Here is a 72,089-nt window from a genome sequence, read left to right on the forward strand (position 1 = left end):
ATGACCAAGTAGGCTTCATCCCTGGGATGCAGGGATGGTTTAATATAAGGAAATCCATCAATGTAATCCACCATATAAACAAAATCAAAGAACAAAATCACATGGCCATCACACTAGATGCTGAGAAAGTATTTGACAAAATTCAACACCCCTTCATGTTAAAAGTCATGGAAAGAACAGGAATCCAATGTCCATACCTAAACATAATAAAAGCAATATACAGCAAACCAACAGCCAACATCAAACTTAATGGTGGGAAACTTGATGCAAACCCACTAAACTCAGGGACTCGACAAGGTTGCCCACTCTCCCCCTACCTAATCAACATAGTACTGGAAGTCCTGGCTGGATCAATTAGACAGCAAAAGGAAATCAAAGAGATACAAATTGGAAAGGAAGAAGTAAAAACATCACTTTTTGCAGATGACATGATAGTGTACTTAAGTGACCTGAAAAATTCCACCAGAGAACTCCTACAGCTGATAAAAACAAGTTCAGTAAAGTGGCTGGATACAAAACTCAAACAAATCAGTAGCCTTCCTATAGTCAAAGGACAAACATGTGGAGAAAGAAATTAGGGAAAAGATACCCTTCACAATAGTCACAAAAAACTATGAAATACCTTGGTGTGACTCTAACTAAGCAAGTGAAGGACCTGTATGACAAGAACTTCAAACCTCTAAAGAAGGAAATTGAGGAAGAACTCAGAAAATGGAAAGATCTCCCATGCTCATGGATTGGAAAGATCAACATTTTAAAAATGGCCATCGTACCAAAAGCAATCTACAGATTCAATGCAATCCCCATTAAAATTCCAACCCAGTTCTTCATTGAGTTGGAAAGATCAATATGTAATTTTATCTGGAATAACAAAAGACCTAGAATAGCGAAATCCATCCTCAACCACAAGAATACACCTGCAGGAATCACTATCCCTGACCTCAAGCTATATTACAAGTCAATTGTGCTGAAAACTGCATGGTACTGGTACAGAAATAGGCACGTGGATCAATGGAATAGAATAGAAGATCCAGAAATGAGCCCTCAAGTATATGGTCACCTGATTTTTGACAAAGGAGCTGTAAACATTCAATGGAAAAACGACAGCCTATTCAACAGATGGTGTTGGTCCAACTGGCACTCAGCATGCAGAATAATGAAAATAGACCCTTTCTTATCTCATTTTACAAAGCTCAAGTGTAAGTGGATCAAAGATCTCCACATTAAACCAGATACACTGAAACTTATTAGAAGAGAAAGTAGGGAAAACCTTAGAACACATAGGCACAGGAGAAAATTTTCTGAACAAAACACCAATGGCTCAAGCTCTAAGGTCAAAAATTAACAAATGGGACTTAATGAGATTGCAAAGTTTCTGTAAGGCTAAGGACATTGTCAAGAAACAAAACGGCAGACAACAGAATGGGAAAAGATCTTTACCAACTCCACATCAGATAGAGGCCTATTATCCAAGGTATACAAAGAACTCAAAAAGCTAGACACCAGAGAATCAAACAACCCTATTAAAAAATGGGGTACAGAGCTAAACAAAACGTTCTCAATTGAGGAATATGGAATAGCTGAGAAACATCTAAGGGAGTGCTGGACATCCTTAGCCATCAGGGAAATGCAAATCAAAACAACCCTGAGATTCCACCTCACACCAGTCAGATTGGCCAAGGTCCAAAACTCAGATGACAGCAGATGCTGGCGAGGTTGTGGAGAAAGAGGAACACTTCTCCACTGTTGGTGGGGTTGTAAACTGATACAAGCACTCTGGAAATCAGTCTGTTGGTTCCTCAGATAATTGGACATAGTACTACCTGATGATCCAGCTATTCTACTTCTGGACATATACCCCAGAGACACTCCAATATACAACAAAGATACATGCACCACTATGTTCATAGCAGCTGTATTTATAATAGACAGAAGCTGGAAAGAACCCAGATGTCCTTCAGTAGATGAATGGATACAAAAATTGTGGTACATTTACACAGTGGAGTACTACTCAGCTATCAAAAACAATGACTTAACCAAATTCTTCAGAAAATGGTTTCATCTAGAGAATATCATCCTGAGAGAGATAACCCAGTCATGAAAGAACAGACATAGTATGCAGTCACTGATAGTGGGATGCTAACCCCAGAGGCTCGGACTGCCCCAGAAACAACTCACAGACTGTGTGAAGCTCAAGAAAAAAAGAAAAGAAAACAAAACAACAACAACAAAAAAAAACATTATGCTCAATCCTTACACACCAAGAAAACGTTGACTAATTCCGAGTTACAACCTGTATTACATGTACTTTTTGTTCAGTGTAACTAGAAAGTCCTTAATGCAGAGTATCAAACCTTAAAAAAAAAAAAGCCAAGCACTGACAAAAATGTATTTACATACATTTATGCAAAAATGTTTAAAATTTTTTTCTTTTATCTTTGTTTTTTGTAAAATAAAGTTAAAAAACGGACAAATATATTTAATTTAAAATAATCAGAACTGATGTTAAATAAATATATATTATTTTCAAAAACTAAAATAAACGTTAAGTCATCAAAATAAAATCCACAACACCCTTTCAAATTACCATGCACTAGAAGTACATCTGCGAGTTTTATGCCCCCATCACTGTTCTTTCATGCACTCTACTTCAGCAACACTGGACTTGTGTGCATTTCTCACATACATTATCAGTGCTCACCACAGTGCTTAGCTCATCTCTCAAATGTGACCTGCTTAGTGTGTCTATTTAAAACAGTGATCATCAGGTCTCTTCCTCTACTTTACTATCCACCATCAAGTATACTCTGCCTTTCATATATTGTTTCCTCTGACAAGCCTAGAGTTTGTGAGGAGATATTTTATCTTTGTTTTCATCACTGCATCCACAGTCTAGAATAACATCTGGCACACCAGAGACACTAAATACTTGTTGGACCAAAGAACACTACCTTTGCCTTCAGATTTCAAAATAATGTAAATGGAGGGGGAAAGAGAGTAGGTAACAGAAGAATTTATGTGGCCCTCAGGAACTAAGCTAAGTCAGTTCTAGCTCTGCAAGAAGAAAAATCCAGTTAACCCGTGCCACTGGAGGTGAAGGCATAGGACGGACACAACAAGTCAGCAAGTCCTCTAAAGACTTCTTATTCCTTTGTTTGATTTTCAAATTTGCTTTTGTCTTTTGAAGCAGGATCTTTCTATACAGTCCACACTGGCCTATAAATAATGATCCTCTTTCCTCTGCCTCTGAAGAGGTAGGTTACAGGCTGGGATCATCCAGCAAACTTACTGACTACTAGGCTTTTTGTTAGTTTTATTGCTTTGATGTGAGGAGTCATGTAGATGAACCTAGAGCTTCATATGTGCTCTACTATTGATCTAAATCACCAGTCATTTGGTTGACCTCTTGCAATACAATTTTGCAGTAAAGAAAGCTGAAAGCAACAAAATCATTTTTCTCTTAGGTTGAAAAACCCTAATGGAAAAAAAGGGAGAAAAGAAAGAGACCTTGGGGAGGGGGTAGGAGGGAGAGAGATTTGTACTGATCTGTGTTTGCGTTTTGTGTGTGTGTGCTCGAGTATGACAGGGGGAGAGAGAGAGGGAGGGAGAAGGAGGGAGGGAAGGAGGTTTATTTGTACTGATTTTGTGTTTGAATTGTAGAAAATCTTAGCAGACAGAAGCAGAACTTAAATCTCTAAAGCCTTCTTCCCTATTGTAGGCATGGAAAACTAAGGTTATCAGATTTGAAATTAGGAGCCTTAATTTCTGGGCACTACAAACTTCCTTGGTTTCTAGTTCTTAAATGGGCAGAAATCTCATTCACAAACAAAATGGAATTTTCAGTTTCCGTATTTGAACAGGTAGCTTGGGGAGTTATAATTAAGCTACTTTAAGGTATATAAAGATGACTATTTCTTGCCTACCAGTGTGTGAGTTTATATACAGAGATAGACATTTATTTCTCATTTCTGGACTTCTTTTAATGTGAATTTATTTTCTATAGACCATGCACTTCCTGTTGATGGTACTATAGGGAGACCTTGGGAAGGCACAGTGAACTATTTTATGGGTCAGAAGGATGAAAAGGAAACTATACTAGCATCAGGTGGAAGGAAATGGCAATAGAAGAAACTGAAGGAACAAGAGGGAGTTCTCAAAAGCACAAAATACAGGCATGGTGCTACACATCTTTAATCCCAGGAGTTGGGAGGCAAACGCAGGCTGATCTCTATAGAGTTTAAGGCAAGGTTGGTCTGCATAGAGCTCAAGGACAGCTCAGCCTGTATAACCTCCTTATGAAAAACACAACAGAAGGATTAAAACCCTAAAGCACATTAGGAACAATTATTTCAGAGAAAGAGACATTTTCCCTGCTGAGGCTATTATAGTGACTTACAATTAAGTAATTCTTCATGAAGATATTGTCTAAATGATGGTGAAGGTCTGAGTGGGAGAAGGGTTTGCCAAGGATCTCGGCACTCATATCAACTGACTTCTATTTATCACATTTCCTCAGCCCACTTGTTAGCAAGTTCAAGTCGGAGAATGGGAGTGAGCAAAGGTAGCCCACCTCAATCCTCTGATCCCATTATTCTGAACCACGCCTGGGACTGTAGGACTAGTTTGGGTCTCAGGAGGATGGGAAATAGCAAATATGTTTCAGCAGCACTCTCTGATCTGGGACAAGCTGCAGGAGTCACAGCTACGAACTACCCACACTGGAAAGCACACCAATAGCTTTACAGTGCAATGGGGAAAAATAGTGAGCTTTGAAGTCCAGTGATCTGGCTGAGTGAATCTAGCCAAGGGTTTTAAATGATCTGAGCTTCCCTTCCATTTATCACAACGTGGAGATTTATAACAATATTTATTACTTTAATAGATGTGAGACTTACATGAGAAAATGTAGTTAAACTGACTAGTGTTTGGAATGTATCAATGAGATTATTTATGCAGTGTTTAGAGAATTATTAGCAAAGACCTTTGTCTTCTATTCCAGCCTGCCTGGCACTGACCTGCAGTCACTATTCTCCCTAATAAAATATGTAAATCTCTTTTCAATATCCTGATTTCTTGTGTATAAAATAGTGATGAACTCACTTGCTCTGCCTATATGCCTTTTAGAGTCTTAAAGAAGATGTGATGGACGAGACTTTAAACTAGAAATTGATGCCCTTGAATTGCTTGATTTTTCTGTCTCAATTTAACTTATAGAAATTTTGTAATCTAGGTAAAACTTAGGGCTCATCCAGAGGAACGGACGGACAGTCAGTAGGACTAAGACCCCTCCTTGTGTGTGGAACAGTAGGAAGTTAGCAGCTTTCCTTTAGCAGTCCCAATGTGTTATGGATCTTTATCGGTCATTCATTTACTTTTGTTCTAAAGGGAAACAGAAGAAAGGCAGCTTGTTATGCAGGCATACCCTGGGTCTCAAACCACAGAACAGCATGGAATGGACTAAAGTGAGAGTTATGTGGTCTGGGAGGGGTTGGGGTAGATGAGCTAGAAGTGAGTACAACCAAAATACATGCCACATGTATGAGATTCTCAAACTCAGGTGTGTGTGTGTGTGTGTGTGTGAGAGAGAGAGAGAGAGAGAGAGAGAGAGAGAGAGAGAGAGAGAGAGAGAGAGAGAGATGGTTTTCAGAAGATTTCTTCCACAATTATGACTTCATTTGAAAAGACTTCCCAAGTGAGCACAGCCAGGGCAACCATATGCCTGTCTAAAAATGGAAGCATGTTTTCCACCTATTTTGTCTGGTAGGTCTAATATGCCAGTGGGCAACACAAATAGTAACAGAATCCTGTTTCAGGCCAACTGAGTTTGTGGTGTGGGGAATAAAGATCAACTTAGTTGAAGAAAATCCTATAGGATGCTGGGTGTGCTACTGCATGCCTTTAATCATAGCACTACAGGGGGGCCACAGGAACATCTTGGATAGAGGTCAGTCTGATCTATACAGTGAGTTCTAGGAGAGCCAAGGCTAGTGATACTTTGTCACACACACACACACACACACACACACACACACAAAGTTACTCAGACATAGCCTAATATTTTAATTTACATTGAAGGAAATTACTGATGATAAATTGATTGAGGCACACATAAATAATAGTGTGAAGGCCTGGGCTTTGGTATCTTAATTCCAGTGAATTTCCAATGAATGCAATCATACTAGGTAGACTGCAGAAATGCTTATGCTACACCCACACCCCCCACACACCCTCCCCACATACCTTGGCAATAAAAACCTACCGTTCCTTAATTGAGCAGCACAGGACACAGAACTCATTTCCTGACAAATACTAACTCCCCTCTGATGAGATTCTCTATTTATCTTCTAATTTCTTCTGACTTTCCTTGATTCATGAGATACTGGGGTCACTTAGCCTCTTTGCTGGTTTGAGAATGGAACCCAAGGAATCTTTTCCATTGTGTTCCTTTTTGGTGGAGAGAGAGAAAAATCTGAGACTAACTGCAGAAGTGAAAACTAGTCCCTGACAGTGTACAGAAACTTCAGGGATAGGTCTTAGAGTGTATATGGTGTGATGAGACTGACTAGGATACATGCCACCAGTTGCAAGAACTATGGGAGTTTCCTTTGATCTCAGTTTCAGCTTTGGCTTCTTTCCCCGGTTGAGTGACTCCCTTAATATTTTGTCTTTTTCAGTTTCCCTTTAAGAGAAAACCCATCAACCATAGGCCACATGAATGCTGTTGTGAAACAAACAACAAGAAAACACTTTAGTGACTGGAGGTCCCTCATGAACACAGAAGTTTATTAGCATTCAGCAAATGAAATATATGTTGTAACATACAGGCAGTGTATCAAGATATCCAGATGCCAGTGAGTGCTAGGGACAGAGAGGTCACAATGCACATGATTCTGATGTCTCAGGAATGGGGAAGGGAAACTCAGGCACTGCAAAGAGCTACAGTCCCCTTTCTATACTGGAAGAGAGAACTCTTACACCTTGACTGGGGATGTATTCCCCTTTCTCTTATCTTTCTTCTTCCCCCAGCCATTTTATTTAACATGACCTAAATATACATTTCTGGTTTAGCCCAGCCCTTCCCCACCCCCATATACAGCAGGGAAAATAAGCACCAATAGTAACGGGAATAATTAAAGCCCCCTCTTAATAGATCCAACCTTCAGAAATGTACATGCCATGTGGATTTTTCTTTGGAATGACTACAGGATTGAGAAACCGTGGATCAGGCCACCCAGCCATGACTGTAATAGTCACCATTCCCAAAAGTGCCATGCTGGTTAAAGAGGCAACTCAGCCATTAAAGGCTAAGACTTACAATCAAAAAGACAAGAGTTCAGTTTCCAAAAGTACCATCTACTTGTGAGCTGGACAGGGAAGGGAAGGAGGAGGCAGGATGGGGAGAGATTCTCCCAAAGTAGCAAGAGGGACCACGGAATCACCTAATGCCTTTTCTGGACAATGCTGCAATCTACTAAATTCCTGGCAAGTCCCATTCAAGGGTTTCCCCAAGGAGATGACCAGTTCCTGGAGGTTGGAATAGCACTGTCATCTGTCGTCCCAAGTCTCTTGGTGTTGAATGAGCCCCTAATGCTCCTTTGGAGAAAAACTTAATACAACAAATCACACAAAATGGGCATGATACTTTGCAAAAACAAGCACAAACCATAAAGAAAGGAGAATAGATGTCAAGAGGCACGAGTACTTTCAAAGTCTACACAAGAGAAGAGAGGGCTCAAAAGGAAATAAAATAAAGCTAGAAAACATGCTGTCTGCCAAGTTCCACGTACCTGAAATTGGTCTTCAGTACATGGGCATCTTCTGTCCTTGCCGTGTGGAAAGAGAATGAACAGTGTGACACAACCAGGTGGGAGAGGGAAAGGAGGGAGGGCCCTAGACAGTTGAGATGACATCCCTCTGCATGAACAGCAGCAATTTTTGTGTCATCTTTTTTTTTTTTGTTTAAAACTGTAAACAGCACCGCTTAAAAATAAAATATATCAGAAAAGAACAATTGATAAACATTGTTTCCATGAATATAAAATGCAAACAATATAAAAATAGATAATTGGCTTTTGATATATATATTTATATATATATATATATTAAAAACAACTTGGATGCAACATACATATGGGTAAACTTGAAGTATCCCTGGTAAACCCCCATGCCTCCCTCTAGCAAGTGAGCCTAGGGGCTGAGGGCAGTGGTGGCACTGGTGCAGGTGAAAAAGCCACTGGCGGCAGGATGAGAGCATGCACCCAGCATTCTGAGTGTGGAAAGCTACTTCCCTCCTTTAAATAGCACTAAGAAGAGGGACACTGGCATTTACTGAAACCATTATCCACTGAGGCTTGTGGTCTGGTATCTAAGTTAAAGCCAGATGATCCCCAAGGCAGAGCTTCCTTAGAGAATCTAAAGCACCAAGAATTTGGCATCCTGGCTTTGGAAGAGGCCTGCTAGGTGGCTTTCCATACCCAGTCACTGGTCCTCTATGAACTGGGCTATCAAGAAATTCTCAGGATCAGAGCTGACACTATATAGTAGTATTGGGTAACAAGATAAAGCTAGCCTCCGTCTGTCAGCACATCTTCCCTTAAAGTCACATCCAAATGCATTGCCCAAGGACCTGCAATGGACACAGGAGGTTCATCTGGCCACAGCCTTTGGGTGAACATGATAGCAGCACTTCTGGTAGTTTGTAGCATATTTGGTGCCAGTCAAGGAAGTACTTGTCCATGTTTGGACAAATACCTGGAGACTGGTTGCATATCCCATTGTTAACCATGTTGCCAATACTGTATGTCCTTAGCCAAATCTTCCTTCCTCTTCTAGGCTTCAGATAGCATTTGCTTTAGATACTCAAAAGGAGTCTGCTTCTGTAGACATCTTGGCTGTCCCATTTTATGTTGTAAATATTTTGTCCCTAGGCTAGCAGCCAGGTCAGTGAAAGGACTTGCAGGAAATGATGTTACCCAATCCACAAACTTCTACTTTGCCCCGGGTCCTACTCTAAGGTACGGATTTTCAAAGCATAGCAAAATATGTCCGAGTTATAACAGGTCCCTTCAGAGATATTGCACTGTGCTGTCCTCCTGAACTGTGAGGGTAACCCTCAGCTAAAGGTAGATTACCACTTCCTCTTCCAAAACAGACTGGTAGCCCTTCTCTAGTGGGCTATGGAGGCTGGTGGCAGCTCTACTGCCTGCTGTAGATGGCAGCCAGATGTAAACAGGAACTCAAGCTACCTTGAACAGGTAAGAGGTGTGTTTTTCCCCTGTTGTAAAGGCATTTGGTGCTTACTTCCTGCCACCTAACCAGGCCAAGTTCAGCCTCACCTTCCCAGAACAGCTTTGGTAAGAGGCCAAGTGGTTAAAATCTGGGCATGTGTCTCTTTAGGACAATGTGGTTTCTCACTCTCTTTCATTATCCAGTTCCATAAGAGATGCACTTCTTCGTTATGTAGCCAAAGTCATCCAAGAGAGCTGATCTCAGGTCCTCGAGAGGTGGTTCTGGTGCTGGTGCCATGCAACGTTCTGTAGTTACTTCCAGGGGGTTAGGTTTTACAACCAAGTCTGCTCTTTTGGGAGAAAGGCGCAGAACCAATCCCAAGCTTAGAAACGGTGACAAATATTATCATGAGTATATCCCCTGGCAAAGAAAGTATGTCTACAATGCAATCTTGACTTAGAAGTCCACCAGCATCTGTTCTTAAGGTAAATTGCCTTGTTTCCAGCAAGAGCCCTATTGACATCTTCACTTAGTAGACGTGAAGATGGCTCTGAGGGGAGAAGAGGGGCATGGGCAGAAGATAAAACAGTTCTAACTTAGATCAACATATCCATCCCCAAAAGTATTTCATATGGCGTTTCTAATAAAGAAATTTTTATAAAACAAGGTCTTTCTTGCTATGCAGCTCTAGCTGGCCTAAAACTCACTATGTAGACCAGGCTGGCCTCAAACTCATAGAACTCCAATTGCCTCTTCCTTCTGAGTGTTGGGATAAAAGGCACATACCTCCATGCCATGCCGGACCAGATGGAGAATTTTAAATAAACTGTCTTATATAGATGATTAAGAAAATGTTGAGCCTGGTCAAGGTAAGCCTGTTGCAATGTCTTCCTGACACAAAGCTCTTCCCTAGTGTTTCCAACTTCTAGGCTGGAATTGGTAAAGGCAGGTGGAACTCTGTGACTTAGAAGCCATCCTGGTCTACATGGTGAGTTCTAGGCTAGAGAGGACTACAATGTGGGACCTTGTCCCCAAACAAAACAAAATAGAAAATGAAGAAAGCTGCATGGATACAAGAGAAGGGAGGGTGCTGTTCATTTCAGAAAGGATTGCAACTGCCATGCAAATCAGTCCTGTAGTTTGGCAGAGCAAGGGCACATTATAGTCTTTCCTCTCAAGAAGCCCGGTCCTTTAAAAATACTAAGAACTTGGATGAAAGTGTTTTAGCATGCCTACAACAGATGCCTTTGGCATCCTGTCTTAGACAAGCTTGGAACCACTTCACAAAGGGGCAGGCAAGGGTTTATTTGTTTGTTTGTTTGTTTGTTTGTTTGTTTGTTTATTTGGTTTGGGAGGAAGGGTAGAAAAAGTTTTCCCTCCTAAGCTGAGTTGCTTCAAGCTCCAAAGTCTGAGATCCCTCCTCGGTGTCTCGAATCTCTCTTTCTGTTTTCCTCTTTTGCATCTCACAACTCCCAATGCTCTATATAGTCAAGCCCAATTTAGGTGGCTTCTCTTCCCTTATCTCATTTAAGAGACTACATTCTTTGTGATGAGATTATGAAATTTTCAGTTACAGGAAAAAGGGGAAGTTCTAAAGTGCCTGGAACAGCTACAGGTTTAGAAAACAAACAAGATATATTATTATTCCACAGCTCAAGACCTCACAGCATCTTCCAGGATCTATCTATCTATTTTTGTATTCTGCTTGAATATGGACAGATTTAATCACTCCATTATGAGGATTAGTGTTTTTTGTCTTTAATCTAGACTACGGCAGGCCAGGTTAAAAGGACATCATCTAGTTGTGATACCGAAGTCCACAGCAACAGGGAGCAAGACACATGCTACTTGACCCACTCTAAACATAACTAACTGGGATAAACAGGTTATAGTCATTTGATGTGCTGGAAAGGAATGGGGTCAGGAAGGATATGTACCATAACTTTATATTGCTAATAGTCAGCAAGCCTCCCATCTCTGGGTGAGAGTCAGTGCAAAAAATAGGCTGTTCGTCAGTGGTTCATTAGTCAACAAGGGACCAGAGAAGAGGGGTTCATCCTGCAATAAGGATGCATCCCAAGCCCTGTATAGGTCAGAAGAAACTCCAAAGCAAAAACTGGAGCACAGAAGCCGCAGCCTCCCTAGGCAGATGTACTTGAGCTGAACCTGGCCAAAGATGGCAGAGGAAGGTGGGCAAAAAAGTGAAAACTCAAGGAGTTTATCTTGGCCAAGAGGATTTTCAAGTGAAACAGCACGACCCACCCCCACCCCTCTGCCCAACCCCTGATCCCCATTCACATGCTCAGTTCTCCACTCTGGAACTGATGACTACTTGGCTAGGTTTCCATTCATGGCAGTGGAGGAGTAGCTGGTAGAGAGAGAGGCACCTTTCTCACCCCTCTCCTTTGACAGGTCAAGGTTGGAAGCTCGGTAGTGATTGGGTTGAAGCTGAAGGGGTTCAGGCCGTACCCTGGGCAGCTGAGGGATACCATGGGTGATGCCTACAGGCTTGGCTTGGGACAGAGAGTTGGCTCCAGAAATGGAGGAGCAACTGGGCTCATCTACAGGCAGCAGTACATCCCGAGGCCTGGACCTCCCACTCTGGGAGGCCTGTGATTGAAGGTTATAGCAAGGACCCATGGGCAGGGGTAGGTGTGAAGGTCGAGCTAGCTGAGAGGAAGAGTCTCTAGGTGTTCTTCCTGGCACCGGCACTGGCATTGCCACAGGAGGTACACAGCAGGTTGCCTGCATATATGAAGACTGATTAAAAGGCTCATCCAACTGATTAGGGCTTAGCCAACCAAGATCTGGCCCCACTGGAAGAGGAGAGTGAGCCCAGGGAGGCCAGTCACAGACCCCTGGAGGTTCAGTGTAGAGAGACAAGGGACTGTCCCGGCCCCATTCTCCTTCCTCATCTTCACCTTCTTCATCTTCTTCATCTTCTTCATCTGAATCTTCCTGGTGGGCCTGTAGCTGCTCATCAGACTCCACATAACCCTGGGCTAGGTGAGAACCGGAGAGCTCCAGCTCCAGGGTTTCTGCATTGTCAAGGGAACGGCTTCTCCTATTGAGTGCCATGGCAGCAGGTGGAGGTCGAGGGTGTACGCCAGGGAGTCCCAAGTACCGAGGGAGGCTGCTAACACCCCAGGGCAGACCTTGGTAGAACCGACTGTGATAGCTGTTTAAGGCATGTTTGTGGTAATAACCCAGCTCAAAAGCTTCTAAGGAGGCTGTAAGATCTTCGTCGTTGTTGAACTCAGGATTCTCTTCACACTTGCCTTCTCCATCCCGTTCCACATCAGCAATGTCAAAGGTGACCATGGGGGGCAGCTCAGGGAGGTTTTGAGTGAAGGATGAGTCAGAATCAGAGCTGTAGGACATGCTGGTCAAAAGGTTTCCATTACTGGTAAACTCTACTAGGGCCTGTGAGAAACTCACGGTGGCATTCCCTTCATTCTCTTCTTCTTCCTCTGGTTCCTCAGGGGGTGAGTAACTAGGGTAGGCCTTCCTGGGAGAGCCTCCAAAATTTGCTTCTTGCATGTCTGGTTCAAACATAGCATCACTCTGGAAGAGCTGCATTAAACAAGTACTTTGATCTTTTTTGGAGCAAGTCCCCTCAAAACGCTTCTCCAGAGGACGAAAATCCCGCCAGTCTGGTTCACTGCTGGAAGTAGCAGGGAAAGCCGAAGTGGTTCCACGGTGGGAAGTCTGAGAACCTCCTGATGTCCCTGCCACCAGACCCATTACTGAGGGGCCTAATGGCCTCATCTGATATTCCAAGGCAGGCTTTTCTTGCCGTACCTTGGTCTTTTGGACTCTACCCTCTTGAGCACGAACCTCTCGCACTTGGGTTTCTTGGGTTCGGACATTTCTGCCATAAGATTCCCGAGTGTGGGTGTCTCGAGCATAAGCTTCTCTGGCATGTGCTTCTCTGGCATGTGCTTCTCTGGCATGTGCTTCTCTGGCGTGTGCCTCTCTGGCGTGTGCCTCTCTGGCGTGTGCCTCTCTGGCTTGTGCCTCTTGAGCCTCACGCTGCTCCCGGCGAAGCTCCCAGTATAGCAGCTGCTTCTGGATGGTCACTAGTCGTTCTTCCTCTGTTTCCATTGCCCCAGGTGGTCGAGAAGAAAAGGGCTCCAAGTTCATGAAAGGATCCAACATCTCCGAGTTGCGACCACGGAGGTCATAAAGGCAGTCATCCCCAGGTGGGGAGTGCTCAAGACTGTCATCTGGCTCATAGAACTCATATAGAGCATCACCACTATAGCTGTCTCTGGGTAGACAATCCCTGTGGACAAACCCCAGAGCCTCACCTGAATCATCTTCAAATCCTGGTGTGGTAGAGTCATAATAACCTTCATCACTATTGGGAGCAGACTCTTGCTGGTCACTCTGAGGTGTCAAAAGTTCTCCAAGGCCTAGGCTAGGATAAGACTGACCTGGGTCAAGAATCATGTAGCCCTGGTGGCTGGGAGATATAGCAGTATGGTAGCCCATGTTCATATTATATCTTGGGTATATCTGGCCACTTGCCCACAGATACTCTAAGTCTTCATCTTCCTCCCCATCCTTGACCTCTTCTTCCTCATCCTCTAATTCTACCTCCTCATCCTCTTCTTCTTCTTCTTCATCATCATCTGGTAAGGCCATCTCCTCTCCACCTCCTTGGTAGGTCACCAAGCAGGAACTTCGCTTGGTACCATCTCGGTTAGCCCTCTGACCACCAGAGGCCATGCTATCTGTCATGCTGTCCATGTCCTGTTCTGCTATAATGTCACCACAACCTGTCAGTGAGTCAAAGCTTTTCAGGGAAGTAACATCCCCAAACAAGAGGCTTAGCTGATCCCCAACGGGGCCATTGGGTGGGTTTACTTCACCTGTCACCACTTTCCCTTCTGTTTCTGAGGTTTGGGGCTCCTCTAGACTACTAGCTTCAAGAGTAGGCTTGGGCTGCATGAACTCTGAGGCACAGGTCCTTGTGAGTTTTTCTGAATTTTTACAAGCTTTCTTCTCAGTAGTTGGTGAAAAAGGTTCTCGTGCTGGAGACATTTTTTGTCCAGGGGCATCCTGAGGTTTGGCACTTTCCTTTCTAACATTTCGGAATATCTCCTCAGAGCTGGGCAAAGAGACTGAACTGACGTGCTCACGAGACCTGGTTCTTGCCCCCTCAAGTTCTTTGGCCCCTAGCGCACTTTGGTCAGCCCCAGAAACCTTGCTCTTCCGGTGACGGCGAATACTGTTAAAAAAACCTTTTAGGCCTTTCTTCGGCTTGTGCACAGAGGGTACCTTCTCAACTCCAGCTTTCTCTATGGCTTCCGTAGCAGATGTTTTATGTCTAGAGCCTATCTCCAAAGCTCCATGGGCACTCTGGGAGCTCGGAAATTGAGAAGGTGACTTGGACAAAGGTGTAGAGAAGTCTGTTTCTTCAATGACAACATCTTCAGGGCCAGGAGATGCTTCACTCAGACCATCATGAGTCTTACTCTTGTTTAGACCTTTCTTAGAGCTGCCTTTCCCAGAACCTTTGCTTCGTCCACCCCCAAAGAAACTAGGCAGAGTACAGATTCCCTTCTTGCCACCAAAGAGTTTCATGGCAGTTTTCTTCAGCCTACCTGGGCCTGATAAGGGTGGCTCTGATGGTGGTCCTTCTGTTGTCTCGGTTGTCTTACTCTTGGCTCCCTTCTCAGCTCCCTGGTCTTGGGCATCGCTAGAAGTCGATGCTCCCTTGATTGGAACAGTTTCATCCTGTTGAATCTCCATGATGATGAAGATGACTCTTCAACTGGAAACGCCTTTGGATTCCAGGCACACTTATAACATGATCAGTCAGGAAGCATCACAGTGGGATCTGAAGGAGGTAAGAGAGACAAAGATAGAGAAAGATACCAGTCAATAAGTACACAGGCTGGGTTTGTCTTAATGGGTGCTTTTTGTAAGGATTGAATGAGAACAGAGAAAATAAGTAAACACTGGAAAACCCTTCATCTATTCAAAATGTTTGGTTTGCTGGTCTAGCTTCTTCTGGACCCCAGGGCAGTTAAAACCCTGCAATGAACAACAGGCAGCTATCATTAGCTACCCCCTCACTAGTCCACCCTCTTCAGGCTGTTGTAAGCACAGAACAGGATCTGGCAGAAGCAACTGTAGGTATGTAAAGGCCCAACTGTGCTGCGAGGAAAGAAGTAGAGAGGTTTATTCTAGCATCACTGAAGTTTTGAAAATTGTGTGGGAGAAGTGAAGTTGCTCCTTAAGCTTTCATTGGGTTTTACTGGATTCAGGCCTTAGTTGAACATTAACCTCAACTATCTCTTTTTCTGAGAGCTGGGAAGACAAGTGTATCTACAGCTTTATCTTCTGTCTAGAGGTTCTCTTAATTGCCCCTAGGACAATGGCCAAACCTTTGGAACACCAGAAAAGGAACAACATTGAGTTGCAGATCAGGGCTGTATTGTAGGACCTAAAAAATGGCATGGAAGTCTCAGAAAAAAATATCCTCCTTGTTTCTGTATCCTCTGTCCAAGAAGCTTACCAACATCTACCTCTGTAAGTAAAGCCCTTGTAGAGACTATGTGAGGGGTAAGTCCTGGCAAGTAGAACCACCAGATTTTACTGTAGAACTATAAGGCAACATTTTTCTTCTACATTGTTTGTCTCAATATCTTGGTCCCCATCAAGGTTGCTACCTAGAAAAGGAATTTGAGAATGTACAACCCTATATGATTCCTGCTTCTAGCCTAAGAGTTATATAAATACATAAACTTGGTGCAAGCTGCATAATTCTGGTCAAGGCTACCTAGTTCCAATGCCAATAGAGATGGAATAAAAGGAAGGGCTAACCACTTTCTACACCAACACACCTCATTACTCCCTTGGTGCCTGACAAGTCTGGTATTTTCCAGTGACAGTAAACATCTAGCATTGAAACTAGTGATTAACTTGCAGAAATCCAGCCATCCCTTCTTAGAAAGCCCTTCCCTTCTCGGAACCCTCTTTGTAGATCTAGGGTTGCAAAGAGAGACAGAACAGTTTTTGGGATTGAGAGATCAAGCAAGATGCTAGAAACAGGAAGAGAAGGGAGAGAGTGAGACTGCAGCATTCCCAGTATTTGCTGGCCAGAAAACTGGTCCCGTGATTGAATGCCACATTACGGAGACTCACGCAACTATCTTCAGTAAAATAATGCAGTCCAGCACCGGGGCTGAAGAGAAACTGACAACTATACTCTAGCCTGTGATTTCATTAGATGAACCTCTCCTATTATTCAAACTTCTATTTTCCAAACAGTTTCGTGCCTGGTGCCTCACTTAGTTTGATACACTTAAACCACCAGAGTAACCTGAGTTCCAGTGCTTTGCTAAAAACAACCAACAACCATAGTCATATCCTCCTGACAGAGTAACAGAGAAAAAGGAAAAATGCACCCGATCTTCTCAACACAGAGATTTAAATCACTAATTTCTCAGGTTATGCATTTTTCTGTGCAATATACCTTGACATTACATTCTCCATACTCAGCTCTCTAATAAACAGACTCTCACCAGTAAGCACACAACTACCTAGAATTCTGTGCCTCATGTTATAATGAAAATATGGGCCCAGCATATATCTGAATTCCTTATTTTTCATAGTATTAATCTTCTAGCCTCAGCTTTGAAATTACTAACAGGATTGTCATTATGATATTGGGAATGGGGTGGCAGCAGTGAAGTTATATGTGAAATTGTATTTCCTGGTATGAAATTTGTAAATTAAATCTCTCTGAACATTCAGTAAGTGGCAGACATTAAGTCAGTGTATTAGGCCACACAAAGTAGTAGAAGGCCAGACTGTGGATGCCTCAGTCCCTCTTAGAAGGGAGAACAAAACAGGGGAGGAAATACAAGGTCAAATAGAGGAGCAGGGGTTGAAGAAAAGATCTACAGAGACTGCCTCACCTGGAGAACCACTGCATATGCGGCCACCAAACTCAAGCACTATTGCTGATGCCCAGAAGTGTTTACTGGCAGGAACCAGACATGGATGTCTTCTGAGAGTCTCTGGAAGAGAGTCATACAGATACAGATGAGGATGTTTGCAGCTAAACATCAGACTGAACACGGGGACCCCAGAGAAAGCTAGAAAAAGAACTGAAAGAGCTGAAGGGTTTGCACCCTCATGGGAAGAACATCATCACCATCAGCCAAGGCACTGAGGTGGAGAGGGCGATTGGGAGAGGGAGCACCTTCATGGAATCAAGTTGAGGGGAAGGAGGGAGGGAAGTGGAGGAGAAGGTATAACATTTGAAATGTAAATACAGAGAATATCCAATAAAATTTTAAAAAGAGTAAAGTACTAATTTCTTTGGTGGAGAAAATTTCAAGGTAGCAGTAATATTGAATCTCTGTCATTGTTATTCATAGTGACTGATGTGCAGGTCTACAACAAAAAATAGCAAGGAGGGCAGAAGGAAATATAAAATGTATAGTTTAAAGAAAAAAGAAGCACCAAGAAATTTTATGCTGCATTAAAGCTTCAAAAACCCCAGGCTATGAAGTATATCTCATTTACCCTGGGACTGGGACTTTTACCCCAATGCAGACCTCCCTCTTAACCAGACCCCAGGTTATTTATTTATTTATTTATTTATTTATTTATTTATTTATTTATTTATTTATTTATTTATTAGCAAGGATCAATCTTGAAACTATGCTATAGCTCATTCTCTCTCCCTCTCTCTTGCTTTTTTTCTCCCAGAACCATGTCCCCCCTCAAAGCTGCTCACAGCATCTTTGCCTTTGTTCCACAGAATACCTCGAAGGAGTACAATAGAAGTAATGTGTGTGTGTGTGTGTGTGTGTGTGTGTGTGTGTGTGTGTTAGTTATAGCTTGAAGCTCCCCAATCTGGGCTTATTTAGCTATTTCTACCTTAAGGCTTTTCCACACTCCTTATTAATCTATCATGGTCCTCAAACTGTTCTTCCGAAGCAGGCTATTCTGCTTTGACCTAGGGTAAGAGGAAATCCTTCAGGAGATAGAACTGGGGCCCAAAACAAAAGGAACAAAAAGGACAAACTCTGAAGCTCCCCTGGGCTGGGACTGGCTTCACTTAGGCTCTTGCCAAGAAGCTAGTCCTGCCAAATGCAGAGTTCCTCAACACTCAGATTTCTCAGTCAGTGTGGCTGGCTGTTCTTCAGATGGGCTTTTGGGAACCCTACCAAGATACTTGATACGCCCAGAGAGAGGCTACTAGCTGCAGCCACTGTGACTGTAGCAGAGAACAGGCTAGGGTAGGAAATGATGGAACCACTGAAGACCCATGAACCAACCTCAGGCCATTCTGGGAAAAGTAAAAGCTGGATCCTAAGTAAAGATGGCTGTCCTTTTACCTCCACTCAAAACCCAAGGGGAAGAATAGCCACAGACTTGTCTGAAACCCTTCTCATGAGGAAGAAACAGCTTTAGCCCAACCTTTGCATTTTCTGTTCCTGACCTAGATTCAAGAGATCAGCTTAGTAAACTCAGGAAAGGCTGGGCTCAGGGAAGAACTCAGGGTACAGGTTTAGAGGCATGGCCTTCACCATCAGTTTCCAGACTCATTGCAAGCAGGATTTGTGAAGACAAGCTCACTCTTAATTTATCCACTCCCTCAGTATGTTAGTGGAGAGGATAAGGAAGATATAAGAATGTTGAGTGCCTTCCCTTTAGAGACCCAGACAGTACTTCACTGGAATTGGCTATGCCATGCTGGGAGAATTCAAAATATTATCCAACCTGTCTGACCCTCAATTTCCTGAATTGTGAAATGGAGCTACTGAGAATTTCTACTTATTGAGACTATAGTAAAAACAAAACCAATGCAAGTTTTTGAAAATTTATTTATTTTCCTTTTTTATTGGATAGTTTCTGTATTTACATTTCAGATGTTAATCCCTTTTCCCTAATCCCATCACCCTCCACTTGTTTCCATGAAGAAGCTCCCACTCCTAATCACCCTCTCCACCTCAGTGCCCTAGCATTCCCCTATACTTGGAAAATGCACCTTCACTGAACCAAAGGCCTCTTCTCCCATTGATGCTGGACAATGCTGTTTTTCTGCTGTATATGCAACTGGAGCCATGAGTCTCTCCACGTGTGCTCATTGGTTGGTGTTTTAGACCCTGGGAGCTCTGGTGGGTTTGGTTAGTTGATAATTTTGTTCTTCCCATGGGTTGTAGACCCTTTCAGCTCCTTCAGTCCTTTCTCTAGCTCCTTCATTGGGGTCCCTGTGTTCAGTCTGATGGTTAATTGCAAGCATCCTCATCTGTATCAGTATGGTTCTGGCAGAGCCTCTAAGGAGGCATCCATATCAGATTCCTGCCAGTAAGCACTACTTGGCATCAGCAATAGTGTGTGTGTTTAATGGCTGCATATGGGATGGATTCCTAGGTAAGGCAGTCTCTTGATGATCTTTTTTGTCAATCCCTGCTCCTCTATTTGTCCCATGATTTCCTCCCATGTGTGTTTTGTTCTCCCTTCTAAGGACTGAGGCTTTCGCCTTCTGCCCTTCTGTTTGAGCTTCATAATTTCTGTGAATTGTTTCATGGGTATTCTTAGTCTTTTGGGCTATTATCTGCTTATCAGTGAGTATATACCATGAGTGTTCTTTTGGGAATAGGTTACCTCACTCAGGATTATAGTTTCAAGTTCCATCCATTTGCCTAGGAATTTCATGAGGTCATTAACAGATAAGTAGTACTCCACTGTGTATAAGTACCACATTTTCTGTATCCATTCCTCTGTTGAAGGACATCTGGGTTCTTTCCAGCATCTGGCTATTATAAATAAGGCTGCTATGAACATGGTGGAACATGTGTCCTTGTTATATTTTGGAGTTTCTTTTGGGTATATGCCCAAGAGTGGTATAGCTAGGGCCTCAGTTAGTGCTATGTCCAATTTTCTGAAGAACCACCGGACTAATTTCCAGAGTGGTTGTACAAGTTTACAACCCATCAACAGTGGAGAAGTGTTCCTTTTTCTCCACATCCTCGCCAGCATCAGCTGTCACTTGAGTTTTTGATCTTAGCCATTCTGACTGGTATAAGGTTGAATCTTAGGCTTGTTGTGATTTCATTTCCCTGATGACTAGGGATGTTGAGCATTTCTTTAGGTGCTTCTCAGCCATTCAATATTCCTCAATTGATAATTCTTTGTTTACCTCTAAACCTCATTTTTAAATAGAATAATTTGATTCTCTGGAGTCTGCCTTCTTGAATTTTTTGTATATATTGGATACTAGCCGTCTAAGATGTAGGATTGGTAAAGATCATTTCCTAATCTGTTGGTTGCCAGTTTGTCCTTTTGACAGTGTTCTTTGCCTTACAGAAGCTTTGCAATTTCATGAGGCTCCATTTGTCAATGCTTGTTCTTAGAGCACGAGCCATTGGAGTTCTCTTCAAGAAATTTTCTCCTGTGCCTATGTGTTCTAAGGTTTCACCTACTTTCTCTTCTAATAATTTCAGTGTACCTGGTTTAATGTGGAGATCTTTGATCCACTTGCACTTGAGCTTTGTACAAGGAGATAAGAAAGGATCTATTTTCATTCTTCTGCATGCTGACTGCCAGTTGAACCAACACCATTTGTTGAAGATGCTGTCCTTTTTCCATTGAATGTTTTTAGTGCCTTTGTCAAAGACTAAGTGTGTGTGTGTGTATGTGTTCATTTCTGGATCTATGATTCTATTTCATTGGTCTACCTGCCTGTCTCTGTACCAATACCATGCAGTTTTCATCACAATTGATCTATAATATAGCTTGAGGTCAGGGATGGTGATTCCCCTGGAAGGTCTTTTGTTGTTGAAAATAGGTTTTGCTATCCTGGGTTTTTAATTTTTCCAAATGAATTTGCAAATTGCTCTTTCTAACTCTATGAAGAATTGAGTTGGAATTTTGATGGGGATTACATTGAATCTGTAGATGGCTTTTGGTAAGATGGCCATTTTTACAATGTTGATCCTTTCAATTCATGAGCATGGGAGATCTTTCCACCTTCTGAAGTCTTCTTTAATTTCCTTCTTCAGAGACTTGAAGTTCTTGTCATACAGATCCTTCACCTGCTTGGTTAGGGTCACACCAAGGTATTTCATATTCTTTGTGACTATTGTGAAGGGTTTAGATTCTCTAATTTCTTTCTCAGCCTTTTTATCCTTTGAGTAGAGGAAGGCTACTGATTTGTTTGAGTTAATTTTATATCCAGCCACTTTGCTGAAGTTGTTTATCAACTGTAGGAGTTCTCTGGTGGAATTTGTGGGGTCACTTAAGTACACTATTATATCATCTGCAAATAGTGATATTTTGACTTCTTCCTTTCCAATTTGTATCCCTTTGAATTCTTTTTGATGTCTGATTGATCTGGTTAGTACTTCCATGTTAGTACTTTAGGTTAGGGAATTTTTCTTTTATAATTTTGTTGAAGATATTTACTGGGTCTTTTAGTTGGGAGTCTTTGCTCTCTCACAAAATTTGTCACATAATAATATATGATGAGTACACATTTTTTTTTCTTTTTTTTTCTAAGAAGGAATGAGGTTTCCACATTCTTGTCTTTCTTCCTTTTGAGCTTCCTAAGGTCTGTGAGTTGTTTCTGGGGTGTTCAGGGCTTTCTGGGGCTAGTATCCAATTATCAGTGACTGCATATTATGTCTGTTCTTTTGCGACTGGGTTCCCTCACTCAGGATGATATTCTCTAGATGCATCCATGTGCCTAGGAATTTCGTAGAGTCATTGTTTCTAATAGCTCAGTAGTACTCCATTGTGTAAATGTACCACGATTTCTGTATCCATTCCTCTGTTGAAGGACATCTGGGTTCTTTCCAGCTTCTGGCTATTATAAATAAGGCTGCTATGAACATGGTGGAACATGTTTCCTTATATGTTGGAGCATCTTCGAGGTATATGCCCAGAAGTTCTTTCCATGTTCTTATCTTTGATGTTAGTTGATTTTGTTGTCTCTGAATGAAGCTTGTCTTTCCTGTGCGTCTGTGGGCTCTGGTGGGAGATTGATCCTGGTGTTCAGGTCTCTATGGGTAGGCTGTGAGTTCTGATTGTGATGGGCCGGCTCTAGGTCTGGGTGCAAATGGAAGCCTGAAGGGTACAGACCCAAGGAGTAGTGTGATATCTGTGTCCTAAGAGTTCCTGGAGCTCTTCCCCCAGATAGATGAGTGGAGAGAGAGTGTGGACTCACCCGTGGGCTCCGGAGGGAGAGCGCTTCTGCGTCTCCTCTAGGTGTTCAGCTCACTGCAGGCAGGCTGCTAGTCCTGATGGCTGTGGGCCTGCTCTGCTTGTCCTAATGCACGTCGAGTACCAAATAAAATTCGTTGCACAGCAGAAGCTCAAGTGTTATGGCAAATTGCATTAATGTTTATTCCAATGATGTATGGCTGGACAATTTCTAGCAGTAAATCGACCAAAGTCAGGGTTGACTAGGGTGTTCCCCAAAGCTTTATAGGTATCTCTGAAACCTTTCCAGTTTCCCCTAAATATAAATTATGGTAATTATGTAGTTATGACAAAGGATAACTTGCTCATTAGACCAACTTTTAAGGTTCAGGGAGCTAACAATGTTAGATTATCTGAGAGATTCTAGATAGGATCCTTAGACTAAACCAGAAAGATCAACATTTTAAACTGAGCTAAAAGTACCACAATCAACAGAAATGCAATTAGCAGACACCCTTCAACTACTTTGGTTACCTACCAGTATACAAAGCATTCCCTATTCATCATCCCCAGTATTTCTTTTCCCAGTACCCCATAAATCCCTGCTACGTCAGATTTTTGCTAACCCTTGTCACAGAAAAAAAAAAATTGTGCCCAGTATTGGGGGGAAGATTTGTCTAAGGTCTCTAGTGGAATTATGATAGAACTTGAGTAGCTTCTAGGCCTTTTGAGTTTCATTTCCATGACACTCTGCTCCCCTGTGCAGGGCCCTCAGTTAAAGAATTTGGAGGGGTGTCAATATGATCAAAATACACTTACGAAGTTTGCAGAGAACCAGTAAAACATGCGTTTTAAAATATTGGGCTGGGAGAAATGTGAAGGTTCCCTTTTTACTAGTGAATAGCTTTCATTTCCTTTCCTTATTCCACCCTGTCCCAGCTCACTTTAACTTTTCTGGAAGGATTTCTTGTCTACTGCTGTTTTGGGTCTTAACCAGTGAGTGCATTTAGAAAACAAAAACAAACAAACAAACAAACAAACAAAAATCCCCTGCTGATGACTTCAGTACTCAGGTAGGATCTATTCAGCCAGTGACCTCTTCCCTCATCAACAATACTCTCCCCATTCCTTTCAAATTATAGGGACATGTCTTCTGTTCTCTTTCCTTGGAAGAGAAGTTTGAGGTACCAAAAAAAAAAAAAAAAAAAAAAAAAAAAAACCGGGGGAAGCTGTGCCATAGTGAACAATTTTGAAAAGTTTGAGTTACTTAAAAAGTTTGAGCTACTTAAACATAATCACCTATAAGATTATCTGGTACTCAAGTGGTACATTACTGGTGCCCATAAACAAGAGCCGAGGTCAAAATGTTTGTGGTATGAAAGAAGGGCTCCTGGTTTGCATCCTTTTGGTGGAACAGTGGACATGGTTGATAGTGTCCCTCTCACCCACTCCTGTACCACTCCTTTCTAATCTGCAGCATTGCTGCTGTGGGACACCTGCTTTTTCAGAAAACAACCCATCAATTCCAGATGATCCACAAATCCCAAACCTGGCCTTCCACCCCTGCCTCGAGTTCTTCTGTCTTCAGCTGCCTTGCTCACACATGCATCCTTGCTCATTTCCTTCTGGCAGGCTTCCGTTTGTCCACTTAGTTCTCTCACAAGGGCTCTCCGTCTCATAGTCACTGCACCTATCATAGAGCAGGTGCTTGGGATGCTCTAACTCAGCTGGAGTTTGCCAGCCTGAACCTGGAATGCCAGTCTTACCCCTTTTAGGCAGAACCATTTGAGAAAGTATCTCTCCGAGGCAGAAGTGCCTTATCCTTTGCAAGACTGTGGTTATGGATTAATGATGATCAGTGCAAAGGCGAACTGATGACTATGCGCAGAGCAGATACTACTTAATGGGCTCTTTGATGAGGCTGCTCACAGTCAAGGAACCTTTTCTCTATTTGTTACTCAGTCCCCACCCCAGTCCTGTGAAGATGATACAAGCTTTCTAGTCAAGCTCCCTTGTCTGACCTTCAACATCTGCTTTTCCCAAATGTCCACTGAAAGATTTTCAGCTTTACTTCTCTGCCCTAAAGTCTCAGTTCCAAATATACAGGGATCTTATTCAGTTCAGAAGACAGGGTACTAAACACAGCCTTGAAATGGACTTTACTGGTGATTTCTTTTTCCCCATTTTATTTTTGGGTTTTACGTTCTTTGGTGCTGGGTGAACGAACACACACAGTACGTCATATGTGTTGGGTCAGTATTCTAACAGTCGGCCACACCACACCCCTGAGATCCTCCTGATGCCTCAGTATTGATCATTTCTCAGCTCACAATCAGGGAGGGTCTTTAAGAACCACTTACTTGTTCCTGCCATTGAGTCTCTATCAGAGAGCTAGTTTGCCAAGGTAGGAGCTATGTCTGCATAACCCCCTAGTGTGTCAGTACTAGTCAAACAAAGGCAAAATCAGAGGCTGTACCTGCTCCATCTTTTCAGAAAGGCTAGAAAATACTTCCTCTTGGGGCTAAAACTGTATCATTTAGTTCATCTGCCTAAACTGGCTTTGCCCAGAGAAACTCATAGATAACATTGGAGTTTACCTTTTCAGTTTCATGCAGCCTAACTGTGAGGGAGAGTTAGAACTCTCTGTCTTTGGTTCTGAGGGACTGGGATTTTTGGAATTACATATATCCCCTGATAGTTATAGAGACAGAGAGAGGGGTCCATAGCTAGGCGATAAAGACAGGGAACTTCCAACGTGGCTAGCTTCTTCCTCATCCTCTAGACCTGAGACAAAAGCCTGGAGGCTTAAAACAAAAGCCTTGCAGGCTTTTTCTCTGGGTAGAAGGCCCTTTGCTGATGGACTGGCTCAACAAGTTCGAGGCCAGATAAGGACGTGTTTACACAACAGTTATGGGTCAATCTGCCATCTGGCCATTCTTCAAAATGACCAATCCTAAATTAGGGAAGGAAGACCTTTCAGAAACTTACAAAAAAAAGCACCTCAAAACAAACAAACAAAACCCAACATCAGCAACAACAACAAAAAGAAAAACCCAGCAATAATCAATGAAACAAACAAAAACAAACGAGCCCCTAAGGAGACTGTGAGCTTTCTGAGTACCCCGTCTATTTTGCGATGGGTCTTTCCCTCTGTATGCTTGCTGTGTGTGTCTCTGTGCATGTTTCATCACCCGTAATAAAAGCATTTCTTTACATGCCGTTTCCGTCTGCTCCTGTTTGCTGTGTTCCAAAGTTGTCCCACCCCTACCTGCACGCTCAAGAGTTTTCCTGCCTCTTAATTATTTAACAGGCAGAGAAAACAAACCTGGTCAAGACCCCTAGACAGTACCAGTTCTACAAGTAAACTCATGATATAGGCTTGCTCTTATCAAAGCTTTCTCTCCTTTATTTCTATGAACTAGTAAAGCAAGGGTATTTCTTCCATACACAGTTTGAATGTAAATATTACAGTTCTTGAGGTGAAAACTTTTCCCAAATACCTCCCTTCTACAGATATTTCCAGCCCCCAGCATGCTGCAGGCCTTAATCTCCTGACTGAGAGGCGAAAGAAAGAAAGAAAAAAAGAAAGAAAGAAAGAAAGAAAGAAAGAAAGAAAGAAAGAAAAAGTGTTTCCAGGATGCAACTGCCACATAAAGCCACACAGCTTTCACTTTTAAGGAATGGGACAATAGGAGTAGGGAGTAGTAGTTCATCAAATGTGCACTGAGTGGCACTTCCTGGAGACCTTGGGGCACAACATAAAGGGCTACTATACAAGAGCAATAGGCCATCCCTTCAAACTGCTGTGTACCCTGCTTGCTTTCTATGGTACATCTATGACCACAGAGGTCTTAACTGCTGGTCCACACAAGGACCTGTGTAGCTGAGAGAAGGGAGGTTACAAAGAGGTCTGAAGGATATTTTTTAGCTTTTAGCAAATAAGTATTTAGGCCCCAATCCCCCCCCCCCCATGAAAGGCCAAAAGGAATCTTACAGAGCGAAATTTCCCTCTTGTGACAGCATTCCCCTCCCCACACCTCTATTTAGAACTTTAGAGGTACCCAGTTACCTACCTGAATTGTAGGATACTTTCAATCTCTAAGACCCCATTTAAAAACCCTTTCAAAAACTCCATTATTGGGCTACTGGTGGTACACCTCTTCAATCCTAGCATTCAACACTGGCAAATATCAATGAGTTCAAAGGTACTGGCCTACAAGGCAGATTCCACAACAGCTGGGACTACCTAGTAAGGTCCTGTCTCAAAACAGTAACAAAACTGCAAATTGCCCAATACAAATATCCCAAAACAAACAGACACACACACACAAACCCCTCTGTTCTTATCACTGGTTCACAGGCACACACACCCCCCCCCCCCCGACCCTAACTGCCATTGTTCAATAATCCAATGATCTTCTCCTAAAACGATCAGATCTCCATTCCAATGCTTGGTATTTGGGAATTCCCACCATCAGGTCCTAAACTCTTTTGCACCTGTGAGCTATGCCATCTCAACTAGATTCATCTCGCCTGCCAGCCACTCCCTTTCATTTCTAATTCTGTCCATTCTTTCTCTACCCAACTCCTGTACTTCCAAGCTGCTTACAAACGACACCCCTACTGCATACACAGATCTCCCCATGGCAGCTTGCCTGTAGGCTCCTGAATCAGCAAGCAAACATACGCAGAGCCCCAGGGTTTGAGCAGTCCAGACCCTGATAATAGAGGGAACTAATTATGACTTTCTTTTTTAATATAGTAGCAACCCAATCCCTCTCTCCACCCACATTAGGCATATTATATACCTATCTGAGCCTTAGGCACCTTTACTGTACATTTCATGGATTAGGACAAACACAAGTTAGGTTAAAGGTCTTTTTCTAAAGTTCTACAAAGACAGCAAGTCCTTCTGGAACATTCATTCATTAACTACTTCATAATTCTAGGATCCAAGAGGGTTGGAGCTGAGGCCTATGTTTGATTGACCCATAGGAAGGTTCTGAGAGAACCTAGATATCTATATAAGGGAAACACAGCAGAGTCAGGGAAACTTAACTGTACAGGAGTTCCAAGAAGGAGGTCTGGTCATCAAGAAGCAGCCTGAAGTGCCCCAAAGAGAAAGTTGGTTGAGAACTGGGGCCTGACAGGGAGGGACGTGGACAGGTGTAGTGTGAGAGTGAGTGTCCAGAAGTCAGCAGCTGGACTGAATCAAAGGCAGGAGAGAGCTAGATGTGGGAAATCAAAGACCAGCTGCAAGTAGAGGTGTCTGTCAAGGTCTGGTCAGTTAGGTGGGGACGACAATAATGTGGTGTCCGAAATCCTGGCTAATATAAAAAAAGAAAGGCTCCATGTTAACGTTTATTTCTTGGGTCTCAATGCCCCACTATAAAGATGTCCAGCCTGCAAGGTCCCTTAGTCAAATCCTCTCTTTTATTCTTCAGGAATGTCTTAATAGTCCAGAGGAGTGCACTTGAGGTGATGGGCTTTGTTGGAATCTCCACTGGTAGGACTGAAAGTCCAACAATGCAGTGCCCTGGGTCCAGTCCAGAGACTCAGAAGATGTTTGTATGCGGACGGGGATGTCTAGACTTCTCTTTAGGCCAGTCCAGCGACAGGAAGGATGGTTCTGCTGTATTAGTCCTGCTGCTGCCTCTGCCTCCCATGGCTCATCTGGCAAGCTTAGCCCCTCAAAGGGGAGCTCAGGAGAAGTCACGCCTTTGGGCGGTCACCAGTGTCAGAGGTGTCTGCAGCAGACAATAACAGCAGTCTGGCAGGCTGGGTATTTTAAGTAGCTGAGAAGTTGTAGTATTTGTCTACCTTATATATACCGTGTGTTCTTTACTACATCGACGTCCCCCTCCGCCTCTAGCGTGGAAATCCCCCCCCCCACAATATTGTGCCTACTGCTATTTTAAACCGAAGGCTGGAAAGAAAAAAAAAAAAAAACGCGCCCTATGCCCTACAAGGGAAAAGAGGCGCGTAGGGGGTGGGGGCGGCAACAAAGCGGCCTTGCAGCTCTAACCCAAGGAACAGTAAGAGCTCCTGGTCCAGCCCGCCTGCAATGGGGGTGGGAGCCAAACGAGAGACTGGAGGCCCAGGAGGGGGTGCGGCTTGTTGGGACCACAGGACCAAGGTTCCAGAATAAGTGGGAAGTTCAGAAACCCAACTGTGCTCCATTGAGGAGGAACAGACTGGATATCTTAATCCACCCTAAAGCCAGTCTCAGTCTGGCCATAACGGAGCGTGCCAGCTTCCTCTGCAGAGGAGAGACTAGGAGATGAACCGCAGAGGGGAGGGGCCACAGCAAGGCCTCGCGGGTGAGCAGCACCGGCCTAACAGCTGTTCCAGCAAATGCACTACAAACAAAGCTAAGGAGTTCCCGGCCTGCAAAGGCATTCTTGGGGTGCTAGCTAGCGGCGCCCTTCCCGGAACCACGCAACAGCACGTGTGGGCCCATCCCAGCTTCCCATTACAACCTAGAGGCGTAGCCCAGGATAGTCCGCCCGCCTTCCGGCCCTCCCACCCCACCCCACCCCCAGCCACGATCGTCTGTACCCTAAAGACTAACGGCCGCTGGGCCTCTCGCTGGACAGTACGAAAAGCGAGTTCAAAGAAAGACCAGCAAAGAATCTGAGACCCCGACCAGCCAGGCTCTGGATGCCCTCATCCCGGAGACCAGAGAAGAGCACGCGGGGATGCACTAGACTAGCAGGATGGCTCCTAGCTGCGCGCAATGCTTACCCTGCCAGGTCCAGCTCCCAGCGCGGTTATTGTCTGCTGCTCTGCTCGGATCTGAGCTGGAACCTCTGCGGAGAACGCCGCCACCACGGCTCCTGCAGCAACCACAACCAGGGCTACAGCAATCTCCTGCATCGACTACCCTTCTCCAGGTTCTGGGCAGTTCCCCCATAACCCCTTCTCCCAGGACTCCACAGTTATAGGGTGGGGCGTCCGTGATCTGATTGGCAGGCATACGGTCCAATCACCACGGTTGGAAGGCATGCCCTCGCCCTCCTACTGTTTTCCTTGGTGCTTCTCTCTTTAAATGCAAATAAGTCGGGCGTGGTATTGGCTGGAGGCGGAGAGGTTCCGAACCCCTTGCAGGGGCTCCCCACTTCCGCTCCCATGCGGGGCGGGCTTCAGCGTGGCTACATACCCAACTCCCAGAGCTAGTCCCGCCCAGATGGGACTGGGCATATTCTTGGAACTTGGTTTCGATTTTGCATACATTTCTCATTCCGTAGCCTGGTGCTTTTGAGCTACTGCTCCCAGGTTGCTACCAAAGAGTTTCTCCACGCAGTTTGAAACTAGCTAGAAGAAGTGGGGCAGAGAAGTAGGGAGCCAGGGATTGTGGGGCCTGCAGAAACCTTTAGCACCGCGGCTGGCCAATTATTAACAGTGTCAGCAGGGCCAGGTGGCTGGTCTTCCCAGAGAGGATATCACCTGTCGGGAAAGTGACCTGCCTCTGGGCCTCCCAAACACCGCACCACCTGCCTCCCAGCCCTGCACTTTTCTAGTTTGCTCAAGGCCCTTAGGGAAGGCAAGATTGAAATCAACTGCCATCAGTCACCAAAGGACCTAGTGCTGCTCAGGAAAAGCAGCTTCACCTAGGTGACTTGGACTGCCAGTGACCGGAACATATTTGGAATATAGACCTATGCTCACCTTTCAGGGTACCTTTCACTTTTGTTCTCTAGGAAGAGAGCTCTTTTTATAGTTTACTGGTTCAATAGTTTGCCTCTCACCCAAATTCCATCCCTTCCAAGGAACATGGAATGATTCTCAAGGTCTCCAGAACACACTTCATCAGTTGTGAGTCTGGTCTGTGCAGATCCCTTTTCTAGATAGGGAAAGAAGTTTTGTCAGAGCCCTAACCAGAGGTCATACTGAGGAACAGTGAGGAGGCTTGTCAGACCAGCCTTGCAGGCTACTGTGACTGGAATGTGGCAAGGGGCCAGCTGAGCTTAGGCCTCTAACTAGCCTGAAGACATTACGTGACATTAGTAACTGCCAGAGCCAGGTGAGCTGGAGCACCAGAGAGCCCGCTTGCATAACCAGCTCTGGAATGTACAGAAAATCCCAGCTTGAAAACTCGGTTAATGTCTATAAGGGGAGGGAGAAGTGGATTGAGGGTGAGGCATAGGGAGGGATTGGAGAACAATGACAGTCCCCACCCCTGCTCTGTTGGATCTTGATAATCTCGTAAAGACACAGATATTGAACTAGTAAGGCATGGACTGCTGACCCTGCCTGTGTGGAGCTAAGGAATAGATGTGGCTGTTAAGAGCTGACATCTCCTCTCCTTTCTGCCTCAGACTTGCTAGGAGACCTTGGCCAACCCGGTCTCCTTTCTGTGCCAATCATTCTATTTTCCCAAAGAGGGAATAATCTCTATCAATTCAACTCAATCCTTTCTATAATATTCCATGACCTTCATTGAGATTATAGATATCTTCACCAAATATTCACAATATGAATCAGAATCAGAGTCCTAGTCCTGGGTCTCAATAAACATTAAATGGCAACCCGCTGTTAACTCAGTATATAACTTTGCTGTATAAATCATTCCCCGAGCCTAGATTGAATGGCTGGACTATAACTAATTTCCTTGGATCTCTGCTTTCCAGCTTTGCAGTCTGGATTCTCATTTGTTGGGCCCGGCATGCCACACTTTCTTTTTTTAGCATCTCTGTCATACTCTGCTAACCTGTATTTCTGTCATTTGAAACTTGCTCACATTTCACACAGATCCTTGCTTTTCAAAAAAAATTAGACCAAGATTATTATTTGGAAATGATATTTTTAAAATATGGAGTCTAGGGAAACAAAAGACAAGACAGTCCTGGCTGTGGGGACATGTGCAAAACAGCCAGATTGAGGGCTTGAAAAGGCTCTGGGCACTACTGTGCTGCTCTGGCGGCAGGAGATAATCCTGCTTGATCTTCTCTCAGTTTGGAAACACACCACCTTTGTAACACTTTGTTACACAGTATCTTCTAGCTCTAGTGAAAACCCTATGTCATGTTCCTGGGAGGCCTGCTCTTTTCCGAAGAGAACCAGAGGTTTTGTCTATGGGAAAGGGAAAATGGGGTAGAGTAGAAACAGGAAGGAGGGGTAACACAGGTTATCTTTGGGAGTGGTATTAGTTAGGCTGAGACCAAAAAGAAACAGAACAAAAGGAAAAAAGAAAAGGCCTAAAAGCACTCTTTGAAATGCTAAATAAAGCCTTCCAATTGGACCCTTGTTTGTAATGATGAAAGTCCCAAGTCTTAAGAGAATATGGATATGTTACAGCAGATATAGTACCAAAAAGGACCAAGGGATGATCTAGTACCTCAATGGTATAGCACTTCTGCCTAAAGAGTTGAAGAATGAAGTATGAATTTAAAAAAAAAATGCCTCCTCTCAAAAGGGTCCTTTAAAGTGCCCATCTCAAGTGCTGGCTGAACGGGGAGCAGATCCTTTAGGCAGGCCAGGAGCTGATAGTGGGAAGCAGAATTTCTTTCTTGTTTTCATTTTCTTTACCTGTAAAATGAAGACCTTCAATTTGTGTCGCAGTATCTTCTAGCTCCAGTGAGAAACTTAGGCCAGGTTAAGTTGCTATGCCTGGTAGGTCTGCTCTTTTCTGAAAGGAACTGGAGAAGGAGTAAATTTGGAGGAGTGGGGAGGTGGAGGGGGTGGGGACTGGGAGGAGGAGACAGAGAGGAAAGTGCCCAACACTTTGCATTCCATGGATACCTCTTCCAGCCTAGGCCTGGTAATATATATTAGAAGTTTCCATAGTAATCTTCTTAGGGGACCTGATGATAAGATTCTGAGTGAGGCAGAAAGCTAAATCAGTTATCAGGCAATAGTGCTTTGGAGCAATACAATGATTTCTTCTTTACAAATTAGTAAGGAGTATTAGGGGGAAAAGTTCGGTAGAAGATGAGCTTGGTAATGGAGTCAAGTCAGAGAAGTACAGGAAAGATTCCTACCCAAGTAAAAGAATGCCCAGTGCTGTGACCTGGTATGCTGGGTTGAGCAAGAAGTAAAATTCTGATTGGCTATGTTTGTATTTGTAATCGCGGGGAGGGAGAAAACTTTAGAGTAGAAAAATAGAATGGAGCCAGAATGTAAAAAAGTATGTCTAACTGGGCATACGCAGGCCCAGTTAGCTAATTTATCATTTCCATGGAAGCAATAGAGAAAGTACAGTGGCTGTGCAGCACATTCCCTGGGCTGGGATGCCAGCTTATGCTGGCTGGTTTTATGCAGCTTGACACAGGATAAAGCTATCTGAAGGAGGAAGCCTCAATTAAGGAAATGCCTCCATAATATTTGACTGTAGGAAATTCTGTGGGGTACTTTCTTAATTAGTGACTGGTGGCAGAGGGTAAGTGAATTGTGAGCAGTGCCATCCCTGGGCTGGTGGTCTTAGGTTTTTTTAGACTGACCAAGGCCGTAAACAAAACCCTGCATCTACCAACCCTTCCACTTCAACCCCCACCCCCAATGTGGCCTCTATACCAGCTTCTGCCTCCAGGTCCCCGGATTCCTTCAGTGTTGAACAGAGATGTGGAAATGTAAGTCAAATAAACTCTTTCCTCCCAACTTGCTTTCGGTCATGGTGTTTCACCATAGTAATAGTAACCCTAACTAAGATAGAAATTGGTACTAAGACTGTATTGTGACAGACTTGGCCATCTTTGGGGAGAAACTCCCCATGTTTTGGAGATAGTTGTAGAAGGAATTTGGAACTTTCGGCCAGAAAAGCCAATGGTATTTAAAACCTGGTGAGCTGTTTTGTGGAAGCTTGGAAGATAAGAATGTTAGAAATGCAGATAATAGAGTTCTGGCTTCCGAGGTTCCAGAGGAAAGTTTGAGAGTCACTTAGAGACTCTTTCAGGATTATTGCATAGTTAAAATAAGAATTTATGGTTCTTCTCAGCAGGGGCTGAAGAATCAGCCGTGATTCACATGTACCACTAAAGTAAAACTTTTGTTTTAATGGGACAATAGATGTTGGTCAGCTGGAGCTGAGAAATTAGAGGTGATTAAGACCAACATCATTGATGTAAAATATTTTGGGAATGCTTTCTTCGTTATCAGCACAAACAAGATGTATTCCAGAGGTTACCAAAGTTATATCTTGTGCTGGCAGCTGAACTTGGTAGTTCATACAATTGGTACTGGTTTTAAAGACAGGAAGGAGTTGTGGAGAGAAGTGGGAAGTTGGCTCTGTAAGGCAGTGTTAGAGGCTCCGAAGAGAGCCCAGAAGAGGTTGTTGTTAAGCTGTAGTCCAGTTGCAGCAAGAGATAGCAGCATTTCGGAGAAGTGAGTGCCACCAAGAACATCAGCAGGCATGAAATGGAGCTGGCTGGAGCTGTGAAGACAATCTGTGCTGCAAGGACTGAGGCAGAGAAGTGACCCGAGTCCTCTTCAAGCTCACAAGATCATGAGTGGATCCTAGACATTAGGAACTAAGTTATTTACACAGTTGGAATTTGGTTTTGCTTTGTTCAGACCGTGACTATGCCCTGGCTCTTCCATCTTGAAGAAAGTTATTAAAATATTTTTGATTTTACATGACCTCCTGTCAAGAGACTTTTAACTTTTCAAGAGATTTTGGAATTTTATAGAGACTTTGGATTTTAAAAGAGACTGAATATTGTAAAGAGATGAAATTTTTTAAGTGTTTGAAGTTTAAGGACTGTAGAAATTTTAAAATTTGGAATGTTTATATTGCAATATGTGATATTAAAGTGTGATCTTGAGAATGAACAAGAAAGGAAAGGTTGTGGCTTAATAGTGACATGTTTGTGTCAAGTTGACAAGAGGTCAGTTGTGCTGGCTAGTTTAATGTCAACTTGACACAGATAAGAGTGATCTGAGAGGAGGGAATCTCAATTAAGGTAATGCCTCTATACAATCTGAATGTAGGAAACTTTTTAAATTAGTGATTAATGGGGGAGGTCCATTCCACTGTAGGTGATGTCATCCCTGGGCAGGTAGTCTGGGTCCTATATGAAAGCAGACTGAAGAAGCCATGGGAAACAAGACAGTAAGCAACACTCCTCCATGGGTCCTTTCTATCAGCTCCTGCCTCGAGTTTCCTGCCAAGCTTTCATTCCTGTACTGACTTCCTTAAATAATGAACAGTGATGTAGAAGCATAAGCCAAATTCTTTCCTCCATAAGTTGCTTTTGGTCGTGGTGTTTCATTAAGTGCTGACTAAGACACGGCCCTATCACTTAGGGGAAGCACTGGGAAGGTTAGTCATCACTTTGAGTCTTAATTTCCTCTTCTGCATCAATAAAGGTACCACCATTATTAGTTATTTTTCTGTTTACTGTAGTAGAAACAACTTTAAAGGAAGGTTTTATTTGACTCTTAGTTTGAGAGAATATATTTCATCATATTGAAGAAGGCATATCAGTAAGAGTAGCTCATAGCCATAGTGGCAGATGCTAGTTATATAGTGCTGACCAAGAAAGAGAAAGTTTGTCCCATAAATCAGGTCAGGCTGACGTCAGTGCTTTCTCCAAGCGACCCAATTCCTCTAGGTAAGTTCCAGTTTCTAAAGGTCCTATATCCTTCCAAAACAGCATCACAAATGGGAAATCAAGTGCTTAAACAGTTTAGGGGACATTTCACACTCAAACTCCAACTTCTACATTAAACCCAAAGGCTACCTCACAATATAAAGTGCACTCAGCTCAATTTCATAAGTCTTCATGGTTTGAGCAGTACAAATGCTGTTCAAAATTTAGGCTCTTGTGAGAATATTAGCTATGAGCTATTGTAAAATAATTACATACTTTTAATACACAATAAAGAAAAAGTTGCTCATTCCAAAACAGAGGAATAGAGGTATATTAAGGAAATATTGGACCAACTGGGAACTTCAATCCTAGATCTCAGGAGGCAGAGACAAATTGATCTTTGTGAGTTCAAGGTCTGTCAGGCTTACATAGAACCTTTCATGAACAAACAAACAAACAAACAAATAAATAAATAAATAAAATAGAGAAAGAAAGAAATACTGTGTTGCAATAATTATTAAAAAAATGTGGTAACCTTTTAACCCACTCGAGTGCTGGCACCATTAGGACCACATGGTACATGTGGACTCAGCTGCTACTCTGACACTCCATCTACAAGCTGCCATCTCCACGTGGTCCCCTAGGTGGGTAGTTACCATGCCTGGCACTCACACACATCATTCCAAGGGCCCTGCACATTCTCACTCCTCCTCGAGGGCAACAGAGCAGAATCCACACACTCAAGCTGCCTCTCAGCCATTGTTTTCACTCACTGTCCTCCAGAACCCAGTAAAATCAAGTTTCCAGAAACTTGTAATTTATCAATCAGGTTTATATGTTAAATTCTCAATCCACAATACATCCACACAATAAGCTTATAACCATTTGACAAAGATGTAAACTTCCCACTTAGGTAAAACAAATTGACCCATAGAAACCCTTAGAAATAATCATATCTACCTATCACCAATCAAGACCACCTGAGGCCAAATCCTCTTTCACTGGCTCCATGTTGATTCTCCTCCCCTTCCTCCTCTCTCCCACCTCACAAAAACTTTGTCCCCATCCCACTTTCTACTGTCCAATCATGTATTGCCTTGACATTAACCTATAATACTTGGACCAAAGCAAGACAGAAACCCTGCTGTACAAATACCAAACTCTGCCATTTTATATCCGTGTCTGGGGTTTATGATGACATCATTTGGGCTCCAAGGAGCTTTGTACCCACAGCTCTGCCACCTACCATGAATTACAGATTCTTGTTTAGGCATACTCCATTGAGTGCCTGCAGTCTTCCTTGGTAGGCATTCCATGCTGTTGGCACCTCGACTTCTTGATGTTTCCATTGCAACTTAGTCTTCACCTTCACAGTTTCATACAATAGCCTACTTTTACTATTTAATTGTTTATTGTTATTGCTATTATAGGGATGAAGTGTATAACATGGCACAAATTGTGGAGGTCAAAGGATAACTTTGTAGAGTCAGTTTTCTCCTTCCACCTTTATGTGGACTTGGAGATTAAAATTAGGTGGCCAAGCTCTTTTTACCCATGGAGTCATCTTTCTGGCATTCATACAATGGCCTCTAAGGAGTTCCTTGCAGGGAATTTGACTCTCAAATACATTTGCTGGCCTTAGCAGCTTTTTGAACCTTGGTGTAATCCTCTATTACCCTGTGACTCTTGCATTCCTCATGTGTGCAAAATGAGCAATATGTGGATAATGATGACAATTTCTATTTTAAGTGTGGGTTATAATAGTCTACCATCTTTTGGCTGCAGATGCAGAGGCCTATGTGGGCTTTAATGACTGAAGCTTGGAAAATAATAATCTAGAGGTTTGTCTCTTAGATAATTCCAAATCCAGTCAAGTTGGCAATAACGAATAACTACCATAGCCCTAGAGCTTTCACATGGGTAGGATATTATTCTTATTGTCTTAGTGCAGAGAGCATAGTTTTTTCTTAATTTGAACTAATCACTTTAACAGTTACTACCTCTGTGTCTCTATCTGCAGCTAGTCTGTTCATAGCATTGAAAAAGCTCACACTCCTTTTCTTGCCAACTGCACATTTTTTCATATGCTTTGGCTCCACTTTGTGTTCTCTAGCACCATAAATCTGCTGTCTGGCTAAGAGCAATGAGTATGAATGCTTTGCTGCGCTAAATTTTTTTGCAAACAACTTAATCCATTACTCTTACGGTTCAGCCTGAAGATATTAGGACATGGGCAGAACATGATCATTTCTTTGCCAGACTATAGCACAAAGAGTTTGTAGCCAAGTTTCTGTTTTCCATCAGCTAATTCATATTTCCATCAGGATTCTGGATTTTTAAATTCTGACAAGAATTTATCATTAAGCTCTGTTTATAACATTGTTGGACTTTTGTGGCCAACAGCTCCAAACTCTTCTGTATTTTTCTTACAATTCAGTTTTTAGGGCTTCTCGCTGAGAGAACATTACATTGTGTTGGGTCTTCCTGGACCCAGAAGTATAGGAAGTTGTAAACCACTTGATATGAGTGCTGGGTACCAACTTCGGTCCTGTGTAAGACTTGGTACTCTGAAAGAGCTGTATGTACTCTTAAATGTTTAGTAATATCCTTAACCCTAAGAAGTGCTGTTGTAATCAAGAAGTTTGAGTCACATCTCAAGACAGTGGCATTTTGGTGAAGACTGTGGGAATTGAGAGAATAAAACATAAGGCTATCTTGCAGAAGCAGAGGCAACAAAAAGTACAAAAGCCCTGAGGTGATCCATCTCTTTGTAATAAGACCAACTAAGTTATATGAGATACTAGGAAAGTGACAAGCCAGTGATGAAAGACAGCAGGGGGAGGAGGGGTCAAAAAGAGATAGGAGCAGGTAATACATGGTTTTGTGGGTCATGTGAAATACTTTTGAATTTACCAAACCTAGGTTTGTGGAGATTTGTTATTCAGTTAAATATCTCAGGAGGTGTTGCAGCAAGAGAAAAAGTGAGGATATTAAGAAGGAGGCATTTTATTTGTTTGTTTCTTAGTCTAATGCAGATGTGGATGCTTGGAGCCCACCATCAGACTGAGCTCAGAGAACCTGGCTGGGGAGGAGGTGGAAGGACTGGAGGAGCAGAGGGGGATTTCAACCTCATTGGAAGAGCAACATAGGTTGGCCTGACCACCCAGTTCTCCCAGAGTCTAGACCACCAACCAAGGAGTGTACCTGGAGGGACCCATGGCTCCAGATACATATGTAGCAGAGGATGTTCTTGCCTGACAGCAATGGGAGGAGGCTCTATTGATGATCCAGGTGAAAGGCAGTGATATGGTGAGAATGATTTGGATTCTGCATGTGTTCTGAAAACAGGGATAGCTGAACACTGTGATGACATCTTAGATGGAAATTGTGAGAGAAACAGTACCCACAAGACTGAGAGAAAAGCAGAAAATAGACCATTGGGTATGAACTTAGAAAGTTACTACGGATATGGGCAACACTAGCTGGAAGCAGAAATAGGATATACACTTACTAGTATGGGTCCAAAAAAATAATTGCCTTGTTACTGAAGTATGGTTACAAAAGTTGATGACTGGAACAGGCCATGGAGTGCAGGTTTGTTTTTACATGGGAATTTGTTTGTATGCTGAGAGAAAAAGATCAATTACACAACCAAGAATCCGTCTCAGTGGGTGAAAGTGCTTGCCTCTAAGCCTAAATACCCAAGTTTGATTCCTACAACTCACTTAAAGGTAGAAGCAGAGATGACTCCACAAAATTATCCTCTGATTTTGACATATGTGCCATGGTATATACTCAACAAATAGATCAAATATATCTGACTTAAAATAAAAAAGAAAACATTCAATGGAAAAAGGACAGCCTCTTCAACAAGTGGTGTTGGTTCAACTGGCAATCAGACTGCAGAAGAATGCAAGTCGATTCTTTCTTATCTCCTTCTACAAATCACAAGTTCAAGTGGATCAGAGACCTCTACATAAAACCAGGTACACTGAAACTATTAGAAGAGGAAGTGGGGGAAGAGCTTAGAACACATAGTCACAGGGGAAATTTTCCTGAACAGAACACCTTATGCTTATGCTCTAAGATAAAGAATCAACAAATAGGACCTCATGAAATTGCAAAGCTTTGTAAGGCAAAGGACACTGTCAAGAAGAAAAAATGGCAGTCAAGAGATTGAAAAAGGATCTTTACCAATATCTTATAGAGGTCTAATATCTAATATATACAAAGAATTCAAGAAGCTAGACCCTAGAGAATCAAATTATACCATTAAAAATGGGGTACAGAACTAAGCAAAGAATTCTCAACTGAGGAATACCGAATGGCTGAGAAACACCTGAAGAAATGCTCAACATCCCTAGTCATCAGGGAAATGCAAATCAAAACAACCCTGAGATTCCACTTCACACCAGTCAGAATGGCTAAGGTCAAAAACTCAGGTGACAGCAGATGCTAGTGAGATGTAGAAAAAGAGGAACACTCCTCTTTGGTAGGGTTGTAAGCTGGTACAACCACTCTGGAAATCAGTCTAGCAGTTCCTCTGAAAATTGGACACAGTACTACCTGAAAACCCTGCTATTCCACTCCTGGGCATATACCCCAAAGATGCTCCAACATATAACAATGATACATGCTCCACCATGTTTATAGCAGCCTTATTCATAATATGCAGAAGCTAGAAAGAACCCAGATGTCCTTCAACAGAGAAATGGATACAGAAACTGTGGAACATTTACACAATGGAGTTTTTCTCAGCTATCACAAACAATGAGTTTATAAAATTACTAGGCAAATGGATGGAACTAGAGACTATTATCCTCAGTGAGGTAACCCAGTCATAAAAGAACACATATAGTATGCACTCACTGATAAGTAGATACTAGCCCCAGAAATCTCTGAATACCCACAAAACAATTAATAGACCTTATGAATCTCAAAAAGAAGGATGGCCAAAATGGGGATGCCTCAGTCCTTCTTAGAAGGGAGAACAAAACACTCATGGGAGGAAACGCAAGGTCAAATTGAGGAACAGGAATTGAAAATATCAATCAGAAAGTGACTTACCAGGCGATCCACCACATATGCAGCCACCAAACCCAAGCCCTATTGCTGATCCCAAGAAGTACTTACTGGCAGGAACCAGATAGAGATGCCTCCTCAGAGACTCTGTCAGACTCATATAGATATAGCTGAGCAGGCTTGCAGCTAACCATTGAAATGAACTCAGGGACCGAAATGAAGGTGCTAAAGAAAGGACTGATGGAGCTGAAAGGGTTGCAACCTCATGGGAAGAACATTATCAACAAACCAAACTCTCCCAAACTCTCATGGAGTAAAACACCAACCTTTGTGCCCACGTTGAGAGACCTATGGCTCCAGTTGCAAATGTAGCTGAAGACAGCAGTGTCTGGCATCAATGTGAGAAGAGGCTTTTGTTTCAGAGAGGGCAAGTTTTACCAAAGTAGGGGAATGACAAGGCAATGGGGTGGAGAGGGGGATCAGAAGGGAGTGAGTGCACCTTTGTGAAGACAACTGGAGGGGGAGCAGTTTGGAGGGGGAAGGGAAAAGGGATAACATCTCAAATGTAAATACAGAGTATCTAATAAAAAAGAAAAAAAGAAAACAGGTTAATCTGTTGAAAGAGTGTGTGATTGGTGATAGATGGAATCCAGAGTGCCTGAAAATGAGTTAATCTTGGTTAAAAGGAAGACTAGTAGGGTTCAGTACTAATTTGACACAAAAGTTAAAGATTTCATACCTACCTGCTCTGGAAAGCAGGAGACACTGTAGTTCAAATTTGATAGTGAGAAGAAAATCAGTAGGTAGGGAGAAATTTTAAGAAAGATTGATAATACTACAGAGACACAACTATTTTAGGAAATGGCTAGTTAACAAAGGCCTAAGTAGTGTGATATCTAGGTAGCTACATTCACCCCATTGGGTATGTGTGTGAGTGTCTACTCTTTTCTCTGAACCATTTAACAATAATGATCTCAGTTTTCTAATCTATAAAAAATGGCCATAAGTATGATAAGGCTGTTAAATCAAATGAGTTAATCCACACAAAATGATTATTTGAGTACATTCCCCAGCACGTAAGAATTATTTGAGTGAAAGTAACTCTTGAAAAATATTATACTTGATTAATAAATGATAATTTATATACAACTGAGAATGCAGTGTTTTCATTAAATGTGGTATGATTTCATCAAGATGGTTGACATATCTATCATCTCATTTTCCTACCATTTTATAGTTTGGCATGTAAATTTTGCTTTTAGTTATTTTGAAAAATATACTGCAGGATTATTGATTATATTACCCTTGTATACAACAGATCTCAAAGTCTCTGGCTATGTGAAAATTATATTCCTTTGATCAGTAATTCCCCATTCTATTTCTCCCAATGCCCTTGGTCTCTGGTAACAACTAGTACTCGTTATGTTAAGAAAAATAACTTAGGCATAGAAAAGGAAGCATTTAATGTTCTAACTTATATGTGAATTATAAAAATTTTGGCAATTAGAAGTTAATGTCAGTATCTCCATCTGGTTTAGGTTCTGGAAAAGTACACCCGTTTGAATAGGACACAACCAGAGTGGCCTTTTTTAGACACATGAGATATATTTTCTGATTGACCCATGAAAACATGTGGACACTGGGTATTTCAAAAGCCTTTGAAATTAAGACCATTATTGGTGCATGTCAAAATGTGGACAATGAAGAGGGGATGAAACAGCCCTGTTTAGTCCATGGGGTTACTGAGACACTGGTTTGGGGTAAACCAGCTCTCCATCCTCCTTCTACCTCTTCTTTTTATATTTCCATTTAACATGAAAAGTTTACTGCCCTAGTCTTTTCCTCTCCCCAGATCTCACTAGACCCTTCTAGACAATGTGTCAAGGGTAGGATTAGATCATCTCGAATTCTTCAGATTCTTCCAAGAGTTTATTCCCTATAAGGTGTGACAAGTAAGTTGAGACATTACTAAATACAATCTCACCTTGGCATTTTGTGTCGTGTCACTGACCCTCAGTTGCTTCTGCCAACTTTCACAGGTTTGAGTCTTAAGTACTTTATACTTTAGAAGAGCTCTAGATCCCCCCCCCTTTATGGAAAACAAAACAAAACAAAACAAAAACCAATATCATTATCCAATTATAGCCTGCTTACTAGCCCCTTGAGAGCCAGTCTAATAAGGATACTTTCTTTATTCAGCATAAAAGCAGTGAATGAAAGTCTAAGAGTAGGATCTGGTTCAGTACATGCCCTCCAGTGCTCTGGCTTATAGTTAAACTGCTTCAGTGCTACAACTTTAGAACCATTTGTCTCACATAAATATTAGTCACTCTTTCTAGTTAGAATTGCCCTCTTTTCCAGAAGTTACATCCCTAGAACTTTATGACTTAGCGCCACATAGTCTCTCTATTCTGGGCTAAAGTGCTATATTTCAGAAATCAAATGACCCCTGGTTTCTTCTTCATCTCCCTTACTTTGACTTATTTCCTGTCCATTTTTCTCTTTATTTATATTTTTCAACCTCAAGTTTATTTTTTAATCTATATGTAAAATATAAAAATGTACATGTGTATGAAGCCCATGATATTTCAATACATTTATACATGGTTTAATGTTTAAATAAAGTTAAGAATACTATTTCCTTAAATACTTATAATTTTGTGGTAAAATTTTTACTTCGTTTAGGTTTTTGAAATGTTTATATAGTTCAACAATACTATGTATAGTTAATGTGAATTAGAAAAGAAGAATTTTTGGCCATTTTATAACTAATATTATGATTCTGCTTTTAACATCTATGAAATATCAAACAGACACTCAATGTTGCCAGTGTCTCAGTAACCCCATGGACTAAACAGGGCTGTTTCATCCCCAATTCATTGTTCACATTTTGACATTCACTAATAATGGTCTTAATTTCAAAGGCTTTTGAAATACCCAGTGCCCACATGTTTTCATGGGTCAACCAGAAAATATATCTCATGTGTCTAAAAAAGGCCACTCTGGTTGTGTCCTACTCAAATGGGTGTACTTTTCCAGAACCTAAACCGGATGGAGATACTGACATTAACTTCTAATTACCAAAAGCTTTAGCTTTGAAGATAGTCAGCATGGGCTAGAGTAGACCCTAGGGGGAAAAAAAAACCACTTTCAGAAGCCTACTTGGATCTTTTAAAACCCTTAAACCAGGGTAGCAAACTCTTCCTGAAAGCCTTGTTGAGAAGGTACTACAACAGGTCTGTTTTCTCTCTTCATTTGTGAGCAGTCAGGATCCTTGTGTTTGTCAGGACCAGACTTATGGTCATCCTTCCCTATGTGAAAACAATCCCTTTCCCCAGTCGTCTTTCCCCATTCCCACATATAAACAGAAAACACTACAGCTACCAGGAATTGCTTTGCTGAGTATTTTATTGCGGAGAACAACACACCAGAAAAGTTTTGAGGTGTATTATTCTTAAGCACCCTGGGTTACCAGGTGTATTTTTGGAGGTATCATGCATTAGGTTCCTGAGAAAGTTGGAAATTTATTTATGCTTGAGGTAGCTAATCAACACAGGGGGGATATCCAGCTGGTCCATGGCTTGTGGATGGTTGGCCTGGCACAGGGATCTTCGGATAACTAAACGGGCCTGGGACAGAAGTGACCGTGGAGTGGCTGCAAAAGTGAGAAACAGATTATGAGTATCAAGTTCTCGATGTACTTATTCTGTCCCAGTGTATATCTATTTTGCCATGGTTATATGGTAATGCCCTCTCTATTCTAAGAATTATTCCAACTATCTTCCAATGCGTGGTAACATACACCAAGGCCTATAGAAGAGAAACTCAAGGCATCAAAAGAGTCATTGGCAGATCTAAGACCCAAGACTGTATAAACGCTTTCTATATACCACATTTTAGCAACCCTTTCACTCTTGTGGAATCTTTAACCTTTTCTCCACAGGGACCCCAGGCGAATGATGGAGCTATTTCTACTTTAACCCAGAGGGAAGGTCTTAGATGATGATTTGAATCCCTGAAACCTACAATAAAGAAGCCTATGAGGTATGCCTGATCACCACTCACCTCGAGCTTCTAGCAGCAATTTGATACCTTTATCATCTTGAGAAGTTGGGTCCAAGGGGAGAGATGGAAGGTAGATGTTAGCTCCAAAATCTATTAAAAGCTGTATGTACTCTGGCTCACAATTATGATGAAGGCAGATTTCAAGGAGTGTACGAGGTTGTGGAACTCGACTTAGGAGGGCCTGGTCAGTGCAGTTGTAATCAGGATCTGCCCCATAGAGCAAAAGCAGTCGGAAACAATCGAGGTGCCCATAGACTGCAGCCAAATAGAGGGGGCCAGAACATGAAGCTATGTTTGATGCCCAGACTGGTAGTTTAGCCTTGACATTAGCCTCTGCCCCATGCCCTAGGAGCTCCTGTAAGATGGCAAAAGCCCCATCACGTGAGGCAGTGAGAACAGGAGAGCAATTGTTGTAGATACTACCACTAGGACAGGCGCCAGCTTCTAAAAGCATTCTCACACACTCCAGATGACCATGACTAACAGCAGTGAAAAGTGGTGTTTGTGCTTTGACATCCAAACTATCAACATCAGCACCATGTTCCAGGAGGACCTTCACACAATTTAAGTGACCATAAGAAGCTGCCAAACGCAAGGGTGTTCCAGGTATACCCCAGCCACTCCTGCTGTTGATAAACCGTTTATAGCGTTCCTGGTGTAGAAGGTGGTCGAGGGTACAGGAGTCATTGTCATATACAGCTTGATTGAGAGCCTGCTTTTCCCCTGAGTCAGTGTCCTCCTCCTCCTTTTCAGGTTGCAGCAGAGAGAAGATCTTGGCGATGTCCATGATGTTCATTCCGGTTTATTGGAATAGCACTATTCTCATTGTAAAGAGGAGGAAATTCCAGATCTGAGGGTAACAAAAAAGGGGAGGGGGAGAGAGACTGATCATCCTTATCAATGACAAAAATCTATCTTTACTCTCTGACCTTTACCATTAGGGTACTCTGCCATGGGTGTCCTGTTTCCCGGTTTCATTTTAAGCCACAGATGGCTGTCAAAATGTCAGGTCATGTCATAGCTTGGAGACTTAGCATATACTGTACTGCCTGCCCTTGATATTCCTGGAAAGATTTACTTAAGTATTTGGAGATTTCAAATGATCATAATTAGATTTTTATCTACAAACAGACACATTCATACTTAATTTTGTGCCATTAGTGAATCAAGTGTATGGCAAAGACCCTATAACTATCTGGTGTTTCCACCATTGCTAATACCTCACAGATGGAGACTTAGAGATATATCTACCTCAGTTTAAAATGTGACATTAATGAATTAGCTTAGGCCTGGCAGTTAGGAGGTCAACGGAACAAGAATTTGTGCTATCAAACTGTCATCCATGATCCTATCTAATAACAATCTCAGGGGGTAAGCTTGCAATATCACCTCTGTCATTTTAGATAAATTTAAACTTCTGCAATCCCCTCATCCATGACTAAATAAATATCGCTCTCATGAGCTTTCTGTAATCTATTTTTAGAATAAGACCCCATGGGATTCTGGAAAAGAGGTACCTAACAAATTAATACTCAGGGTATTGGCTGATTCAATGAAGAGGCGACATCACATAGAATGGAATTAAAATGAAGGCAAGTAGATGGCAGAAACAACAGGTCTCCTGAGTAAGTTCTCTCTGATAAAGACTAGCTCCCCTGCCCTCAGTACTATTTCAAACCAAGAGTGCCTCTAACTGCTAATACCGCCTTAGAGCCTTCTGATTCTCCATCTTTTAACTCAAGCCTCTGACACTCTCTGTCAAATACAGTTTAGAGCTTTGACTCAAACCTCAACTCTTTTTCTCTCCATAATTTATACACCTTAAGAAATCACCTATGACCCAAGGATAGACTCAGTGTAAACCCTAACTATTCCAGTCCCTCTCTAGGTTGTCTAAGTGAAGTTTTCTTGCCATAGTTGTAATGCCACCAGGGTGAGGTGACAGGGTTTGCAGAGCTCAGGTCTCCCTACTTTCCCAGATATTTTTAGTCTAGGTCTCAGGGACTCAAACCTCCATTAATTCACTATCTACCCTTCCCCTCTTTGTTTGATAGGAGTCTCAGGTACATACCTCTTTAAAGAATAGTATGATACACCAACCATTGAGCACACATTGGGAGTCCCATGGCTCCAGTTGCATATGTAGCAGAGGATAGCAGTGTCTGGCATCAATGTGAGAAGAGGCCTTTGGTCCAAGGAGGGCATGTTTTCCCAATGTAGGGGAATGCCAAGGCAATGGGGTGGAGAGGGTGATTAGGAGGGAATACAGCTTTGTGAAGACAATTGGAGGGGGAGGGGGGATGGGAGCCTGGTGGGGGAAGGGGATAACATTTCAAATGTAAATACAGAGAGTATCTGATAAAAAAAGAAGAATATTATGAGGTAGATGGGTGAGGTCACCCTTAACTTTAGCCCTGTCCTCACATGCCAGCATATGATCTGAATATTTATTTTTGGGGTCCAATATAAATAGAATTATGGAAATCAATCAGACCTAGGTATGTAACTCAGCTCTCCAAGATCTTAAAACAAGGTACCTCGGGCAAGTACCTTCTCTTTTGTGACTTAGTTTCTTCAGCTACAAGACAGAAATACTAGCCTATACTTTGTGGGCCAACTAGGAAAAAGATAACCTCTACACAAAAGCCTCAAAGATAAAGTGTATAACATTTTCAACCTCTTTACACTAGGTCCTCTCCTTCAACTAACTTGGTAATTAAAACCCTTTTCTCCACCACCTTTCTTTACCAAACACATCCAGACAGATATCTATTATTTACACCCCTAGTTCCTATTGACTTCTTTACTCTGTGCAGTGTGGCTCCATCCATCATGGAAGCTCCATCCATCACTTCAGACGATAATCTTTGTAACTAAATCTACCAGGAATCTTGAAAATCTTTTTTGTCTCTTTCCTTTTCTTTTCCTCTTTCCTTCTCCGCCCCCTCTCTTTCATCCTTCCTTCCCCCCACTTTCTTTCTCTCTTTTGTTGTATTGGGATTTAGCCCAGGGCTTCATGCACACTAGACAAGCACTTTACCACCCTCTGCTCACTTTGCAGACCTTTCTAACGTATCTGTCCTTACTGAATGTTCTATCATCTCAAACCACATCAGGGCCTTAAGGAGCTGATATTACTCTTTACAGTTCTTCACTGGAATACGTATGGTCCCTTGTTTTTTCCCCTACCATCTTCATTTTAGTCCCATAGCTTTAGCTCTCATCTTTATTTTAATCATTTCTAGTCTATGACACCTCAGTCTACCTCCAGGTTTCTTTTATGTTCCAGGTATATATATCCATTGAGTTTCTACTTATTACTAGAATCCTTACTACCCTGAGACTTAATCCATATCTCAGTTCCTCATCATCATTCAAACTAAATCTCCAAGACACATCTTAGTCCCCTGTCTCTAACTGCTCTGTTCAATTTAATCAAGTCAAATGTTGTACTCTAGAGACGCTTCCAGACTATCCATCTTCCTTAGAGTTGCATATCATTCTTCTACTTTAACTAGGCCTCCACTGTCTGGTATCAACTGTTATAGTTATCTCCGAATTAGTTTCCTAAAATAGTAACATAAAAATACAAATATGGTCAGGTGTGGTGGTGCATGCCATTAATCCCAGCACTTGGCAGAGGCAGAAAGGCAGAAAGACAGAAAGGAAGATAGGCAGAAAGGCATAAAGGCAGGAAGGCAGGGAAGCAGGGAGGCAGGGAACAGGGGGGAAAGGGGGAAAGGAGGCAGAAAGGCAGGGAGGCAGGGAGGCAGGGGACAAGGGGGCAGGGAGGCAGGGATACAGGGGGGCAGGGGACAGGGAGGCACGGAGGCAGAAGCAGATGGATCTCTGGGAGTTTGAGGTCAGTCTGGTTTACAAAGCTAATTCCAGGACAGCCAGAATTGTTACATAGAGAAAATCTGTTTGGGGGTGAGAGGGGGTAAACAAACATTAAAAAAATCCCATGATCTATTCTAAACCAGTTAAGATAGTCTTCTTTGTTTGTTCTATTTTCTTCTTTTCAGTACTGGGGATTGATCGATCATACAGTTTCATACATGCTATTTCTCTATCCCTGAACTACATCCCCAGCGTTCTTTTTATATTTTAATTTTGAGGCAGCGTTGGATTTGAACTTGGCATCTTCCTCCTGTCTTAGCCTCCTTAGTGGCTGTACCTCTAGTCCAAAAAAAAAAAAAAAAAAAAGCTTTTTCTTTTTTTCCACTCATCTCACACAGCTTTGTCAACCTATTCAACCTTGTTTCAAATTATATCCTGAAATAAAGTAATAAGGGATGAAAAATAATACCTCTTCATTGTACGTCATCATTCTTTCTGCCTTTACATATCTTTTGAGTTAGTTCCTCTATAATTTTTGTTCTCATGATTCTAATGGTCATCATAATATTAGCACTGCAACTTATATAAGGATCTCTTTTGCCTCCACTGCAGATGAAGAGGTCATGTGGGGGTAATGGTAAAATAGTTCTGGAGTTGGGTTTCATTCATGAATTTACTGCTTACATAGTAACTATGTGGCTTAAGTCTTAATCTCTCTGTATGAACTTCTTTATCATTACAGAGAAGATAGTGGCAGTAATTAAAGTAATTGCTTAAAATATGCCTGAACATGGTTCTCAATAGCTAACTGGATTAAGCTCCACCTTTATTATTTTTAAAGACATATAGGTAAGATTAAATTGGAAGATGGCAGAACAGGGGCAGACAGTACTATTCTAACTGCAGGAATTTGAAAGAAAACATCTGACTCCTGACTGAAAAAGCAGGTTAAGAATCATGGGAAGACAAGAGAGGATCATAGTAAAGAAAGGACTGAGAGGTTAGAAAAAGAGAAATGTTTACTGTTAGATACATAAAGGAAATAAAACTGTACTATCATCTCAATAGATTTTAAAAAGACTTGAGACAGTGTCCAACATTCTCTTATGATAAATACGCTGAACAAACCAGAAATATAAGGAAAACAAATCAATATAATAAAAGCTATATATGACAAACCTATAGCCAATGTTATACTAAACAGGGAAAAAAATCAAAGCATTTTCAATAAAAACAGACAGAAGAAAAGGGTCATTTTTTATTTTTTGTAAATGTAGTCCTTGACGTCTCAGTTTGACCAATAATACAAAAAAAATGGAACACAGATTTTTTTAAAGGCAGAAATCAAACTTACCTGTACAGGCAGAAGTCAACCTACCTGTATTTTCACACCACATGATGCTACATAAAAGACTCTAAAAACTTTACCAAAAAAAAGAACCCCACAAAAATTCCAAAAACTCTCTCATAATTGATAAATACTTTCTGTTAAATAGCAAGACACAATATTAACATATAAAACTCAATAGCCTTCCTATATACCGACAATACATATGCTAAGAAAGAAACCATGAAAACACGTGTAACTGAATAAAAAAAAAAAAAAACCTGACTAAGATAGCAGAAGATGGAGATACCTCAGATGATCATGTATTAAAAGAATCCACTCTGTGAAAATAGCCATATTACCAAAACAATTTCCAGATTCAATTAAGTTTTAATAAAAATTCCAACAACATTCTTCACAGAAACAAAGGAAAAAATCCTAAAATTCATAGTGAGCTACAACAGACCTCAAAATAGCCAAAGTAATACTAGCCAAAACTACCTATACTACAGGTATCAAAAGCTGATTTTAAATTATATCATAGAGCCACAATAACAATATCTGCACATGGTACTGGTACAAAACAGGACTCATAAATCAACAGAATAAAAGACCTAAAAATGAATCCACATCACCACACCCAACCGATTCTTAACAGTGGTGCAAAAATCCAACCAACCAAATAAACAAAACAAACCCTAAATCACAGAAAATACAACCTGTTCAACATTTAGTGATGGGAAAATTAGATGTTGACATGTAGCAGAATGAAGCTAGATACATATCTCTCAACCTATAATAAAAATCAATTCAAAGTGTATCAAAGACATTAATTTAAGACTTGAAACTCAAACTGCTAAAAGAAAAATGACCAACACTTCAAGAAACTGTAGTTTATATAAACAATGTAGATTATTAACCCATAAAGAAGAACAAGATTATATCACCTGAAAGAAAATGGATACAACTGAACATCATATTTTGCAAAATAAGTGAGACTCAGAGAAATACATTTACTCTCACTTGTGGATCCTATAGATTTTATATAGTTGCATAAAATCATCAAGTATACATTTCAAAGTGGTGTAGAATTTCTGGGAGAATGAAATAAAATGTAGAAAGAGGGTTGTAAGGGGGCTGTGGGAAGAGGATAGTCTGGTGAATATGGTCAAAGGACACCACACATTTGAATGAAAACACTCTTTTGAAACCAAACACTGTGGGTAATGGGTATATGCTAACAAAGCAAATTTAAGTATAAATTATACTAACTAGTGATTTTTTATTTTCTCTTTTCTTTTACTTTTTAAAGACAAAGCCACTCTACAGAACCCTGGCTGACTTGCAATGTGCTATGTAGACCAGGGCAGCATAAAACTGGCAGAGATCCACCTCTCTCTGGCTCCCCAGTGCTGAATGTTACACCACCACTTTTGGCCATGATTATAGTTGACTGTTCTCCATTTTGTGGTTAAATTTCCTTATAAATAGACACAAATGATAGTCCATGCTTCATGGGGCTGTTAGAAGAAATAATTATTCCTATAATATTGTTTTCCTTCTCTTTACTCCTTCTATTTCTTTAAAATGGGATTTCAACTACTTGACAGAAGAAAAACAACTATAGTATATATGTTGTGGTTTTCTATGACTATTTCTCTATACTTAATATTTTAAAAACTAAGAACTAGAATGGATCTTATAGATAAGTTAATTTCTTCATCTTAGAGATGGGAAATTTGAAGATTAGCAGGTACCAGGGACTTTTTAATTGTTACCTCATTATTATTGTGAATTATTTTATTGTCATGAACGCAGAATGCATGTATAACCTTGTACTTTTTAAATATATCTTATATAATTGCATAAATAATACCCTCATTTTGAAAATGGTAGGACCTAGAGCTTGGAAGCTAATACATTTGCAAAGTGACTTACATTAACTAGATTTCCCTAGTTTCCATCCATCCACCCCTTTTTTTGGATTGCAAGATGAAACACACATGCCCTCCTCTTCTTTGATTTGTGTTTAGCTAAACTGCAGCTTTTAGCCTTTAAGTGCCATAATGAATTTCAAGAACCTTTGTAATGGAAGTTTTATTCACATATTCTTTTTCCTGACACTTCATGGGGATTCCCTTCTTATTTCATTTTGGAGAACTGGAGCTGGAGTGGGGATGCTGAATTTTTAGACCACACAATGAGTTTATAGTATAGTTTATATTTTAATGAACCTTCATAGAGAAATGAAGCCACAATTCAATTAGATACAGACAAGAAAATCCATCTAACCTGTTGTGTAGCTTCACATCGCTTTAGATTATTAATTAAAGTTAATAAATATGTTCTGTAAACAAAGAGCTTCTTTTTAATCCCCATAGCAAAGTTATTTGAGAGGTTATCACTGATAGTGATAAAGTCAAAGACTGGGGGTCCTTTTCATTGTGCTTTTAATACATAAAGTAAAATATCCAATGAAAGAAGCAGCTATCTTAAAATGTTATCAATGCATTTTTAAACTATATGAAATAGTAAACAACAAGATCTATTAATAATTTGTAAGTGGTGGTTGATGGTCAATGTAATTCAGGACCTCTGTTACATTGTAATATGATACACTTGTGATTTATTCTGGTACGACCAAGCCACTCATACGAGCAACACTACCACTACTTGCTGCTTACATTCATCTTAGAAAAAGATGGCAAATTTCAGTCAGAAGTTAGGGGTTAGAAACCAAAACTTATCTTGTTTGCTTATTTTCCCAAGTTTTTAAATCCTTTATATTTTATCTACTATCCTCTTAGAATCTGTGAACCCAGAGTAAGAACTCTTATAGAGGAGTTTGGTTTCTGTGGGCGCTAGAACGTTCCTTTAGACCATTACTAGACTATCTTAAAACTTCACCTTCTTTCTTCCGACTTGAGAAACTGTCCTTATGCTCGTAAGCCATCTCTACTGCAGATAAACACATATTCTGAATAAATAAGTGTGGTCACATAGTGACCCATGCCTGTAATCAAGTACTTGAAAGCCTGAGGCAGGATTTCCAATTTGAAGAAGTTCAAAGCCAGACTATGCAGTAAAGTGAGACCCTGTATCAAAAAGCACCACTATAATGACCAAAATCAAACAAATGACATTAAAAATAAAATAAAAGATTGAAACCAAAACAATACAAAACAAAGTAACAGAATATTACAAACACACTTTGGGACAGATAAGGCAGGAAACTTACATGATATGGTTTCTCCTTTCTAAAGATTCTTCCCTTTCTCCCATCTAAGCACTCCCAGATGCTTGGTCCAACAAGAAGAGCAGGACTTTAATTTAATGTCTGGGATAGAGCTGAAAGTTAGGTTTGAGGTACTCACAGAACTTCAGCTGGAGTCCACACTCAATGGAGAGTTGCAGTTCTAGTCTCTCTGTGAAGCACAAAGGTCCTGGTGGGCCCTCTTCAGAGAGCCACTACCACCCCAGGCTGGAGCTGTTTGGGACCTCTGTTCCCACTGGAAAGACTAGGCATTGGTCCCTAGGCTGATTTATTCTAGTTGGCTATTTTTAGTCTGCCCTCCTTCTCCCTCCCTTGACTGTGTTATCTTGCCAGTGACATTCTGGGAGTGATCCCAGCGAGAGGAGGAGGAGGGGGGCTGCCACAGGGTAGTCCTAGAAGGGTTGATTGACAGATAGGCATCTGGTAAGGCTAAAACATGCTCTCAGTATGTCCTCACATACTCTGCCACAGTGCTCACTAAGATACTCAGATAAATGCTCTGAGCAATAGACATTCTTATGTACCACAAAGGGGCCAGAGAAACCCCAGTTTTAACTAACTTACTCACCTTCCTCTGCACTGCAACCTTTTACTTTCTCTTCCCAGATGAAACTTTCTGTATTTTCCCCTTGTTAGGGCTCTGCAATATATCACCCCATTATCTATAGAGTGAAGAGAAATATTGGTAGAGGGGAACTTCATACCGGAATGAGCTCTTTGTGATCTTTTCTGAAGTTTTAGCAAATCTTGTCTTAGAACGTTCTCATCTACTCATCTACCAGGTTCAGTCTGAGTTAAAATGCCCACCAACCCACACTCTTCTTACTAAGAGGATGCACTACAAGATTAATGTGTGAAACACTATGGAAATCACAAACTTAGTCAAATCACAGTTTTTAAGTGTATAATTTTTTCTCTCATTGATTGCTTTTAAGTGATGGAAATGGTATAAAAACTCATTTTTTACAAATAAGAACATCATTAATTTTAGATGTTCCAAGCAAAAGTGGAACTAGCAGCCTGTCTCCTTCTGGGATAAAAACCAGCTTTTCTTAACAGGATTTGCAGCACATTCCATGATAGGAATTTATGTATGGTACTATAAAACCTGGTCAAAAGCCTGTGGCTTAAGAGGTCATAAGTCCTAGTGGGAAATCTTCTGTTGCTTTTATAAATGATCACAACATTCCTATCACATTGTCTTCTAAATAACCGTTTATGCTTACAGACCAGTGCTGTTGTGAGCTTTTGACAGAGAAGTTTCTTTTTGCAGTGACCATGAGGGACTGCATATACTCAACTGGTCAAGGCACTAAGAATAAGAGTTTAATGCTGAGCTCCAAATGCAACATTAGTATCTCCCCTTTCAAAGCTTAGGGAATATAATGAAAGGGAGATTGGGAAGAATGAAAGAGCCAGTGTAAGAAAGAGGAATTCTGCCTTCCTGGCATGACACAGACTTGGATGTTGCACTCCAGAATTCACAATAGACATGATTATATGTACAACACTGGGTTCCATCAAAAGCCTGTCTCATAGTGGAAGGAGCTTATGGGAGGATTTGTAACACTTAATGGTTGCTAGGGAAGAGGAAGACATTTCTGGTAAGGTTCCCACGTTCCTCTAAACAAACTCTCACCCACGTTTCTGGGTAAGTAACCTTAATGAAACTCACAGGGATAGGGACACACACACACACACACACACACACACACACACACACAGACAAAACCCTGTGGGGGGAGGCAGAGAAGGGGGAGGAGAGAAAGACAGAGAGGAGAAAAGAAAAGAAGAGAAAAGAGACTTCACTTCTCCAGTGGGAATGGGAGAAGAATGTGAGGATAATGAGATATGAAGGAGACTGAGATACATTATGAAAATGTCCATGTATAAAAATGAAATAACGAAACATATTGCTGTATATAATTAATAGCTGTTAATTTATTTCTTAGTCATTTTTAGTTTTTCTTTTGAGAACTTTATGATCAGATCCTGGGACCATTTTTAGCATTCTCTATGTTTTCGTATATTAATCTTGTTTGTGTTTAGCTGACAAAGAGTCTCTCTCATTTTGTGGATTTTTCTCTTTGCTAGATTGTTTCTTTAGCTGTGCAGATGCCTTTTAGTTTTGTGAGGCCTTATTCGTCAATTGTTGCTCTCCATTCTTTGGGAAATGTATTCCTACTAGGAAGTTCTTTCCTACACCTATATCACATGTGGTACTGCCTGTGTTTAATATCTAAGAGTTTCAGTGGTTCAGGTTTCATTGTTTAGGTCTTTGATCTACTTGGAGTTAGTTTTTGTATAATGTGACAGATACAGGTCTAATTTCATTTTTCTGTATGTATACTTCTAGTTTTCCCAGAACAATTTATTGAAGATTATTTCTTTTCTACAGCTTCTTTTTGGCATATTTGGCAAATATTAAGTGACTAAAGTTATGTATGTTCATGTTTGGGTCCTTGATTTGGTTCCATTGGTTCACATGTCTGTTTTAGTAAAGATGCCGTATTGTTTTTATTACTATGGCTCTGTAATAAATCTTAAGTTTTGGAAATGTAATATATCCAGCATTGTTCTTTTTGTTCACCACCCAGGGTCTTTTGTGGGAAATAATGCAATGATACTATGATCTCAAAAATGTTTTTAAAAACAAAGGTGTCTAATCAATTCATGAGCAAATGAACTGAACAAAGTTCTTAAGAAAGATAAATGGCCAATAAACACTTGAGAATTTTTAAACAACTTTAGATAAAGGAAAAATATAAATTAAAACTAAGTCATAATGGCTACCAAGTGTACATATGATAACAAATGCTGATGAAGATTTAGGGAAAGTTGATTTGTATTCACTGCTGGTGGGATGTAAGCTGCCATGTCCTTGAAACACTAAGAACAGAACCACCATATGACCCATTTATGTGATCTTGGTCATATACTCAACTTCTAAGTCAGAATGCCAGCGATCCAGGAACATGCATGCTTATTACCACACTACTCACAATAGCATGATATGAAACTAGTCCTTATGTTTATCAAGAGTAGTGACTAAAAATGTAACATACATAAAACAGAGCTTTAGTAAGTCTAAAGAGAAACAAATTGATATAATTTGAAGGAAAATAGAAAGAACTAGAGATAATCATGTAATTAAACAAAACAAATAAGACATCCAGGAAGATAAATTTAGCATGTAGGACCTAAATTTAAGTGTGTGTGTGTGTGTGTGTGTGTATGTGTGTAAGTAGAGATAAGAATATGAAGGATGAAGGGGGAGCTCTAATTGGGGGGGGGGTGCAGAGTGTAATGAGAGAATAATGGGAAGAATAAACCTCATATGAGGAATCTAAGTGAACAATGCATATGTGCATATCTTTATGTTAGGAAAGAAGAAGGGGGTATTATTTGATAGGAAGATAACCAGAATGAGGAAAGAAAGAAGAAAGTAGAGGAATGTAAAGTATGAGCAAAGTATGTTTTAAAAAGCACATAGCAAGATAATACACAAGAAAGAACACTCTGTCGCCACCAGCTTTGGTATATATGGTAACATATTAATAGGTACAGAAGTATTTCTTGTAACTCCTAAACCTGTCTACACCAAGGCTCCAGAAATTCTTCAGTTAAAGACCATTTTTTTCTACTGTTGTATTAGTTCTTGTTTGAAGTTTCTGCTCACAGACTTGTGCATTAAAAAACTGTGACTCCTTTATGTCTAGGTGTCTATTCCTCTAAATTAAGGCCCATTGTTGGGTTCCATGATATTGTTACTGGCCTAACAAATACTTCAAGATAATCTAGAGACACTTTTGTTTCTCAATCTGACAATCAGACTATTCAAACAATGAATCCTAATGGAATGGGAATTGCCCAAAGAATCTTATGTTGGCAGAAGGAAAGGCACCAGCCCAATGGAAAATGTATCTCCTGGGAAGAGACTTCTCAGAGGTCTAACAAACTTGTCAGATCACTTTATAAGATAATATTGAAACATAAACAATGAAGGGTAAATGGCAGGCAGGGCCATATTTTTTTCCAGAACAGCTCAAATAGGGATATCTCTAGCCCTCTATTCAAACATGAAGGCCATTTCAAGACCCCAGGATGGACTTGAAGAAGTTAGTGGATCTCTTTGTTAATCTTCCCCATGTGATGACATTGGATAACTACCCTTTCTCTGCTTTCCACTAACTGGCATATTGAGGATGGCTAATAAAACTTGGCTTGGAGCATAGAATGTGACTCCCCAAATTTGAAGTCAAAGTTTTTTAATGGATTTAAGAAAAGTTGTTAATTTTGGTTGTTTACCTCTTTTCTTTTTATATAAATTGGAAAGACAATTTCCAAGATTTTTCCCATGCTAATTACAAACAGGAAAGCCTTTTAAGTTTCTACAGTTTCTTTGAGGCCTCATAGATTAGATAAAATTTTTCGATAACAAATCAACTATGTAGAAATCTTTAATCCACTTGGACTTGAGCTGGGGTTGTAAGCTGGTACAACCACTCTGGAAATCAATTTGGCAGTTCCTCAGAAAACTGAATATAGTACTATCTGAAAACACAGCTATTCCACTCCTGGGTATATACCCCAAAGATGCTCTAACATATAACAAGGACACCATGTTTATAGCGGCCTTATTTATAATAGCCAGAAGCTGGAAAGAACCCAAATGTCCTTCAGTGGATGAATGGATATAGAAAGTGTGGTATATTTACAGAATGGAGCACTACTCAGCTATTAGAAACAATGACTTCATGAAATTCATAGGCAAATGGATGAAACTAGAGACTATCATCCTGAGTGAGGTAACTCAGTCACAAAAGAATACACATGGTATCTACTCACTGATAAGCAGATAATAGCTCCAGAAAGCTCTGAATACCTAATACCCAAGAAGCAATTCACAGACCTTATGAAGCTCAAAAAGAAGGGAGGCCAAAATGGGGATGCCTCAGTCCTTCTTAAAAAAGAGAACAAAACTCTCATGGGAGGAAATGCAAGGTCAAATAGAGGAACAGGGATTGAAGAAAAGATCACTCAGAAATGGCCTCACCTGTAGATCCACCACCTATGCACTCACCAAATCCAAGCACTATAGCTGATCCAAAAAAGTACTTACCAGCAGGAACCAGACAGAGCTGCCTCCTCAGGGACTATGGTAGAGTCATACAGATATAGCTGAGCATGCTTGCAGCTAACCATTGGTCTGAACTCGGGGATCCCAATGAGGTTTCGAAAGAATGAACCTAAGGAGCTGAAAGCAGTTGCAACCTCATGGGAAGATAACAACATTATCAACCAACCAAACCCTTCAAAACTCCCATGGAGTAAAACACCAATCTTTGTGTGCACTTTGAGAGACCTATTGATCCATTTGTGCATGTAGCTGAAGATTGCAGTGTCTGGTATCAATGTGAGAAGAGGTTTTTGTTCCAGAGAGGACATGTTTTCCCAAAGTAGGAGAATGACAAGGCAATGGGGGTGGAGAGGGGGATCAGAAGGGAGTGCACCTTTGTGAAGGCAAATGGAGGGGAAGGGGGTATGAGAGTGGGGCGGGGTAAAGGGATAATATCTCAAATGTAAATATAGAGTATCTAATAAAAAAGAGAAAGAAAACCAAATTGACTAGAGACTCTAGCTGTTATCTCTCTGTTATAAATGTCTAGTTTTACGACTTGTGGTGAGAATGTCCAATCTGCATGACTATCATTCCTTTAAAGTTGTTTGGGCTTGTTTTAGAGATGAGGATACAGCTTCCTTTAGCATATTATATCAGAGCTTTAAAACATGTATTCCGTGGTTGTTGTAGACATATACCAGATTTTTTTGGGGCTGGGGGGGGAGCTGGAGGGTTTCCCCCATTAGTATATACTAAATTTTCTATTATTTATTATAAGTTACTGAAATATGAATGTTAAAGCTTTTAACTATAATTATGTGTCTATTCCTCATTTCACTTCTATCAAGGTTTGTTTTTATGTATTGTTGGATTTGTACTCATTTTGGGATATAATGTCTATTTCTTTCTCTGGTTAGTTTTTCCATACTATGTTTTATTATTTGTCATCCTCCTGACTAGGCCTCCTGCTGTATGCTAGTTACAAATGTTTATGCTGTCTTCTTCTTCTTCTTCTTCTTCTTCTTCTTCTTCTTCTTCTTCTTCTTCTTCTTCTTCTTCTTCTTCTTTCTTCTTTCTTCTTTCTTCTTTCTTCTTTCTTCTTTCTTCTTTCTTCTTTCTTCTTTCTTCTTTCTTCTTCTTCTTCTTCTTCTTCTTCTTCTTCTTCTTCTTCTTCTTCTTCTTCTTCTTCTTCTTCTTCTTCTTCTTCTTCTACTTCTTCTTCTTCTTCTTCTTCTTCTTCTTCTTCTTCTACTTCTTCTTCTTCTTCTTCTTCTTCTTCTTCTTCTTCTTCTTCTTCTTCTTCTTCTTCTTCTTCTTCTTCTTCTTCTTCTTCTTCTTCTTCTTCTTCTTCTACTACTTCTTCTTCTTCTTCTTCTTCTTCTTCTTCTTCTTCTTCTTCTTCTTCTTCTTCTTCTTCTTCTTCTTCTTCTTCTTTCTTCTTTCTTCTTTCTTCTCCTTTCTCCTTTTCTCCTTTTCTCCCTTTCTCCTTTTCTCCTTTTCTCTTTTTCTCCTTCTTTCTCCTTCTTCTTCTCCTTCTCCTTCTTCTTCTTCTTCTTCTCTCTCTTTTTTTTTTTGGTTTTTAGAGACAGGATTTCTCTGTGTTTCTGGCTATCATGGAACTTGCTCTGTAGATTAGGCTGGCTTCAAATTTGGAGAGCTGTCTGCCTCTGCCCCCTGAGTGCTGAGAGTAAAGGCATGCATCACCCTGCCATTCCATTTATTTTAACATAGATCATATATGAATGTGTAACCTACCCTGAAATTTTCTATTTATTTATTTATTTATTTATTTATTTATTATTTGAGCCACAATCTCACTCTTTAACCCTAGTTGGCTTAGAACCTGCTATATAAAGCAGGTTCTGGTATGAAAGTAATGGTGAGTCTCCTGTCTCTATCTAATGAGTCCAGGAAACACATGTGCTATCAAATCTGGATTTCTGTTACTATTTACTGATAATCTACCTATGTTGATACTGAATGTCAAATGAGATACTTATATTCAATATATTCTGAGGCTTTGCTTTAATGATCTTTGCTATTCTCTTGTAATATCTGTAAAGTATTTCACTCTAACTATTATTTATGCTGATTCTCACTCTGTATTCATGAACATTATCTGATGTGGGTGTTTTTAGTATTATGTACTTGCATTATTTTTATAGAGATTGCAAACAATATTAAAATATATCTATATTTAGTATATGTGACTAATCACAGACAATTAGTATTAATCTTTTGCCAACCTTTAAATTATAGAAACATGACATTAGTCTAGATTTCTTTCCTTCTTTAGATAACATTGTCTTAGGTATCAGATAGTTTTACTAAACAAACAAACAAACACCCCCAAACTAAGGATTGGAGACCCAAAGACTTCAAGAAACCTTGAAAGTCCCCAAATCCTATCACATATGCTGGAGTCAAAGGCCCCAATCCTGGCAGTCTAACTTATGACCCATCTTGTAGTTTTTATTAACAAAAGGCAGTATATGGGTTAAAATTAATTTACTTTTCCCTACTCTCGGCCATAAAAACTGTTTCTTGGGTCCTTCAAGGTACACTCCTGAGCCCTTGGATACTAAGCTTCAGAGTTTAGAGGCACCAACATCTTAAAGTTTGCTCTTCTTTAAGTCAAATCAAGTCTGTTCTTTCATTTCCCTCCACCAGCTCATCTCTTACATTTGCTGCAGGACCCTGGGAAGGGCTCCTAGCAAGCCAGCCTGACCAGCCCCCCTCTTCCTTTGCCAGGAGATTCTTTTCACTACGCATCTTTCCTGAACCTTCCAAGAGTCATCCCACTCTCCAAGATCACTATGGCTGAACTGTTGCTGGTACATAATCCAGAGACTTCAGCCCATCTGGGACCATGACTACCAGCAGCCTTAGTGTACCACAAATTTAATCTATACTCGTGCCCTTTGCTTTGTTCTACCATTTCTATCGAGCAAACTTCTATGTGCAGTTCCCCAAAATTCTCTCACACATTTGATCTGGCCAGTACTACTTACTCCTTCTAACACTAATGCATCATAGGAAGCAATTTTGACTGTTTTGTGACAAGAGACCTCTGGATGGAAACTAAAACTACATTGTTAATCTAAGGTTTGGCTCCACACCAGTAGTATCTGTAAAGTATTTCACACTAGTAATGATGTAACCTGATACAAGGGCCAGATGGAGGGACATTCCTAGTGAGCTTTGGAAAATTACTCTCCACCTGGAAACAGACTAATCTTTGACTCTTTCAAAGCATCTGTATCTCCCACCCTTCCCTTGTCTCTTTCTAAACTGTGAGAGAGAGAGAGAGAGAGAGAGAGAGAGAGAGAGAGAGAGAGAGAGAGAGAGAGAAATGACCTTATTGTTTTAAACTAAAAGTAAACAAGTCTTATATTTCTTTTTTTTTAAAACGACTTTATTTTGCAAAACAAAGATAAATGTAAAGATTTTAAACATTTTTTGCTTAAAATTATTCATTTTTGTCAGTACTGTTTTTTCAGACATTAAAATAAATTTTACATAAAACCATGTGAATATGTTTTTTAGTCAGTACTTGATTTTTTTCAAGGGCTTGACAGTATGCATTGAAAACCTACTAGTTGCAATAAGCGTAAAGTACATGCAAAACAAAACGCAACATGGAAATAGTCAAAGTCTTCTTGTTTTGTGAATATATGTATATTTTTTGTTTTCTTTATTTCTTGGACTTCATACAGTCTGTGAGTTGTTTCTGGGGGAGTGCAAGCCTCTGGGGTTAGCATCCCACTATCAGTGACTGCATATTATGTCTGTTCTTTTGTGACTGGGTTCTCTCACTCAGGATGATCTTCTCTAGATGCAGCCATTTTCTTAAGAATTTGGTTAAGTCATTGTTTCTGGTGGCTGAGTAGTATTCCATTGTGTATATGTACCACAATTTTTGTATCCATTCGTCTTCTGAAGGACATCTGGGTTCCTTCCACCTTCTGGCTATTATAAATAGAGCTGCTATGAACATTGTGGTGCATATATCTTTGTTGTGTATTAAAGTGTCTCTGGAGTATATGCCCAGAAGTGGAATAGCTGGGTCTTCAGGTAGTACTATATCCAATTTTCTGAGGTATCGCCAGACAGATTTCGAGAGTGGTTGTATTAGCTTGCAACCCCACCAACAATGGAGAAGTGTTCCTATTTCTCCGCAGCCTCGCCAGCATCTGCTGTCATCTGAGTTTTGGATCTTGGCCAATCTGACTGGTGTGAGGTGGAATCTTAGGGTTGTTTTGACTTGCATTTCCCTGATGGCTAAGGATGTCGAGCACTTCCTCAGATGTTTTTCGGCCATTCGGTGTTCCTCAACTGAAAATGATTTGTTTAGCTCTGTACCCCATGTTTTAATAGGGTTATTTGATTCTCTGGTGTCTAGCTTTTTGAGTTCCTTGTACACCTTGGATATTAGGCCTCTATCTGATGTGGTGTTGGTAAAGATCTTTTCCCATTCTGTTGGTTGCCGTTTTGTTTTCTTGACGATGTCCTTAGCCTTACAGAAACTTTGCAATCTCATTAAGTCCCATTTGTTAATCTTTGACCTTAGAGCTTGAGCCATTGGTGTTTTGTTCAGGAAATTTTCTCCTGTGCCTATGTGTTCTAAGGTTTTTCCTACTTTCTCATCTAATAGTTCCAGTGTATCTGGTTTAATGTGGAGATCTTTAATCCACTTACACTTGAGCTTTGTACAAGGAGATAAGTACGGGTCTATTTTCATTCTTTTGCATGTTGAGTGCCAGTTGGATCAGCACCATTTGTTGAATAGGCTGTCCTTTTCCCATTGAATGTTTACTGCTCCTTTGTCAAAAATCAGGTGACCATATACATGAGGGCTCATTTCTGGATCTTCTATTCTATTCCATTGATCCACTTGCCTATTTCTGTACCAGTACCATGCAGTTTTCAGCACAATTGCCTTGTAATATAGCTTGAGGTCAGGGATAGTGATTCCCGCAGATGTTTTTTTGTTGTTGAGGATGGATTTCGCTATTCTAGGTCTTTTGTTATTCCATATGAAATTGCACATTGATCTTTCCAATTCCATGAAGAACTGGGTTGGAATTTTGATGGGAATTGCATTGAATCTGTAGATTGCTTTTGGTAGGATGGCCATTTTTAAGATGTTGATCTTTCCAATCCATGAGCATGGGAGATCTTTCCATTTTCTGAGATCCTCCTCAATTTCTTTCTTTAGAGGTTTGAAGTTCTTGTCATAAAGGTCCTTCACTTCCTTAGTTAGAGTCACACCAAGGTATTTCATAGTTTTTGTAACTATTTTGAAGGGTACCTTTTCCCTAATTTCTTTCTCCACATGTTTGTCCTTTGAGTATAGGAAGGCTACTGATTTGTTTGAGTTAATTTTGTATCCGGCCACTTTGCTGAACTAGTTTATCAGCTGTAGGAGTTCTCTGGTGGAATTTTTGGGGTCACTCAAGTACACTATCATGTCATCGGCAAAGAGTGATGTTTTTATCTCTTCCTTTCCGATTTGTATCCCCTTGATCTCCTTTTGCTGTCTAATTGCTCCAGCCAGGACTTCCAGTACTATGTTGAATAGGTAGGGAGAGAGTGGGCAGCCTTGTTGAGTCCCTGATTTTAGTGGGATTGCTTCAAGTTTCTCGCCATTAAGTTTGATGTTGGCTGTTGGTTTGCTGTATATTGCTTTTATTATGTTTAAATATGGGCCTTGGATTCCTGTTCTTTCCAGGACTTTTAACATGAAGGGGTGTTGGATTTTGTCGAATGCTTTCTCAGCGTCTAGTGAGATGACCATGTGATTTTGGTCTTTAAGTTTGTTTATATGGTGGATTACATTGATGGATTTCCTTATGTTAAACCATCCCTGCATCCCAGGGATGAAGCCTACTTGGTCATGATGAATGATGGTTTTGATGTGTTCTTGGATTCGGTTTGCAAGGATTTTGTTGAGTATTTTTGCATCAATGTTCATAAGTGAGATTGGTCTGAAGTTCTCTTTCCTTGTAGGGTCTTTGTGTGGCTTAGGTACGAGGGTTATTGTAGCCTCAAAAAATGAGTTGGGTAATATTCCATCTGATTCTATCTTTTGGAATAGTTTGGCGAATATTGGTGTTATATCCCCAATCTGATAAAATTCTGCACTGAACTCGTCTGGACCTGGGCTTTTTTTGGTTGGGAGGCTTTTGATGACTTCTTCTATTTCTTTAGGTGTTATAGGGTTATTTAGATGGTTTACTTGGTCCTGGTTAAACTTTGGGACCTTGTATCTGTCTAGGAATTCGTCCATTTCCTCCAGATTTTCCAATTTTGTGGAGTATAAGTTTTTGTAGTAGGATCTGATGATTTCTTGAATTTCCTTAGTTTCAGTTGTTATGTCACCACTTTCCTTTCTGATTTTGTTAATTTGGATACTCTCTCTTTGCCCTTTAGTTAGTCTGCTAGGGGTTTATCAATCTTGTTGATTTTCTCAAAGAACCAACTCTTTGTTTTGTTGATCTTTTCAATGGTTTTTTTTGTTTCTATTTGGTCTATTTCTGCCCTAATTTTGATTATTTCTTGCCGTCTACTCTTTTTGGGTATATCTGCTTCCTTTTGTTCTAGGGCTTTTAGCTGTGCTGTCAGGTTGCTGATGTGAGCTCTCTCCAGTTTCTTCTTGGAAGCACTTAGGGCAATGAGTTTTCCTCTCAATACTGCTTTCATTGCATCCCATAGGTTTGGGTATGTTGTGTTATCATTTTCGTTGAATTCTAGAAAGTCCTTAATTTCTTTCTTTATTTCTTCTTTGACCCTGCTATCCTTTAAGAGAGCGTTGTTTAGTTTCCATGTGTATGTGGGCATTTTGTTGTCTTTGTTGTTGTTAAAGACCAGCCGTAGACCATGGTGATCTGAGAGGATGCATGGGAGTATTTCAATCTTCTTATATCGATGAAGGCTCGTTCTGTGTCCAATTATGTGGTCAATTTTCGAGAAGGTGCCATGGGGTGGTGAGAAGAAGGTGTATTCTTTTACTTTAGGATAGTATGTTCTGTATATATCTATTAATTCTAGTTGGTTCAAAGTCTCTGCTAGTTTTGCAGTGTCCTTGTTCAGTTTCTGTTTCCCTGATCTGTCCATTGGTGAGAGTGGGGTGTTAAAGTCTCCCACTATTATTGTGTGGGGTGAAATGTATTTTTTGAGCTTTAGTAGAGTTTCTTTTATGATTGTGGGTGATTTTTTATTTGGAGCATATATGTTAAGGATTGAGAGTTCCTCCTGACAGATTTCCCCGGTAATGAGTAAAGTGTCCTTCTTTATCTTTTTTGATAACTTTTGGTTGGAAATTTACTTTATTCGATATTAGAATAGCCACTCCAGCTTGCTTCTTGGAGCTGTTTGCTTGGAAGTTTTTTTCCCACCCTTTTACTCTGAGATAGTGTCTGTCTCTGTCTCTGAGATGAGTTTCCTGTATGCAGCAAAAGGCTGGATTTTGTTTATGTATCCAGTCTGATAGTCTATGTCTCTTTATTGGGGAGTTGAGACCATTTATGTTAATAGATATCAAGGAATAATTGTTTCTGTTTCCTGCCATTATTGCTTTTGTGTGTTGAGTTGTGTCTGTGTTTTTTCTTCTTTTAGTTTTCTTGTTTAGGAGTTTTCTTGTTTTTACTAGGCTGTATTTTCCCTCCTTGTATTGGGTTTTCCACCTATAATTCGTTGTAGTGCTGGGTTTGTGGTCAGATATTGTGTGAATTTTGATTTGTCTTAAAATATCTTTGTCTCTCCATCTATGGTGATTGATAGTTTTGCTGGGTATAGCAGCTTGGGCTGGCACTTGTGCTCTCTTAAGGAGTGCATGATGTCTGTCCAGGCTCTTCTAGCTTTCATAGTCTCTGTTGAGAAATCGGGTGTGAGTCTGATTGGTCTGCCTTTATAAGTTACCTGACCTTTTTCCCTTACTGCTTTTAGTATTCTTTCTTTACTTTGGGCACTTGATGTTTTTACTATTATGTGTCGGGAGGTATTTCTTTTCTGGTCCAACCTATTTGGAGTTCTGAAGGCTTCTTTTATGCTCGTGGTCATCTCATTCTTGAGGGTAGGGTAGTTTTCTTCTATGATTTTGTTGAAGATATTTACTGTGCCTCTTAGTTGATACTCTTCTCCCTCTTCTATTCCTATTATCCTTAGGTTCGGTCTTCTCATTGTGTCTTGTATTTCCTGGACATTTTGGGTTAGGAGCTTTTTGTTTTTTGCATCTTCTCTGGCTGTTTTGTCTATGTTTGCAATGTTGTCTTCTGCCCCCGAGATTCTCTCCTCGATCTCTTGTAATCTGTTGGAAATGCTTGCTTCTGTGACTCCTGATTTCTTTTTTTGGTGTTCTGACTCTAGGGTTATCTCTTTTAGTGCTTTCTTTATTGTGTCAATTTCTGTTTTAATTTCCCTCTTCCATTCCTTAATTTCTTTGGTTCTGTTTTCATCTCGTTCTTTGAGTTCTTTGAGTGTTTTTCTTGTTTCTTCTTTAAAAGCTTCTGAATCTTTTTGCTTTTCCTCCCTTTCTTGTTTAAGTAACTCTATTAGAGTCTTGAGGCATGATTTCAGGTCTGTGTCTTCTTTCTCTGGAGTGTTTGGAATTCCGATGTTTGCTACTATCGGAGAGCTGGGTTCTGGTGTTGCTAGATTGTCTTGGTTTCCTTGGGATATACTCTTTCTCTTTCCTCTTGCCATTTTGTTGTCAGTGATATGTTCTTGCCTTTCCCTTGTATCTGGTCGGTGTCCCTGGTACACTTTCCGTGTGCACTCCGCAGAGATCTCTCTACTCCCCGGCAGCCCAAGTTCCGGGTGGCAGCTGGGCCAGGCTCCGCTCTGCGTATTGAAGTTGCGTCCGGATGGGAACAGATGTTCCTAAGATCTGTTCCTGGTCACAGATGCTCAGCCTCTCCAAGCCAACTTTCCGGCTGGCAGGTGGGCCAGGCTCTGCTCTGTGTCCTGAAGTCGTCTCAGGGTGGGAACAGAAATTCCTAAGATCTGTTCCCGGTCACTGGGTCGGGGAGGACCGGGCAGGTCAGGGCAGGGGGTGCCCTTTCCGTGTGCACTCCGCAGAGATGCCTCTGCTCCCCCGCAGCCTAGGTCTCCCACTCACCAGTTGCTCAGCCTGTTCGAGCCGCCTTTCCGGCTGGCTGTTGGGCCAGGCTCTGCTCTGTGTCCTGAAGTCGTCTCCGGGTGGGAACAGAAGTTCCTAAGATCTGTTCCCGGTCACTGGATCAGGGAGGACAGGGCAGGTCAGGGCAGGGGGTGCCCTTTCCGTGTGCACTCCGCAGAGATGCCTCTGCTCCCCCGCAGCCTAGGTCTCCCACTCACCAGTTGCTCAGCCTGTACCAGCCGCCTTTTCGGCTGGCAGTTGGGCCAGGCTCCGCTCTGCGTCCTGAAGTAGTCTCCGGGTGGGAACAGAAGTTCCTAAGATCTGTTCCAGGTCACAGTTGCTCAGCCTGTACGAGCTGCCTTTCCGCCTTATATTTCTTTTTAAAAACATTTTATAAGATACACTCTATATTTAAAATTGAAATTGAAATGTTCCCTTCACCCACCCTGCTCCTATCCCCCCTCCCACTCCACTGTCTTCATGAAGGTGAACTCCCTCCTAATCACCCTCTCCACCCCAGTATATTGGCATTCCATTACATTGGGAGAACATGCCTTCCCTGAACCAAAGGCCTCTTCTCACATTGATGCCAGACACTGCTATCTTCAGCTACATTTGCAACTGGAGCCATAGGTCTCTCAAAATGTGCTCAATGGTTGGTGTTTTAGTTCATTGGAGGTGTGGAGGGTTGGATTGGTCGATAATGCTGTTCTTCCCACGAGGTTGCAACCCCTTTCAGCTCCTTCAGTTTCTTTTTATTTAGCACCTTCAATGGGGTCCCTGAGTTCATTCTGATTGTTAGCTACAAGCATGCTCAACTGTATCTGTATGACTCTGGCAGAGCCCCTGAAGAGGCATCTCTATCTGGTTCCTGCCAGTAAACACTTCTTGGCACCCAGCAATAGTGCTTGGTTTGGTGCCTGCATATGTAGTGGATCCCCAGGTGAGGCAACCTCTGACTGATCATTTCTTCATTCCCTGCACCTCTATTTGACCTTGCATTTCCTTCTGTGAGTGTTGTGCTCTCCGTTCTAAGAAAGAGTGAGGCATCCACATTCTGACCTTCCATCTTTATGAGCTTTATAAGGTCTGTGAATTGTTTCTTGGGTATTTAGAGCATTTGGGGACTAGTATTCGATTATCAGTGAGTGAATGCCATGTGTGTTCTTTTGTGATTGGGTTACCACACTCAGGATGATAGTTTCTAGTTCCACCCATTTGCCTAGGGATTTCATGAACTTCTTGCTTTTTAATAGCTGAGTAGTAATACTCTATTGTGTAAATGTACCACAAATTCTGTATCCATTTTTCTGTTGAAGGACATCTGGATTATTCCCAGCTTCTGGATATTACAAAGAAGGCTTCTATAAACATGATGGACCATGTGTCCTTGTTATATGGTGGCGCAACTTTTGGGTTATGTTCAGGAGTGAAATAGCAGGGTCTTCAGGTAGTATTGTGTCCAATTTTGAGAACCTGCAAAATGGATTTCCAGAGTGGTTTTACCAGTTTACAACCCCACCAACAGTGGAGAAGTGTTCCTCTTTCTACATATCCTCGCCAGCATCTGATGTCACCTGAGGTTTTGATCTTAGCCATTCTGACTGGTGTGAGGTGGAATCTCAGGGTTGTTTTGATGTGCATTTCCCTGATGACTAAGGATGTTTAGCATTTCTTTAGGTGGTTTTCAGCCATTCGGTATCCCTTAGTTGAGAATTCCTTGTTCAGATCTGTAGCCCATTTTTAAATAGGATTATTCAATTTTCAGGAGTCTAATTTCTTGAGTTCTTTGTATGTATTGAATATTAGACGTCTATCAGATGCAGTATTGGTAAAGATCCTTCCTGAATCTCTTGGCTGCTATTTTGTCTTCTTGACAGTGTCCTAAGACTTATAGAAACATTGCAATTTCAAGAGGTCCAATTTGTTGATTCTTGATGTTAGAGCATAAGCCATTGGTATTCTGTTCAGGACTATTTCTCCTGTACCTATGTGTACTAAGCTCTTCCCCACTTTCTCTTCTAATAGTTTCAGTGTACCTGCTTTTATGTGGAGGTGTTTGATCCACTTGCACTTGAGCTTTGTACAAGGAGACAGAAAATGATCTATTTACATTCTTCTGAATGCTGACTGTCAGTTGAACCAACACCATTTGTTGAAGAGGCTGTTCTTTTTCCATTGAATGCTTTTAGTTCCTTTGTAAAAGATCAAGAGAGCATAGGAGTGTGGGTTCATTTCTGGGTATTCAATTCTGTTCCATTGATCTACTCACCTGGCTCTGTACCAATACCATGGTTTTTTGTTTTTTTTTTTTTTTTTTATCACAATTGCTTTGTAATATAGCTTGAGGTCAGGACTGGTGACTCCCCTGGAAATTCTTTATTGTTGAGAATAGATTTCACTATCCTAGGTTTTTTGTTATTCCAGATGAATTTGCAAATTGCTCTTTCCAACTCTATGAATAATTGAGTTGAAATTTTGATGGGGAGTGTATTGAATCTCTAGATTGCTTTTGGCAACATGGCCATTTTTACAATGTTGAGGCTTCCAATCCAGAAGCATAGAAGATCTTTCCATCTTCTGAGATCTTCTTCAATTTCCTTCTTCAGAAATTTGAAGTTCTTGTCATACAGATATTTTACTTGCTTGGTTAGGGTCTCCCCAAGGTATTTTATATTCTTTTTGAATATTGTGAAGTATGTTGATTCTCTAATTACTTTCTCGGCCTGTTTATCCTTTGAGTAGAGGAAAGCTACTGATTTGTTTAAGTTTATATCTAGCCACTTTGCTGAAGGTGTTTATCAGCTGTAAAAGTTTCCTGGTAGATTTCCTTTTGTTGTCTAATTGCTCTGGCAAATACATCCAGTACTATATTGAATAGTTAAGTGGCAAATGGGCAGCCTCCTCTAGTCCCAGATTTTAGAGGGATTGCTTCAAGTTTATCAACATTTTGTTTGATGTTAGCTACTGCTTTGCTGTATATTGCTTTTACTGTATTTAAGTATGGGCCTTGGATTCCTGCTCTCTCCAAGACTTTTAACATGAAGGGGTGTTGAATTTTGTCAAATGCTTTCTCAGCATCTACAGACATGATCCTATTGTTTTTATTTTCTTTCAGTTTGTTTATATAGTGGATTATGTTAATCGATTTTTATATATTGATGCATTTGTGTATCCCTGGAATTAAGCCTAATTGATCATTGTGAATGATCCTTTTGATGTGTTCCTGGATTCTGTTTGCTAGAAGTTTATTGAGTATTTCTTAATTGATGTTCATGAGGGGAAATGGTCTGAAGTTCTCTTTCTTTGTAGGGTCTTCATGTGGTTTAAGTATGAGCATAATTGTGGCCTTAAAGAATGAGTTGGCTAGGCTGCCTACTCTCCCTCTACCTATTCAGCATAGTACTGGAAGTCCTGGCTGAAGCAATTAGACAGAAAAGGAAATCAAAGGAATACAAATTGGAAAGGAAGAGGTAAAAATATCACTGTTTGCAGAGGACATGATAGTCTACATAAGTGACCCCAAAAATTCCACGAGAGAACTTTTACAGCTGATAAACAAGTTCAGCAAAGTGGCTGAATACAAAATTAACTCAAACAAATCAGTAGACTTCCTATAGTCAAAGGACAAACATGTGGAGAAAGAAATTAGGGAAAAGATACCCTTCACAATAGTCACAAACAATATGGAATACCTTGGTGTGACTCTAACTAAGCAAGTGAAGGAAGGATCTGTATGACAAGAACTTCAAAGCTCTAAAGAAGGAAATCAAGGAAGATCTCAGAAAACGGAAAGATCTGCCATGCTCTTGGATTGGAAGGATCAACATTGTAAACATGGCCATCTTACCAAAAGCAATCTACAGATTCAATGTAATCCCCATCAAAATTCCAACCCAGTTCTTGATAGAGTTGGAAAGAGCAATGTGCAATTTCATCTAGAATAACAAAAGACCTGGAATAGCGAAATCAATCCTCAACAACAAGAAAACATCTGCAGGACTCACCATCCCTGACCTCAAGCTATATTACAAGGCAATTGTGCTGAAAACTGCATGATACTGGTACAGAGATAGGCATGTGGATCAATGGAATAGAATAGAAGATCCAGAAATGAGCCCTTACTTGATTTTTGACAAAGAAGCTGTAAACATTCAATGGAAAAATGACAGCTTTTTCAACAAATGGTGTTGCTCCAACTGGCACTCAGCATGCAGAAGAATGAAAATAGACCCTTTCTTATCTCCTTGTACAAAGTTCAAGTGCAAGTGGATCAAAGATCTCCACATTAAACCAGGTACACTGAAACTATTAGATGAGAAATTCGAGAAAATCTTAGAACACATAGGCACAGGAGAAAATTTCCTGAAGAGAACCCCAATAGCTCCTGCTCTAAGGTCAAATATGGACACATGGGACTTAATGAGATTGCAAAGTTTCTATAATCCTAAGGAAACTGTAAAGAAAACAAAATGGCACCCAACAGATTGGGAAAAGATCTTTACCAACCCCATATCAGACAGAGGCATAATATCCAAGGTATACAAAGAACTCAAGAAGTTAGACACCAGAGAATCAAACAACCCTATTAAAAGTGGGGTACAGAGCTAAACAAAAAGTTCTCAATTGAGGAATATCGAATGGCTGAGAAGCATTTAAGGAAGTGCTCGACATCATTAGCCATCAGGGAAATGCAAATCAAAACAACCCTGAGATTCCACCTCACACCAGTCAGAATGGCTAAGATCAAATATTCAGATGACAGCAGATACTAGCAAGGATTTGGAGAAAGAAGAACACTCCTCCACTGTTGGTGGGGTTGTAAACTGATACAACCACTCTGGAAATCAGTCTGGCAATTCCTCAGAAAATTGGACATAGTACTACCTGAAGACCCAGTTATTCCACTTCTGGGCATATACCCCAGAGAAGTTCCAACATACAACAAAGACACATGCACCACAATGTTCATAGCAGCCCTATTTATAATAGCCATAAGCTGGAAAGAACCCAGATGTCCTTCAGTAGATGAATGGATACAAAAATTGTGGTACATTTACACAATGGAGTACTACTCAGTTATCAAAAACAATGAATTTATGAAATTCTTGCGAAAATGGATGCATCTAGAAAATAACATCCTGAGTGAGATAACACAGTCACAAAAGAACAGACATAATATGCAGTCACTGATAATTGGATACTAACCCAGAAAGCTCTGAACACCCCAGAAACAACTCACAGACTATATGAAGTTCAAGAAAAAACAAAGGCCAAAAAATAAAAAAGAAAAAGAAAATGAAAAACTATTATGCTTAACCTTTACAAACCAAGAAAACTTTGACTATTTCCAGGTTACATCCTGTTTTACGTGTACTTTATGCTCATTGTATCTA

At 40.9% G+C, this 72,089-nt stretch overlaps 2 protein-coding genes across 3 annotated transcripts; both read right to left on the reverse strand.

Moving 5' to 3' along the window:
• Positions 1–11,556: 11,556 nt before the first annotated feature.
• Positions 11,557–29,254, reverse strand: AMER1 (APC membrane recruitment protein 1; the record flags this gene model as incomplete). 2 transcript variants are annotated; one of them, XM_080910499.1, is made up of 3 exons in its annotated part: positions 29,143–29,254; positions 17,160–17,261; positions 11,557–15,073 (listed from the first exon to the last, which is right to left on the reverse strand). In XM_080910499.1, exon 3 carries the CDS (start codon positions 14,983–14,985, stop codon positions 11,557–11,559), a length of 3,429 nt encoding a protein of 1,142 aa, XP_080766625.1. In that variant the 5' UTR covers positions 14,986–15,073; positions 17,160–17,261; positions 29,143–29,254. The 2 variants fall into 2 exon arrangements, with proteins under 2 accessions (XP_080766625.1, XP_080766624.1); XM_080910498.1 differs by lacking the exon at positions 17,160–17,261 and having other exon boundaries at positions 29,143–29,222.
• Positions 29,255–43,337: 14,083 nt separating this feature from the next.
• Positions 43,338–52,689, reverse strand: ASB12 (ankyrin repeat and SOCS box containing 12). The gene is made up of 3 exons (XM_080910810.1): positions 52,554–52,689; positions 44,013–44,862; positions 43,338–43,602 (listed from the first exon to the last, which is right to left on the reverse strand). The coding sequence occupies exons 2-3, from the start codon at positions 44,806–44,808 to the stop codon at positions 43,472–43,474; spliced, it is 927 nt and encodes a 308-aa protein (XP_080766936.1). The 5' UTR covers positions 44,809–44,862; positions 52,554–52,689; the 3' UTR covers positions 43,338–43,471.
• Positions 52,690–72,089: the final 19,400 nt, after the last annotated feature.

The sequence above is a fragment of the Micromys minutus genome, assembly GCF_963924665.1.
Source record: "Micromys minutus genome assembly, chromosome: X".
In the NCBI taxonomy this organism is placed as follows: Eukaryota; Metazoa; Chordata; class Mammalia; order Rodentia; family Muridae; genus Micromys; species Micromys minutus.

Bases quoted from the DNA above. Each gene is read 5' to 3' on its own strand.
- ASB12 (XM_080910810.1), bottom strand. From the start codon at position 44,808: ATGAACATCATGGACATCGCCAAGATCTTCTCTCTGCTGCAACCTGAA. The intron at 43,603-44,012 runs GTGAGTGGTGAT...TCACTTTTGCAG, and splicing joins ATTGCTGCTAGAAGCTCGAG to CCACTCCACGGTCACTTCTG.